The sequence below is a fragment of the Castor canadensis genome, chromosome 2 (assembly GCF_047511655.1).
Source record: "Castor canadensis chromosome 2, mCasCan1.hap1v2, whole genome shotgun sequence".
NCBI lineage: Eukaryota > Metazoa > Chordata > Mammalia > Rodentia > Castoridae > Castor > Castor canadensis.
The window spans coordinates 106024160-106096248 of NC_133387.1; the positions used below are offsets into that span (position 1 = coordinate 106024160).

At 41.7% G+C, this 72089-nt stretch overlaps 1 protein-coding gene across 1 annotated transcript; it reads left to right on the plus strand.

Annotated features, from left to right (window-relative positions):
* Positions 1 to 9321: 9321 nt before the first annotated feature.
* Positions 9322 to 37042, plus strand: LOC109685920 (uncharacterized). Its single transcript, XM_074065463.1, is given in 5 exon segments — positions 9322 to 9782; positions 19758 to 19918; positions 20707 to 20799; positions 22487 to 23998; positions 24001 to 37042. Coding segments are annotated over 5 exon segments (2016 nt in total). The 5' UTR covers positions 9322 to 9723; the 3' UTR covers positions 24192 to 37042.
* The last annotated feature ends 35047 nt before the right edge of the window (positions 37043 to 72089 follow it).

The following is a 72089-nucleotide window of genomic DNA, read 5'->3' on the forward strand; positions in this document are numbered from 1 at the left end:
TCTTGCATCCTTAGTGATGGAATTGCAGGTTCCTGCCACTATGCCTGTCGTCTCAAGGACTTGTATTGTCTGAGATTTATTCATAAATTATTTGTACCTTAGCACATCCTATTGGAGCGAGTTTTAAAGTACTGGCAACTTTATACTTGTATTTATGACAGAAATTATGAAAATAATGCCTCTTTCATTGAACTTAGTCTGCTTAGAGAAAAATAAGAAAATAATGTATTTTAAGTAGTCAAATAAGAACCATGAGGAATATTTAATCAAAGTGAGAAAAAGAAACATGAGATGTGATCATTCAGTAAGGATGATCAGTGCCAGACGCCAGTGGCTTACGCCTGTAATCCTAGCTACTCAGGAGGCAGAGATCAGGAGGCTTATGGTTGGAAGCCAGCTCAGGCAAGTATTTTGGGAGACCCTATCTCAAAAATACCTAACCCCAAAAGGGCTGGTAGAGTGGCTCAAGGGATAGGCTCTGAGTCCAAATCTCAGTACACAACAACAACAAAACCAGAAAGGATGAGCAGAGAAGACAATCTTAGGTGGATTTTGTTTAAGTCTGCTGTGCTGGGGAATACACCTGGGGTCTGTAGTGTGCCACTGGGCTGCATTTATAGCTTTTTTTTTTTTTACCTCGGCATAGCTTGAGTTTCAGTTCTTATTTTCATAATTTTATACATGATAGGTGAATAAGAAGATCTATATTTGAGAGTCTACATTACTCTTGGAATCACAAATTTAGAAATTGGTAGGTTGAAGTTGGTATTTAAACGTACAGAGCAGGTCACCTAGGGAGTTGATAAGAAAATGAGAAAAGTCCAGAGTCAGCCTTGTGAATCATGGTGTCAAACACCAGGACAATGGAGGATCCAGCACATGGGTCTGCATTTGGGCAAGAGCCAGGACATTCTTGCTCCCAAGCCCCAATGAACCAAGGATTTCATGTTGAAGAGCTTAGTCCTCTGTTTGGAAGTAGAGTTTGAAGTTAGTATTTCTGTCTTCTCTTAGTGGATAGCATTATAAACAAGGAAGAGGAGGAGAAATGTTGAGAAGACTCCATTTTCTATGAAAGTAGGAGAAAACTGACAATCTACTGCACAAGATAACAATATTCAGGAGAAGTTGATTATTAAGCTTGGGTGTCTGTACCTGTAATGGGGGGAAGAATGCTTGGGCTGTTAATCTCAGAAGGAGCTAGAAAAGCACTTTATAATGATGGTGGGCTTCCAGGGTGGTGGGATGAAGAAAAACTTATGTTTCTGAGCGCCCCACAAATAAACTGAGATTAAGACACTAGTTCACTGGTTTTTTTTTGTGCTTGCTAGGCAGGCATGCTACCACTTGAGTGATGCCTCCAAGACACTAGTTCTCAACCCCACTGCAAATGGGAACCAGCTAAGGGGGATTAAAAAAACATGGGGGCCTGACATAGATTTTACAGGTTGATAAACAAACTCCAGATCCTTATTTCCCACATGGATGCCTCTAGGTAGGATATGTAGACGTAGTGAGGGTGATCATAAAGGTTTATGAAAGGTCAGGGAAAAAGTTACAAGAGGCCATGGTGAGCCAGGTATGAAGCAGTTTCACAGAGAGCGCTCTGTGTTTCCAGGTGATTTTAAAACCTGTTAACCTATGGGAGAGGAAAAACCTGGGTGATTCTTGATCACCAAAAATCAATGTGTAGGGAAAGCTTTGGGTGACTTCTGGGCTAGGGTGGTGGTTTAACCTAAGGTGTGAACAATCTGCACATATTTGCAATGGAAAGGAAGGCTCAGAGAGAGGGAGAAAAGTGTTCAACCTGAAATGTAATATTAAGGCAGAAGAATCCTGGTCTCTCCCTATCTTAGCCTGCCTCTGTACCATTAGGTGAACAATGCAGGTCCCAGACAAATACTGGCACCTTCACCATAGTCAATCTGACACAGTCAACAGCAGCTATCATTTACTAAATACTGTATTGATCCTAACAGCTCTATGGAGTAATGAATACCATTAAAGCCCATTTTATTCATCCTAGAACTGAGGCTCATCTGTACAAAGACTGTAAGACAAGACTCTTTGTCTCCAGAGGCCACATGTTGTCTCTGCAGTCTCTTATTCTAGAGTCCTAAAATAAGATACCCAGTGTTGCTAGTGTTCCATTTGACAATCATAATTACTGAATACCAATGACATTGGCACTGCTCTGGCTGCAGTGACAGACAGGCACTGCGATATCCTCATGAATTTCTTTGCTACTTAAAATTTTCCTTTCCAGTGGCCAGGCTCTGCCCCAGCACCTGGCCTTTCTCCCCCGTATTTTAAAAGATTGTTTGGAGACAGGAATTTACTCAGCTGGGCGGGGTGGCGTGTTTTCCCTCTGTCTTCTAGATGCCATTGCTTCTCCTGGCAGGAGCTCTTTGAGGTCAAAACCTCACATTGTGCATCATGAAATCCTATGCCAGTAATCCCAGGGACCCCCTGGACCGTAGGTGGATAAACTGGGGCACAGGAGCGTCCATGAACATGGGGTCTCTAGAAATTTTGCCAGAGCTGGCCTCCAACCTAAATCCTTAGCTCGGTTTCTGGAATAGCTAGGATTACAGACTTGAGCCAACGCTCCAGCGTAATACATTTAAGCTAAAAGTTTTAAACTATTTATCCCACAATGTGTTGGATTGTGAGAGCAGAATTTAATAAAGAAGCAGGAGTCCACATATCTATCGCGTGCTATGGACCAATCCTAAAGCAGCTCATGCTCCTCTATTTGCAGTAAGACCTCCAGGGAGATGAAGTGTCCCTTGCCCTGTGGGACCTTCGCAAAGGCTTGTGGGAAATGTAGTCTCACCCTGTCCAGTCACCAGCACCAACAGGAGTGCAGCTCTTCCGGGTTTGTTCTGCGCCGGCGCTGCTCTGCTCCCTCCAGTTTCCTCCCGGAAGTTTATTCCCGGAAGTTTCAGACCTGCTGCTCGGAGGAAGTTGTGGTGGGGACTTTGAATTCTTCCAGTGAATCTCCGAGGGGCTGTACTGTGATGAGAGAGAAACCCGCCACGAGGACCCTGGGTTGCAGGACCTGCGACCCTGAGGAGTTGTTGGTAGATCCGGGTTGTCGTCCCCCGGTCCGTGACACAAGTGGCGGGCGGAGCCGAGCCGGGCTGGGAGGGAAAGTCGCGGCGGCCGTGTGTGTGACTGCTCGGACGCGCGTTTGCAGTGTGACTGCGGCCAGGAAGGCGCACCTTGGAGCAAAGCCTTTGCTCAGTTGGTCCTGTCACATCTAGTGGCGTCCTCCTGGCCAGGCCGCGACAGTGGCACATTGCGGATCGTTGCCTTGCGGGTGCGTGGAGGCGCCTCCTTGGAACTGTCCCCGGCACAGTGTCCCCAATTCCAGGTGCATTTGTAATGCACGGGCATCAGCAAAAATGCTGAGTTGCAGCATGCATGTCTCTATGAAAAGAGGAGGAATTACAGTGGGGCTGTGCTTCTGGAGTCCCGTGGGAAGTAATTAGTTCTCCTATAACCCAAGTGATTTTATGTTTTCTTTTTTTGGCAGTACTGGGGTTTGGACGCAGGTCCTCGAAAGCACTGCACACTGAGCTACACCCCCCATCCCCTTTTGCTTGTAATTAATTTTTCAGATGGGGTCTTTTTACCATAACCTTTTGTTTGTTTATTTAATGGTGGTGGGATTTGCACTCAGGGCCTTCAATCAAGCTTTACCACTTGAGCCACACCCCAGTGCTCAAAGAGTGCTTGCTTTTGCCTCGGGAAATCCTCAGACCCTGAGCTTTCTCCTACCTCAACTTCCCATGTAGCTGGAATTGAAGACATGTTCCCACACATCCAGCCCCCACGTGCATTTGTTTTTGAATAGTACACGTTTAAAATTTTTTCATTGATGTGCTTGGGCCCCAGGTGCATTTTTTAGTGAAGACATAATGTTTGTTTAAAATATTCTCTCTCTCTCTCTCTTTGGCGGTAGTGGGGTTTGAATTCAGAGCCCTTTGTTTGCTAGGCAGTCACTCTTCCCACTTTAGGCACCCTGCCAGCCCATGCTGTAGTTATTTTGGAGATGGGGCCTCAAGAACATTTCCCTGGCTGGCCTCGAACTGTGATTATTATTTATTGCTGAGTCAGTTGATTATGCATTAATCAGTCCTATTGTAATTGTAATCTTTTTTTTGACTGGGAGTGGGGTTTGAACTCAGGGACTCAAGGTTGCTACTTGAGCCACTCTCTTAGCCCTTTTTTTTGATGTGATTTTTTGAGATAAGGTCTCTGGAACTATTTGCCTAAGGCTGACTGCCAACCACAGTACTCCTGTTACCAGAAACATCCTGAAAATAACCTGGTTCTTATTTATTTATTTATAAATTTTTTTTCTTTATTCACTTACTCATATGTGCATACATTGTTTGGGCCATTTCTCCCCTCTGTACCCCACCCTCTCTCTCTTCCCCCCACCCCCTTGCTTCCAGGCAGAATGTGTTCTGCCCTTTTCTCCAATTTTGTTGAGTAAACATAAACAATAATAAGAAAGACATAGCATTATTGCTAGCTTGAGATAAGGATAGCTTTACAGATAGATTCCTAGCATTGCTTCTGTGCACAAGTGTATTACAAAACGAATTGATTCATCTCCACCTGACCTCTTCACTACTTCCCAGTCACTTTCCCATATTGACCTTTGTTATTTTAAGGTTACTGTATTAGTTCCGCTGCTGTGGGGGCATCAAACACTTTCAAATTTTGGGTTTCCTACCTTTCCCTATTCCTCCTGTATGTGTTCTCCCCTTAGTGTGTGACCCAAGTCTAATATTACTGCATTTGTTTTAGATCTGAAATCTGCATATGAGAGAGAACATACAATTTTTGTATTTCTGAGCTGGGCTAACTTCACTTAAGATGATGTTCTCCAGTTCCACCCATTTACCTGCTAATGACAAGATTTCATTATTCTTCATGGCTGAGTAAAATTCCATTGTGTATAAATACTACATTTTCTTAATCCATTTGTCAGTAGTGGGGCATCTTGGCTGTATCCATAACTTGGCTATTGTGAATAGTGCTGCAATAAACATGGGTGTGCCGGTGTCTGTGGAGTAACCTGAATTGCATTCCTTTGGGTATATCCCTAGGAGTGGGATTTCTGGGTCATGTGGCAGGTCTATGTTTAGTTTTTAAAGAAGCTTCCATATTGTTTTCCAAAGTGGTTGTACTAGCTTACACTCCCACTAGCAGTGTATGAGGGTTCCTTTTTCCCCACATCCTTGCCAGCATTTGTTATTGGTAGTGTTTTTGATGATAGCTATTCTAACGGGTGAGGTAGAATCGTAGTGTGGCTTTGATTTGCATTTCCTATATGGCCAGAGATGGTGAGCATTTTTTCATGTGTTTTTTGGCCATTTGAATTTCTTCTTTTGTGAAAGTTCTGTTTAGTTCAATTGCCCATTTCTTTATTGGTTCATTGATTTTGGGGGAGTTTAGTTTTTTGAGCTCCCTGTATATTTGGTTATCAGTCCTTTGATGTATAGCTGTCAAGTATTTTCTCCCACTCTGTGGGTGGGCTGTTCAGTTTAGAGACCATTACTTTTGTTGTGCAGAAGCTTTGTAATTTTATGTAGTCCCACTTATCCATCCTTTCTTTTAGTTGCTGGGGTTCTGTTGAGGAAATCCTTGCCTATACCTATTGCTTCCAGAGCGTTCCCTGGTCTTTCCTGTACTAACTTCAGAGTTTTAGGTCTGATATTAAGGTCCTTGATCCATTTTGAGTTGATGCTAGTACAGGGTGATAAACATGGATCTAGTTTCAGTTTTCTACAGGCAGATAGCCACTTTTCCCAGCAACATTTGTTAAAGAGGCTGTCTTTTCTCCATCATATGTTTTTTGTGCCTTTGTCAAAAATAAGGTGGGCATAGCTGTGTGGATTCATATCCGGTCCTTTGTTCTGTTCCACTGGTCTTCATATCTGTTTTTGTGCCAGTACCATGTGTTTTTATTGGTATTGCTTTGTGATATAGTTTGAAGTCAGGTATTGTGATACCTCCAGCATTTCTCTTCACTGAGTATTGCCTTGGCTATTCGCGGACTCTTCTGTTTTCAAATGAACTTTAGGGTAGATTTTTCAATCTGTGTGATGAATGTCATTGGGATTTTGATGGCAATTTCATTAAGCATGTAGATTGCTTTTGGTAGTATAGCCATTTTTACTATGTTGATTCTACCAATACATGAGCACGGAAGATCTTTTACATCTTATGTAGGCTTCCTCGATCTCTTTCTTCAGGGGTTTATAAGTTCTTCTTGTAGAGTCATTCACATCCTGTGTTAAGTTTACACCTAGGTATTTGATTTTTTTGGAGGCTATTGTAAATGGAATTGTTTCCATATATTCTTTCTCAATATGTTAATTGTTGGTGTATAGAAAAGCTAATGATTTTTGTAAGTTGATTTTGTATCCTGCCACCTTGCTGAAGCTGTTTATGGTGTCTAGGAATTTTTGGGTAGAGTTTTTGGGTCTTTAAGATATATGATCATGTCATCTGCAAATAGGGATATTTTGACAGTTTCTTTACCTATTTGTATTCCTTTTATTTCTTCTTCTTGCCTAATTGCTCTGGTTAGGAATTGCAGGACTATGTTGAATAGGAATGGGGATAGTGGGCACCCTTGGCTCGTTCCTGATTTTAGAGGAAATGGTTTCAGTTTTTCTCCATTAGGTATGATGTTGGCTATAGGTTTGTCATATATAGTCTTTTCAATGTTGAGGTACATTCCTTCTATTCTTAGTATCCTTAGAGCTCTTATCATGAAGTGGTGTTGGATCTTATCAAATGCTTTTTCTGCATGTATTGAGATGATCAAGTGGTTTTTGTCTTTGCTTCTATTAATGTGCTGTATTACTTTTATAGATTTGCATATGTTGATCACCCCTGCTTCCCTGGGTTGAAGCTGACTTGATCATGGTGAATAATCTTTGTGATATGTTGTTGGATTTGGTTTGCCATTATTTTATTGAGGACTTTTGCATCAATGTTCATGAAGGAGATTGGCCTATAGTTCTCCTTTTTGGAGGTGTCTTTATTTTGTTTTGGGATGAGTGTAATACTGGCTTCATAGAATGAGTTAGGCAGTATTCCTTCCCTTTCTATTTCGTGGAAAAGTTTAAGGAGATTTGAAATTAGTTCTTCTTTAATGGTCTGATAGAATTCAGCAGAGAATCCATCAGGTCCTTGACTTTTCTTTTTTGAAAGGCTCTTTATTACTGCTTTAATTTCATTTTGTGTTATAGATCTAATTCAGGTGGTTAATATACTCTTGGTTCAATTTTGAATGGTTATAAGTATCTAGAAATTTGTCCATTTCTTCAAGATTTTAAAATTTATTGGAATATAGGTTCTCAAAGTAGTCTCTGATGATTCCCTAGATTTCTGTGGTTTCTTGTTATATCACCTTTTGCATTTCTGATTTTACTGATTTGGGTTTTTTCTCTCCTCATTTTAGTCAGAGTTGCCAGGGGTTTGTCAATCTTATTTATTTTTTCAAAGAACCAGCTTTTTGTTTCATTGATTCTTGGTATTTTTTTTTTGTTTCTATTTCATTAATTTCAGCCCTTATTTTTATTATTTGTCTCCTTCTGCTTGTTTTGAGTTTTGCTTGTTCTTCTTTTTCTAGGAGTTTGTGATGTAGCATTAAGTCATTTATTTGAGATCTTTCTATCCTTTTAATATATGCACCCATGGCTATAAACTTTCCTTTTAGGACTGCCTTTGCTATGTCCCATAAGTTCTGGTATGTTGTGTTTTCATTTTCATTAATTTCTAGGAACCTGTTAATTTCTTCTTTTATTTCATCGATGACCCACTGATCATTGAGCAGTGTGCTGTTCAGCTTCCAGTTGTTTGCATGTTTTCTACTATTGTTTTTGTTGTTGAGTTCTAGTTTTAATGCATTGTGATCAGATAAAATGCATGGGATTATTTCTATTTTCTTATATTTTCTAAGGCTTGCTTTGTGCCTTAAGATACCAGTTTTGGAGAAAGTTCCATGGGCTGCTGAGAAGAATTTATATTGTGAGGATATTGAATGAAATATTCTGTAGACATCACTAGGTCCATCTGAGCTATGGTGTGATTTGTTTCTAGAATTTGTTTGTTGAAAATTTGTCTTTTGATGGGGGACTTGAGTTGACTTGAGTTATTTGACTAGTAGCCCTTTAGTTTTTCTTTAATTTCCATTTCATCTTTAAGTTCTGAGATTCTGTTTTCTGCTTGTTCTAGTCTGCTGGAGTGGCTTTCCGCTGTGTTTTGTGTTTCTGTTTCATTTTTTTTTTCTGAGGTTTTCCATATCATGGGTCACTTCCTCTTTAATATTGTGTAGTTTCATCTTTAATTCATTTATCTGTCTATTTATAGTGTCCTCTGTTTCACCTTGGTGTTTATTTAGGGCTCCTATGAGTTCATTTATTTGTTTCTGTGTCTTCTCTTATTCTTTATTTTTGGTGTCTTGAAATTTCTTGAGTGTCTCTTGTACGTTTTGGTTAACCATGTGTAGTATCATCTCCATGAAATTCTCAGTGATTAGTTGCAGGATTTCTTCTGTACAACAACAAGGGTGTTCTTGTGGACATCATTGGGTTTCTTGGTGTCATTTATCTTTGTTTTGTTAGAGTCTGGAACTGGGTATTGTTTTCTTCATTTCCCTCTGAATGCTGTATTAAATTATTTTTTTGGGGGAGAGTGGTTTATATCCATTTTTTTTCTTCCCGTTGCTCCACCTGGTACTGTGCAACTATGTTCTTGATAGGCTAGCTGGTGGTTTCAGTCACTTGTTTTCTTTCCCTTGATTTAATTTATGTTCTGTGGCTGTATTGGGTTTTTAGCTAAGTGTGTGTGCTATTTCTGTCCCTGGTCTGGGTGTAATTTAGTATTGACTAATTCACAGGTTTATTACCCGACCAGTAGTTTATGTGTATATAGAAGATCCCCTGGTGGTAATATATGTAAGCAGTGGGAGTTGGGGGGGGGTTAACGTTTGTAATGCTAGCTATAGAAATTTGGTCAGTTTGATAGGGTGGCACTAAAGGTGGAGATGGGAAGTGGGGTGGGTGAGATGGGAAAGCAGTATTGGGGCTGCTGTTTTTGTGGTCCTTGTGTATGTTTGGGTATATTTCTGTTGTTGTAGAAGAGGGTGTTTTTGTTAGGGATTACAGGGGTTTGGGGTTGTGTAAAGTTGGTATAGCAGGTTGTTCAGTGGGTGAATGAGTGTGAAGGAGGGAGGGGTAGTCTGGTGACAGGTTAGGGGAGAATGAGAGGGGAATGTGAGGGCTGGGGGAAGAGAGTGGGTGAGAGGGGACAGAATGAGTTGCTGGGTAGGGGAGAGAAAAGAAAAAAAGAAAATAATAATAGGAGTAATAGTAAAAATAGGAAACCCACAATAATAAAACTAACAACAACAAAAAACCCAAAGAAATCAATGGGGAAAGATGAACAAACAAACAAGAAACAAAGACAAACAAACAAACAAAAAATCTCCAGGTTCAAGAACAATAGAATTTCAGTCTTAGTTTCAGTTCTGGTGTTACTCCTCCAGCATCCAGTCCTAGTGTTGGTATTTAAGCAGAAGCTCTGTTGTAGTCTTACCAGGTGGTTGGCTTGTGGGTAGTGTTTTTTTCTTCTGTCTTCCAGTGGCAGCTGCTTGGTCAGTTCCTCCCTCAGTGAGGTGTGGCAGTTTAAGTTTGCATGCTGTCCTCAGGTTCAAGAGATCAGCTCTGTAGTCCACCAGCTGTCTTACTTTGGAGGTGGGTTTTCAGTGTGCTTAATTACTGGGGGCTTGTTTCTTTGCCTCACTGCCTTTGTCTGGGGCAATGTCAGTGATCTGTCAGCTGGCCCCCTGTCGTCAGCATGTTGTGATGGTTTGCTGTTTGTTTTTCAATTTTGTGGGACCATTTGACTTTGGGTGTTGCTCACTGGCTTAGGAGATGAGCTTTGTGGTTTGCTACCTGCCCTGCTTCAGGCAGTGGCTTATCACCTGCCCACTCAGCCTTCCTGTCCTTCCTGCCTTTCCAGCTGTTTGTTTACTGATAGTTCAGGCAGAGTTTAGCTCCTTGCCCTTCTCCCCTTCTCCAGTGCGCTTTCAGCATTCCCACTCCCTCTGCTGTGTGCTAGTTTTCAGTTCTTTGTTTATTGTTCAGTTTTTTTTTTTGTTGGGGGGGAGGTCAGTCTGCCCAGGGGGCTATGCTGGTTTATCCCAGGGGTGCCTGGGGGAATACTGCGTGATGCTTTGTGCTCACCTGTTTGGTCTGCCAAATGTCTCCCAGGCAGGTTTGGAGCTGGCAGTGGCGGTGGTGAGGGTGGCGGCAGCAGCAGCCCACCTGTTTTCTCAGTGTAATGTGGCGTGAAGAAGCTTTCTATGGGCTAGGGGTTCAGGGGGTTGAGGTTTTGATTCTCCTTGGTGCTTTATTTCTGTCAAGTGTGGCTCTAGCATCTCAGCAAGGTTTTGGAGTTATGGAGCTCACACTTTGTGGTTCTGCACCCTAGTCATCTTGGATTCTCCAGTCAATTATCTGGTTCTTGATCCAGCAGAAGAATTCAAGCAACATGCAAAGCTTCAGTGAATGTAACAGTAAAGTTTATTAGGAAAGCATTATACTTTCAACAGACAAAAAGCAGGTTTTTCTCTAGAGTGAGAGCAAGGGAGGCTGGGGTGGGGGAGAGAGAGAGGGAGGGGGAGAGGGAGAAATGGGAGCAAAAACTGAAAATGCTGGGCCCCATTTCGTAAGTCTTGTAGGGAGAGGGAGAAATGGGTGCAAAAACTGAAAATGCTGGGCCCCATTTCGTAAGTCTTGTACTGGAGAGCCGGGGAAATACCTGTGGTCACATATAATGGGTCTGGGTGGCTCAGATGGCTGTTAAAACAGGGAGTGGTCAGCCTCCCTTTTCACACCTAATCACACCCACATTCAACCCAAATCACAAGAGACAGTAGGTGTGCTCTAGAACTTTCTTTTGATTTTCTCCACCCATCCAAAGATTCTTGTAGCTCCTTAACATCTCCGAGGGGTAAGTAGAAGCAGGTCCCTCCTCTATGTCTCCCTGTTCCCATAATTTAGCACCTAAAAGGACATGGGAGAGATGGGAGAGGGCCAGCTCTTCTGGCTCTCCTGTTTCCAATGTCAGAGTCTCTCCCTTTAAATATTTATTAAAGTAATATTTCCCTGTCCCCTCTTTTGGCCATCGCTTTTGTCTAACTGGTACCTATCACTCCTTATCTCTCTCCTCAGTAGCTTGGATTCCAGGTGTAAGCCACCAGCACCTGGCCCAATGATAAATTTTATGTTTAGTCTCTACCAATTAATGGACATGTGGGTATGTCTTCACTAGGGTCTTTGTTGCCTTTTCTTGGATAAGGGACTATTCTTCTAAGGAGAGGTGTGTGTGTGTGTGTGTGTGTGTGTGTGTGTGTGTGTGTGTGTGTATTTCCTGCTAATGTGTAGAGTTTTGAGCAGGAGAATCAGGACCAGACAATGTCTTTTGACTCATAAATCTGCTCTTCTCTTAGCTACATCTTCAGAATGTGCTTCTAAGAGAAATAAAAAATGAACCAATTTCTGGTGAGTTGTTTGTTTATTCTTCACTTTGTTTTACATAGTACTTTATGAGCTTTGTGAAGTCTGTGAATAAAACTGGAATGGTAGAAATGAGTAAAATAAGATACAGTTGGCATGTAGACATAGGCAGGGGTTTTTCTTTTCTTTTTTTTTTTTTTTGTAGTACTGGGGTTTGAACTGAGAGCCACAGTACCACTTGCTAGGCAGGCACTCTACCACTTGAACCACTTTACCAACTATAGGCAAGGGTTCAGATTCTAAAATCATCTATGTTGAGTACAAATTTGTCTTTAGACTTTTTTTGGTGGGGAGTACAGTATTGAGGTTTGAATACCTTGTGCTTATTAGACATGTGCTCTTCCACTTGAGACATGCCCCCAGTTCTTTTTCCTTTAGTTACTTTTCAGGCAGGGGCTTTGTTTTTGCCTAGGGCACCATAATCCTCCTACCTCTGCTTCCTTCATTGCTGAGATTAGAGATGTGATGCACTACACCCAGCTTGTTTTTTGAGTAATAGTCTTGCTAACTTTTTTGCTCCTGCTAGTTTTGAACCACAATCTTCCTGTGTCTGACTCCAGAGTATCTAGGGTTACAAGTGTGTGCCACCATACCTGGCCTGATCTCTGGTCTTTCTGATACCATGACAAGGGGAAGGCACATTTGTTACGTGATTTGAGTGCTATCTGATAAGAGAGCATGCTAATTTCTCATGGGACATAAAAACTTGACCAAAGGCTAACACATTACCTGCTTTTATAGATGGTATAGTGAGTTGTTCAGGACCAACCTAGAAATACCACTTCTAATGTTCTGCAGTGGAAATGGTTATCTGGTGCTAAAGCAGTTCTCTCTTAATAAGTTTTTCAGGAGTTGTTAAAGTAATGTCATCCCAGGCAGCTTTTGGAAGGCCATATTTGATTCGTGGACAAAACCTGGAGTATCTGGAGGATTGAGTTGGTCATAAGTTGTTCAGTGACTCTTTACCTGTCTTTCATCCAACATGCACATGTGCACACTGTTCAAAATCACAATTCCTGGCAGACCTTCTCACTGTTCATTTGTCCTGTATCACTGTCATTTGCGAGATTTGAAGCTGGTGTTTGCAATGTGCTCCTTGACACTCTTTGTTAGTCCCTGTCACAACATTTCTCACCATGTCTTCTCTATTCCAGAATTCTTCTGCTTTTTTTGCTCCTTAATATAACTCAACCAAGTGCTGCATCCTGGGCCCCAGTCTTCTCAGTAGGTGGTTTACACTTCCTTACATACAGTAGCACAGCTGTCCTGCCAGTGATCCAACCCTCAAAAGTTGTATTTTTTCCAGGACTCCTTCCTCTCTGTCAGGTCTAATCTTATCTGGAGTCAACTTGTGCAACTTTTGTTTATTCTTTTCATTTTGTCCTACTGTTTGAATACAGTGCATGTAGGGAGGTATCTGAGCATGCTCATGAGTAAACATTGTAACTGGAGATGTCATTCCTGGCAAAACCTGAAGACTGTGTTTGCACAGAACAGTGCCTCTAAAGAGAACACGTGGTGACATCCTCAGGAGTGCCCTAGATAAAAGCATTCAGGAGTTAGTGGTACACACTGGAGAAAAGGTGAATGAAAAAATATGCAAAGAATAATAACCAGTAACACAAATTTTCATAATTTCAAACTTGAGTAAATAAATTTGTCAGTGACTGTATTTGTACTTTTTATTAATATACAATTTTATGTAATTCAAAAGGATCTGTCATGTTTACAAACTCCTTTAAAGACTGCATTTAGTTTCTCTGATATTTTAGCTAACTATTTGTGAATGAATAACAAAAAATGTATGTTTGTACCAGGTATGGCTATGTTTATGGACTATAACTGTAGTTTATAGGTGGTTAAGAATAAAAAGTAATAGCTTCATTAGCTGAACATATTAAATTCACAGTTGTATTTTGAGACAGAACATAGTTGTGAAATGTGCTTTACTATTCATTTATTTGCAGCCTAAAGTTAAATGTAAGTCTCCAAAGTCTATGTTTCAATCTAAGGTACTTGCTATGGTCTCTAGTGATGTTTAAGGTGTTCCATCTTAAAAACTTACTGATTTAAATGGAACTTCTCTTTAACTGTCAAAATTTTGAGGTTCAGGGAACTGGACAGAGCAGTATGGCTTGTGCTGTTTACGTTATGGGTTTCATTGTGTCTCTGGTCTACTTCAGGGCAGTGTGGTCAGCTACAAGATATCACTTGTCCCAACTGGAAGGTCAGTAGTGGCACGAAATTTGTGTTCTGGCCACAAATTACTCACATTTCACCAAAGTTCAGAATGTACTTGGCCTCTCTCAGTACGTCCAGAGTCTTGTCCTTCCTGTTTTGACACTGGTAGGAAGGTCGATTGAATCAGGTTCTGGTTGTTATGTGGGGCCTGGCAATTAGGTCAGGCTCTTGTCTGGGGACACAATCAAAGAATTGATCTGAGAGACAAGGAAGTGTGGCAAAGCTTACTTAAAGTTAGAAGTGAAAGTGACACCATCAAGGGAGAAACCTGGGCTACAGCCATGCAAGTCAAGAGTACAGTTGCCTGGTGTCTTGCTGGCTTTTATGTGGTTGGGTGTTTCTGCAAGAGGCCTTAAGGCAATTAGCAGACAACCAGATGTTGTATAACTGATTTCTTACTGCACACGTTCCTTTCCATAAATCATTCTGTTATAATTGTATGCATGAGATGTCAGCAGTATTCATGAAACATTTAGTAGAGAAAAACACCTAAAAGTTCACTACAGGTGACACTGGCTGTCATCTGTCTTGTCACCTCTGTTGTAGCTGGGATCACAGGTGCTACCACCACACCCAGCTTATTAATTGGGATGTAGTGTGTCTGTTGCCTGGGCTGGGATCAAACCTCAATGCTCCTCAACTCTGCCTCTTGAGTAGCTGGAATTACAGGTGTGAACTACCACGTCCTGACAGACTCTTGGTTTGGTTTTGTTACTCACATCTATACAGTGATTCAGGGATTTATTTTGGTTTCTTTTGTTATGATTATCTTCAGTAATATTTTCTTTGGGTGTCCTTTTTTGTCCAGTACATATCCTTGATCAGGGATCTAATAGGATTTGGGGGTATGTCTGGGAATGCTCCCATAGGGAAAACTGTAGACATGGAACTTATGGTTCTCTTGCTAGTTCTCATATGTGAGATCCCTTCCACACTCTGGTGCAGAGCATTTATTTGAGGGTGTGGTTCTATAGAGTTTGCTTTAGTGCATGTTTAGAAAAGTTCTTTATCTTTAGAACAGTGAAGTTGTGCGTTCTGTTTCTTAAAAATCTTAATGTCAGTTTAATTTTATAATATTTATTCACTTTGGAAATTTTGCAGATTGCATGTCCATGGCAGAAATGCTACTTTTCATAACATGTTTAAGGATGACTATTCTTTTATCCAAGGTCTCTCCCACCACCGATAGTTATTCCGTTGTTTGAAAAAATGTGTTTGCCTATTGTTTGTATGCTAACACTTTTTTTTCATTGTTGTTGGTACTGGGGTTTAACTTCAGGACCTCATTCTTGCCAGGCAGGTGCTCTACCACTTGAGCCATGCCTCCACCCGTAAGTCAGTTTGTATATTGATATTGTATATATTCTGAGAACATTCTTCTTGGAACATATATATGAAGTGTTAAACTGTTTCAAGTGGTTGTTTTTGAAATTGAAATGTCCAAAAGAAAAAAGAGAAAAATTTAATAGGCCTGACCTGGTGACTCATACCTTTAATCCCAGCTGCTCAGGAGACAGAGATCAGGAGGACTGAAGTTAAAAGCCATCCCAGGGAAATAGTTCAGGAGACCTGATCTCAAAAAACTTATTATAAAAAATGTGTGGGGAGAGCTACATGGGAGTATTCTTGTGTCATTTCCATGTGTATGTGTATTATAACCAGAATTGGTTCATCTCCTCTATTTTTCTTCTTTATTGATGCTTTTAAGGAACTTCTTTATTCTATTATTGATTTTCTTTGTTGAGTTTCTTGTTTCAGTATAACTGATTTGACTCATAGTTCTTTTTATTGTTTTCTCCTTTTGCTGGATTTAAGTTTTACTTTCCCCCTAGTTTCCTAAGCTTGCAACTTAGGTTATTGATTCTAGATCCTTGTTTTTGTCTGTTATACACATTCCATGCCATCAGTTCTCCTCTAAGCACTGTTTTTGCTGCATCTTGCTTTCATTTTCATTCAGTTCAAAATTAAAAATTTCTCTTGAGTTCTTTTTCACTATCTGTGAGTATGTTGTTTAATCTCCACATATTTGGAGTTTTTCAGTTATCTTTTTCTTACTTTGTTCCACTCTGGTCTGAAAGTAGACATTGTGTGCTTTCTAGTTTTTAAAAATCTGTTCAGGTGTATTTTATGGCTGAGAAGGTGACCTTTGCTGGTGATTGTCCACATGTACTTGGCAAGAATGTGTAATCTGTTGCTGGTAGCAGTGATCTGTTGATACCAGTCACATGCACTGGAACCCAACTGTTGTTGAGTTGAGCTATGTCATTACTGATCATATACCTGGTGGCTCTGTCCATTTTTGGGAGTGAATCATTGAAGTCTCCAGTTGTGCTTGTGGGTTCATCTTTTTTTTTTTTCACTTCTAAGAATGTTGCTCTCACATGGTGGCAGAATCTGCTGATAGATGCATACATGTTCAGAGTTGTTGCATGGTGCAGAAGTGATCACTGTATTATCACTTAATGCCCCTTTTCTTTGTAACTTTCCAGGCATGTGCTCAACAAATTAGCTAGGTCCCAGATTTGTTTTGATTAGTGTTAGCATGATGTATTTTCTCCATTTACTTTGTTAAATTAACATTTTAATAGTATATATTAATTGCACTAATGTGTTTCATTGTGATATTTACATACATATACGTGCATGTAGTGTACTTTGTTCACATTCACCCTGTCTCCATCCATTTACTTTTAATTCATTTGTATTTATTTATTTTTTGGGGTTGAACTCAGGGCCTCATGTTTGCTAGTCAGGAACTGTACCGTTGGAGCCACTCTGACAATCCTGTTTTCTATTGAGTATTTTTGAAATAGGGTCTCTAGAACTATTTGCCTGGGCTGACCTCGAACCTTGATTCTCCTGATCTCTGCCTCCTGAGTAGCTAGAATTACTTTTGTGAGCCATCATATATGTTTGTATTTAAATGAAATTCTTGTAGCTAATACACAGTTAGAGTTTTTTTTGCCCACCTGTCCTTGCATGCTGTGTGTAGTTTATCCATTAGCTTGTTTAGTGCCTTAATCAGAGTTTTGAATTTGCTCTGTGATAATGCCATGTCTGGTCCTCTGCCCCTTCAAATTGTGGTTTTTGCTCTTTACTATGCCTTGAAGTATTTTCTTCATTGCCTGACTTGTCATGCCAAATCAAAGGAACTGTTGGAAATAATAATTTGGTAATATGGTAAGATATAGGGGAGGACAAGCAGTGTTTTTCTATTAAGGCTACTATAATAGAATGACACAGATTGGCTGCAGTGTCTGCTCTCTCCTCCACTCCCCTTTGATCCAGGAAGAATTTTTTTTTTCCAGTTTCTACAGCTTTGTATTTGATTTTGGGGTGGAGTGATGGCTTCCTGTGTTTATCAGCTTTCTATCATTATGTCAAAATACCAGATACAATCAACTTAAAGGGGGAAATATATATATTGTCTGTTGACTTTGGCGTTTTCAGTGTGTCATCACTTGGCCCCATTGCCTCTGGGCCTGTGCAAGGCCCAAAAGTACATCATGTCAGGAGCTCATGGAAGAGGAATCTGCTTACCTCATAGCCAGGTTATGAAAGAGAGACAAGAATTGACTAGGTCTCAATATCTGCTCAAGAGTATGCCTTCCATCATGTCTCAAAGATTCTGTCATCTGCTTGTCCCTTTATGGGCTGGGTCCTAGCCTTTCACACCTGGTCCTATAGGGCATTTCATACACTAACCAAAGCAGAACTGATAACAGGATTGTACTTGTATTTTCTTATTTTTGAGGTACAATTCCTCTTTAGGTCATATTCGCCTTATCATCCCTTTATTGCTCAGACTGGGCTTGAACTCTGGATCCTCCATTCTCCACCTCATGAGTGCTTGGGTTACAGGTATATATCTCCATGCCTGGCCCTGTATGGTATTTGAAAAAGAACCTTCTCAATGTCTGTGTGAACCATTGGAACAATTTGTTGCCATAGAATATGAATATACTTAATTGTGTAAGTGAAGCTCCTTTTCCCTTTTTTGATCCTGAGAGAGGGTCTCCTTATGTAGCCCAGGCTGGCCTTAAAGTCATGATCCTCCTGACTCAGCTCCCTGAGTCTTGGGATTATAAGCGTACACCATCATGAAAGCCTCAGAGTTCTTAACATTGAGCTTTTAAAATTTTTTTGTGACAAACTCTGAATATTCTTTCTTTGTGGTGTATTTCTTGTCCCCTATCAGGAAATATTAGTTTTCTTATATTCTTTTCTTGTTACTTTCCTTCTTAGAAGTCAATCCATTTCATTCACTCTGATAACTTTAGGCAGGACTAAAATTCTGTTACTTAACAAATTTTCTTGTCTTTAACGTACATCTCTCTTCTGAACTCTGGAATCATGTATGTAAGTGGCAGTTGGCCATCCCATACATGTGGTCTCAGATGTTCCAAATGTGATATATTCAAGTCTGTGTCATTTCTGCCATTGTATTATCAGTATTTATTTATTTTTGGTGGTGCTGGGGATTGAACTCAGGGCCATGCACTTGCTAAGCAGGTGGTCTACCATTTGAGCCACTCTGCCAGTCCTCTTTTTTATGTTGGTATTTTCTTTTTTAAGGGTTTTTTTGTTGTTTTCTTGTGGTGTGTGTGTGGTGTGCGTTTGTGTGTGTGTGTGTGTGTGTGTGTGTGTGTGTGTGTGTATGTTGGGTATTTTCAAAATAGGGTGTCATGATCCTGGCTTTGAACTAGGATCCTACTGATCTCTTCCTGCAACATAACTAGGATTATATGGATGAACCAGAGGCACCCAGCCTGCTGTTGTATTCTTTCATTTTCTAAAGTTCATGTAACAGTGCCAGTATGTCAGTGGCAGCAATCATGCAGATTATCTGGAAATAAAATATATTTTTATCTTTACTCATCAAATTCTTAACCAAATTCTGTTTCTGCCCTTTTCTTTTTTCACCTTTTTAAGATTAATTCTCTGTTCTGCAGTCCTACTTCTTTGTGACCTGATGTTCCACTCTGCTTTTTACTCTTTAACTCTCCCTTAAGTCTTTCCAGTTCTCCTCCCAGGGATGACTGTTGAAATGTAGATCTGCTCAGTTTGTTCACCTGTTCTTAGCTGACGTCATGTTTTACATCTGTTGTAGCATCTTTTGGAGTTAGGAAGGAAATATTATGATGCCTTTGTACATACTTTTACCTTATAAGTCATTGGAAAACAACAAGCACATTAAATTTCTTATTAGAGATTGTTTATGTATATGGAATGCATAATCAGTGCCTTCAGTATTGTGTTTATCTCTCATCATGGTCCAGTTCATTCAGCTCAACACAGTACTCTGCGGAGTTCCATTAATGTGGTGATTGTTGTTTGTGTGGTTGTGAGTGGACATCTGTAGTTGTCTTGCAGCCATAAGAACATGTTTTTAGCAAATGGAAGGGGTAAACATTCTAGGCTTCTCAGTGAAGTGCAGATTCATCTGCAAAATAGAATTGTATGTTCTCTTTCCTTGCTGCATTTACATTGAAGCTGTAAATGAATTCATCTATCAGATGGAGGGTTTTTGTTTGTATTTAATGTCTTCATATCAGATCATAAGCCGCTTCAATTTTATTCATATTTTTTTAAAAATAGAGTTGACTGCCTATGTAGCCCAGGTTGTCCTTGAATTCCCACTACTCCTGTCTCATCCTCTTCATTGCTGGGATTACAGCCATGTATCACCAGGCCTGTTTTTACTCATACTTTAATATCTACAAAAGGATTGTTTTTAGTTGTATAACTAAACTTTGTTATAGTATTTTAGTACTTAACAAATTATTACAATGGCAATACATTTCTGTAACTTTCCTTTATCCTATGGAGTACAAAAGAAGCTGCATTGTTTACAAAATATGTATGAGAATCCCCTTGCATACAAAAGCCAGAACTTCCATATTCTAGGGCTGGTGAGTTGAGAACAAAGATGGTATTCCAAGAGTTGGTGTCGTTTGAGGATGTGTCTTTGGACTTTACCTGGGAGGAGTGGCGGGACCTGGACAATGCTCAGAGGACCCTGTACAGGGAGGTGATGCTGGAGACCTACAGCAGCCTGGTGTCCCTGGGTGAGTGAAACTGCCCTGTATTACTTAGGAGCAAATGTGGTCTTCTTAGTAAATACATGAAAACTATTTAGGTGCACAGTTCCATCCCATGAAGAATTCAGTTACTCACCCTCTCTCATGAAGAGTACACAGCTCCCCTTCATTGTACAGTTCCAAAGCTGGGGTTTGTCTTGCTTCAAAGAACATGATTTATAATGGAGGGCATGAATCAATTCATGGCATAATGCATACATACATATATATGTGTATGTATATATATTATATGGAAATGTCATAATGAAACTCCTTGTATAACCATCATAAATAAACAAAAATGTCATTTTTTAAAAAAATGAAGGACAAGAAGATAGAACAAGTCCAGGGGTTGGTATGGCATTAGGAATGGGTGAAAGTCATGGAGGTATTATGTATTCACATATAAAAATGGATCAGTGAGACCTATTGAAACTTTTCTGACAATGGGAAGGAGGATAAAGGAGAATGATAGAGGGGGTAAATCTAACTAATATATATTATAAGGACTTTGTAAATGTTACTGTGTATCCCTGGTATAACTATAATATGCTAATATATCACTTAAAGAAAAATGAGAAAGAAATTAAATAAAATTTTAAATGTAGCTCCTCAGTGAGACTTGTCCTACTTCAAGTGTTTGGTAAGCAATGTGACTAGCAGCTCCTTTGATGGCAGCACAGACAGAACATGTCCTTCCTTGTAGAAAAGGATGGTAGGGTAAAAATTCTCACTTAATCATTTGTCAATGTCCTTACCTTGTTTGGCATGTACAGGGCAATGCATCACCAAACCTGAGCTGATCTTCAAGCTGGGGCAAGGAGCAGAGCCATGGATGGGCAAAGAACCTCCAAACCTAAGCCCACCAGGTCAGTCACTGCATACTGGGTGGGGATGCCATGAGAATGGAACTAAGCAGATGCTGGCCGTGTTGTGCTGATTTCATCAGACTATCTTCCAGATTGCAGACCTGAGGACATTGGCCTTCTACACATCAAACCTGTGCATTACAGAGTGCAGGGAGGGCTCTCACACATATATTGTTACCTTTTATCCCTCATCTAAACCCTAATCTTAGGTCTTTTTCTTTGCTCTTTACTTTCTCAGTATTCTCAATTGTCTCATCCTCCATCATCATGGATTTTTTAAATTACTTAAATTTTTTTTTGTGGGGTTGGGATTTGAATTCATGGCTTTGAGTTTGCAAAGCAGGCAGGCACTTGCAAAGCAGGTGCTATACCACTTGAGCCACACCTCCAGCCCATTTCACTATCATTATATTGGAGGTGGGGTCCTGTGAGCTATTTGCATGGGACTGCCTTTGAACCAATATCTTCCCAATCTCAAAACCTACTTAGCTAGAATTATAGGTGTTTACCTCTGGCACATGGTTTGTAAATTTTTTTTGACACAGACTCCTGATATGTACCCTGGCTGGCCTTGTAGTCTCGATCTTCCTGCTTCTGCTTCTCCAGTGATTGTATCCGCCCCCATGCCTCGCTTCTCATGGATTTATATTGTCTGACATTTATTTGCAAATTATTTTGCTTTAGCAAACCTATTGGAGCTGATTTTGAAGCAGTGGGAATTTTATAGTTGTATTAATGGCAGAAAGTAATAGAATAATGTCTCTTTCATAGAATTTACAGTTTGCTGAGAGAAAAATTAATGTATTTGAAATAGCCAAATAAGAACCATGAGGAATATTTAATCAAAGTGAAAAAAAGAAACATGAGATGTGATCATTTAGGAAGGTTGGTCAGAGAAGATTGTCTTATGTGGAGTTTGTTTGTTTAAGTTTGCTATGCTGTGGAATGAACCTAGGGCCTCTAGTGTGCTGGTTAAGTAGTGTTCCACTGGGCTACATTCATGGTGGGCAGATCTTGAGTTTCACTTCCTGTTTTCAAAATTTTATTCATAATAGGTCAAAATGATGATCTAAGTTGAGGTCTACATCACTCCTGGAAGTACAGTTTTGGAAATTGACTTAAACTTTTAATTATTCATTTATTATTATTTATTTCAACTTATGTACCAGTTTACCTAGGGAGTTGATAATAAAATGAGAACAGTCTCAGACTTAGCCTAGTGAACCATAGTGGCAGTTAGTTGTTCCTCAATTCTATTCTGCAAGTAGCTCATTCTGAAAATGCTTGCACCCTCCAAAGTAGAATAATTAGAAGAAGAGCAGCATGAGACCCCAACAATGTCAAAACAATAGAGGAAATGAATGGGGAAAAGAAATGGCAGGGGAGAAGCACTCCATGGAATACCATCAGTAGGCTGCTGATGAATATTTTATTCAAATACTATGGCATGGAATAAAAATTAAATAAGCAAGAAAAAACAGTTCAATATATAAAAATCTGTCAGTGTGATTTATTACATTAAGCCAGTAGGAAGAAAACGACTTACTTGCCAGCCAATACCTGTTGTGATTTTTATGAAATATTATGCCAGTAGGAGTAGAACCTCCATTATGTACAAGTGCACATTTCATAGAAATACTTAGATATTTTTCATGGATGTGGTTATTTTCTTCTTTTCTCATTTTAGATGTCCAGAGAGTGGATGTCATAATTGAAACCAGTGAGGAAAGTCAAGACAGACATTTGTGGCAAGCTGAAATCACTATGAACAACACACCAACTAAGGGGAGGGTTATGTTAGGACATGCCTTTCATTTGAGTTCACACCATATTTCAAATTTGATTGTAAAGAATGCAGGTTCTTTAGCAGTGACGCCTGAGGAGTTGAATTTATGTGAGAACACGCATCTCATTACTTGGACCGAGGGGATGCATGCAGATAAGAAACCCTATCAGTGTAAACAGTACAGAAAGTTCTTTATCCGGAAATCACACCTCACCAAGCATGAGATAACTCACACTGGGGAAAAGCCCTATCAATGTAATCAGTGTGGAAAATCCTTTGTCTGGAAGTCAAGACTCACCCAGCATGAGATGATTCACACTGGGGAGAAGCCCTATCAGTGTATTAGGTGTGGAAAATCCTTTCGTCAGAAGTCAACCCTCGCTATACATGAGATAATGCACACCGGGGAGAAGCCCTATCAGTGTAGTAAATGTGGAAAATCCTTTGGCTTGAAGTCACATCTCACCCAGCATGAAAGAATTCACACTGGGGAGAAGCCCTATCCATGTAATCAGTGTGGAAAAACCTTTGGTCAGAACTCACAACTCACCAAGCACAAGAGAATTCACACTGGGGAGAAGCCCTATCAGTGTAATCAATGTGGAAAGTCCTTTGGCTTAAAGTCATACCTCAGCATGCATGAGAGAATTCACACTGGGGAGAAGCCCTATCAGTGTAATCAATGTGGAAAAGCCTTTGGCTGGAAGTCATACCTCAGCATGCATGAGAAAATTCACACTGGGGAGAAGCCCTATCAGTGTAATCAATGTGGAAAATCCTATGGCCGTAAGTCACACCTCACCCAGCACAAGAGCAGTCACTCTGGGGAGAAGCCATATCAGTGTAATCAATGTGGAAAATCCTTTGGTTGGAAGTCACAACTCACCAAACATGAAAGAATTCACACAGGGGACAAGCCTTATCATTGTAATCAATGTGGAAAATCCTTTGGCTTGAAGTCACACCTCACCCAACATGAAAGAATTCACACTGGGGAGAAGCCCTGTCAATGTAAGCAATGTGCAAAATCCTGTAGCTTGAAGTCACACCTCAGCCATCATGAGAGCATTCACATTGGGGAGAAGTCCTATCAATGTAGTCAGTGTGGAAAAACATTTGGCTTTAAGTCATGCCTCACCCATCATGAGAGCGTTCACACTGGCAAGAAGCCCTATAAGTGTAGTCAGTGTGGTAAAACCTTTGCACGGAAGTCATATCTCATTATTCATGGGATATTTCACACTGGGGAGAAGCCTTATGAGTGTACTCATTGTGGAAAATCTTTTAGCCAGAAGGCAGGGCTCACTATACATGAGAGGAGTCACACTGGGAAAAACTGCTATCATTGTAGTCAGTGTGGAAAAACCTTTAGCTGGAAGTCACACCTCACCCAGCATGAGAAAATGCACTCTGGGATAAGCCCCATCAATGTAATCATTGTGGAAAAACTTTTATCTGGAAGTCATTTCTCAGGATGCATGTGAGAATTCACACCGGGGAGAAGCCTTATAAGTGCAACCAGTGTCATAAAACCTTTGTCTCAAAGTCTCAACTCACTAGGCATAAGATGATTCACACTGGGAAGAAGCCCTGTATGTCAGTGTGATAAAATCTTTGCATGGAAGTCATACCTTACTATGCATGAGATGATTCATACTGGTGATAACCCCTATCTGCAATCAATGTGGAAAAACCTTTGGCCAGAAGTCACTCCTCAGCAAGCATCAGACCACTCACAAGAGAGGAGTCTTTGAAGGTAGAAGAGCTTTCTCAGAAATCAAACCTCAGGAAACATCAGAATTTACATGGTGGGAAAATCCTCTATGGCAGAGACTATGTGTCCTCCAAAAGTCACTTGTGTTTCTCTGCCTCCACTTCCGCTGGACAACAGTTCACAGCTCTGTGTGGAGATTCAGATACAAGTGATGAACATTGCCTTCCGGCCTGAAATGTAACAATGACCTTGTTGTCCACCCCGACTTGGACGTACTCCATCTGAACCAAAGGACCAACCTCCTTTTCTGTTGGGAAGAACAAAAGCACAATGAGTTGTGATAAGTTCAGTTAACTCTATTAATGACCGTAATTAATCCTGACACATGGATGAAAAACCCAAAAGTAACACCTAGTATGCATAAAATAAAAATCTCAGTTACAGAAATTGATCACTTGGGTAGACTGACTTCACACCTTAAAAAAATTATTTCCTCCCCTCGAATTGGACCCACTCCTAACTGTAATTTGAGAGGTAAATATGATTCTGTTTAGGACCATAAAAGAGTATAGGTATTTAAGATAAAAGACTTAAACAAACCTTAAAAAATTGAGACTGAATATGGAAAAATAAATGCCTGATTAAAATGGAAAGAATATTCTGTGAACACTTACACATGTGCTGCAGATGACAGGAGACTCAGGTGATCCATTCTACTCTGTTGGACCTTAGAGCCTAATGGTATGGCATGCATTTAATCTCTGTATCAGGAGTCAGCCTGAGGAAATGAGTCCTACAAGACCTTAGCATTACTGTCTCCAACAGTAAAAAACCCAGATCAAAAGCCTTCTCGGACTATTAGGCCTCTGTTCCACGATGCCAGCTACACCTCCTGCTTTCTACAGATGGATAGTTATTGACGTTTGTGGGTAAATTGACTAGCTGTGATGAAATCAGTCCTTTGATGAGATGAGTGATCAAAATGCATTGACCAAAGCCTGAGCAGATGTCTGATGGTACTGTGGAAGGACTTTGAGATCCTCCCGGGAAATTAAAAGAAAACCTGTACATCGGTTCAATTGATTATCTCATTCACCCTGGCATTTGAAAAATTTGGCCAGTCTAATGAAAAACTCAGATTCCAAAATAAAAGATACACACAGACAAACTCCAGGAAGGTCATTTGATCCTTCTATTCAATATAGTTCTGAAATTCCTAGCCAGAGCAATAAGACAAGAGCAAGAAATAAAAGGGATTCAAATAGAGAATGAAGACATTAAACTATCCCTATTTTCAGATGACATGATTTTATACATAAAACGCCCTAAAAACTCCATCCCAAAGTTATTAGAAATCATAAACTCTTTGGGCAAAGTAGCAGGATACAAAATCAATGTACAGAATTCAGTAGCTTTTGTATATACCAACAACAAACAGACTGGGAAAGAAATCAGGGAAACAATCCTATATAGAATAGCCTCTAAAACAATAAAGGAGCTTGGAATAAATTTAATGAGGGAAACTAAAGAACCAAACTCCTTTTTAATGAAAACTATAAGTACTGAAGAGAGAAATTGAAGAAGACATCAGAAGATGGAAAGATCTCCCATGCTCATGGATAAGTAGAATCAGCATTGGGAAAATGGCCATACCTACCAGAAGCAATCTATGTGTTCAATGTAATCCCTATCAAAAATCAAATGATATTCTGCAAGAATTAGAAAATTCAATCCTGATATACATGGAAACACAAAGGAACTCAAATAGCCAAAACAATTCTGAGCAAAATCCAATGCTGGAGTCATCAAAATACCCGACTTCAAACTGTACTGCAGAGCCATAATAATAAAAATAGCATGGTATTGACGGAAACACTGACAGGAAGACCAATGGATCAGAATAGAAGACCCAGACACAAACCCACTCACCTTACAGCCACCTATCTTCAACAAAGGAGCCCAAACACACGATGTAGAAAAGGCACCCTCTTCAACAGATACTGCTGGGAAAAGTAGATATCCACATGTAGAAGACTGAAACTAGATCCATTTTTTTCACCCTGTACCGAAATCAATTTAAAGTGGATCAATGACCTTAATATAGGGCCTGGAAATTTGAAACTACTCCAGGAAATACTAGGAAATACACGGGAACATATAGGTATAGGGAACAACTTCCTAACTAGAACTCAAAAGGCTCAGCATCTGAGAGAAAGAATGAATGAATGGTACTGCATCAAAATAAAGAGCTTTTGCACAGCAAAAGAAAGTTACTAGACTCAAGAGACAGTGCACAGGATGGGAGAAGATTTTTGCCAGCTACTAGTCCCATTAGCAACTAAATTCCAGAATCTACAGGGCACTCAATAAATTCAACCCCCAATGAATCAACACCCCAATGAAGACATGAGCTCATGAATTAAATAAGGAACTCTTAAAGGAAGAGATACAAATGGCCAATACATGAAGTGTTCAATTTCTCTGGTTATAAAAGAGATGTAAATCAACACAACACTTAGATTTCATCTTACCCCACTTAAAATGGCCACAGTCAAGGGCAATATCAACAACAAATGCTGGTGATGATGAGTCAGAACAGGAACTCTTATGTAGTATAGGTGGGAATGCAAATTAGTACAACCATTGTGGCAAGCCTCATGGAGATTCCTCAGAAAGCTAAAGCTAGAACTGCCGTATGATCCAATGACACCACTGCTGGACATCTACCCAATGGAAGGTAAGTCAGGATACAATAGGGACACCTGTACACTAATGTTCATTGCAGCACTATTCACAATAGCCAAGCTATGGAAACAACCTAGATGCCCTACACCTAAAGCTTTATGACTTGAGTTACATCTACAGTTAATTTTCCTTTGGTCATTTTGGAAATGGGGTCTTGAGAAGTGTTTTCCCTGATGCCCTCAAACCATGATCCACCTTATTTCAGTCTCCCAAGTAGCTAAGGTTGCAGGTGTGAGCCATAGTCACCGAACTCTTTCAGAGACTTGAGTGAGAAGAGTCCTGAGGTTCTCTGCTTTCCTAGGCCTCCTGGGGGAATTGTCTTCCTGGAATTCATTTCCCCATGGTCAGCCATCTAGGCACTCAGAGGCTGCTGAAGGTAAGGTTCAAGCGGGCTCAGGCTGTACAGTACAATTAGGTGACTGACTTTGGCATCCTCCACAGGATGTTTGTTTTTAGGTCCACAGAATGCTAAAAATATGGGACATACAGGCTTTCTTGGAGATGTCAAAGGAAAGCTTGGGAGGTCAAGCAGTATACAGAAGGGCTATAACCTCTGCAAGCAGCTGTTGAGAGGTCAACTTGTGAAGCTGTGAGCGTGAACCCAAGCTTTCATGGAGACTACTGGAGGTCAGTTGCCAGGATGGTAGATGATATACAGAGGGAAGGACAGCTGCAGTGAGCACAGCCAGCCCAAGAGCAGTCATGTTGGTTGCACCTGTCAAGGGACAGTCTCACAACTCATGTGAGCATGTCCTAGAAACCTAACTGGGGGTGACAGGAGGTTAAGAAAGGACAAAAGACAGAAGACAAAACATGCACAAAGCTGGGGCCAGGTGGACTAGGTGCTCAGATGGAGACACAACAGCCTCATCCACCTCCAGTGAGTTTATTATATACATGGCAAAACAGGAGGTGAGGCAGCAGTTTTGGGGTGGGGAAGTGTGGGACATTATAGTTCTTGGGAACAGGAGAAACCTGTGACCGCTTCCCTCTGAATGTAAACATCTTAGGAAAAACAGCTGTGCTGCATTTTGCCCTCACCCTCCTCTGCGGGCCATGCCAAACTCAGCCTGCAGGTTATTTGACAAAGCTGTGCTTTTACATCAAGTTGTCATAGGCCTCTCATACTCTGCTTTCCACATCTCCACCTTTTTTATTACTTAAAATATTCCTGATGAAGCCCATCCCCCATTCCAAGCAGTTGTCTTTGTACATGTGGCATCTGACTGAAGGAACAAGAAAGCAGGCGAACAATAACATATATTCCTGCCAAACACCAGAAGGAGTGCTCTAGCATGTTTAATGGATTAAAATCCTTGAATTCACCAAGGATAGTATTTGCATATTAGCTGGAGAAACATTATCATAAGCCTTTTGCATGGCCAATATTTGTTGCCTTAATTGCCTTATGTCTACAGTATTGTTTGCTTTGTTCCCATGCACCCATAAGATGAGCTTTACCTGTAAAGTTATAGTCACTATATTGAGACACCAAATGTCCTGAGGAATGACCTCCCATGTGCACTATATCAGTAAAAATAGATACAGAGTTGCTCTAAAGTGATAGGATGCACCATTGGCAGGTGGAGAATGAAAGTCCAGTATGCATTGCCCTGGACTACACCCACCTGTATTGTAATTATGACCAATGCCACCAGTGATATTGCTGTGGGATTCCCAGCCATCCCCAGGTTACTGGTTACTGTTGTCATCGTCATGTCCTTTAGTTTCTTCATTTGACCCCAGGTGGGTGGCTCACTGTTCCGCGTCTATCTTGCTGATGGTCATTTCCTTGGCTGCCCTCTGGTTGGCAGAGGAGTCAGCCTCAGTGGTTCCCTTTCCTGGGGAGAGTCTTCCAGTCACAGCCTCCTCATCTTTGGGGCCAGGGGGTCCAGAGGCTTCACAAATCACGATGGTACCCACACTGGGTGTTCTGCATCTTCTGGAGAAAACACAAGCATGCCCTTGTCCCCACATCAGAACAGGACTAGTACTGTGCCATTTGCCAGTCAACACATTTTCCCAAAGAACCTGAGGCCTGCCAGTCAGCTCCTGTGGTTGCCAATGCCTTTCAGTGGGTGTTAAACCCTGTTCTGGGCAGTTCAAAAAAATTAAGGGCATAAAAAGCTTTATGCAATTGGCTAGCTAGGGGAATTACCTCATCTCCCCATTTTAACTTTTTAAATAGCATTTTGAGGGTGGCATGTGTACATTCCACTATGGACTGCCCTTGAGGATTACAAGGAACTTTGGTGGTGTGATGTATCTGATAGGCCTCACAGAACTGCTGAAAAGCAGTTGAATTGTATTCAGGGCCATTGTTGATCTTGAGCTGTTGAGGCTTACCCATGGCAGCAAAGACAGCCAAACAATGAGTGATGACATGTTTAGTGGCCTCACCAGCATGCACGAAGGCATAGATATAACCTGAATAAATGTCCACTGACACATGAACATAGTACTGCCAGTCAAAGGAGGAAACGTGAATGACACCCATCTGCCACAAGATTACAGGCCAAAGGCCCCGTGGGTTAACCCCTTTATATGCTTGTGGTAAACATGTGACACACTGCTGACTTGATGTAATGATTTGTTGAGCCTGTTCCTTGGTAAGGTGAAATTGCCTACACAGGGCTGAAGCATTTTGTTGGTACAAAGGATGACTGAGTTGGGCAGCTTCTATGGGTGCAAAAATTTGCATGGGCAAGCCCAAAGCAAGCCCAGAGACTAGGTTATCTGCCCAGGCATTACCATCAGCAAGTGACCCAGGGAGATTAGAATGTGAGCACAAATGGCTCACATTTTGTACCAGAATATGCAACTGAAAGAAAAGATTAAATAACACTTCATTACTAGTATGGCCAACATAAGCAGTTTCAATGTGGTGTAAAACACCTACCACATAGTGACTATTACTGTGTAGATTGATAGGTTGTTGTGGAAAGTCCCTGAGGTCCATGAACATCATCAAGGTCTGCCCTTTGAGCAGAGGCCAAAACAGTATGTTTAAACTTAGGGCAATCTTTGGTGTAGTAAGAGCAGTACCACGTCCAGAAGCACAGTGAAGATTGTGACAGCCTCGGTGAGGGGAGGATAGTATAATTTTTGGAAAGACAAACGTGAAGGGAAGCAAAATGTAAGTTTTGAATGTGGGAGATGTTCCCCCACCTGTCCTGGAAAATTAGCCAGTGCAGACTCATAAGTCTGAGAATTGCCATATCCAATGCTGTTGATCTTTTGAAAATGTGAAAACAATATTACTGGGCTCATGCCCCAGCAATTCACAAAATGAGTGTGTCCCAGAACAATCAGCCTAGCTACAGCTCATGATACAGTGTAAGCACCTTAGTAGGAGAGTGACTTAAGTGTAACCATTCCAACACCCCCTGCAATTGCCAGAGAGTAATTGAACAGGCTGCTGTGGATCCTAGTGCTGAAGCTTGGCTTTGTAATTGCTCTCTCTACCTTAACCAATGCCTGTTGGGCGTCCTCTATAAGTTCTTGAAGTGAGGAAGGATTAGGTTGAGCAGTTGAAAAAGAGGAGATAAGATGTCAGTGGTAAGTTTTAGAGAGCATCTGAGCCAATTGCTATATCCTAGCAATTTTTGTAAATCATTTAAAGTTTTAAAATTATGCTTCCTGATCTCTATGTTTTGAGGATGGTTAAATGTCCATTGATAACTTGCCCTAAATATTGAAAAGCAGGCATTTTTTGTACCTGTCTGGGACAATGCACAATCACTAGGCCTCAACATCTTTGTAAGATCTGTCAAGATTAGTAGAAGTGTAGACTCACTGGGATGACTTATCAGAATTACATCCATGTAATGAAGCTTCTGGATACTTATGGCATGTAGGTTCTATTGGTACAGCAACAAATTCCTGACCCATATTGGGACTGTTAACCATGCCTTGGGGCAGCACTGTCCAATGAAATCAACATCCAGGGCCTGATGATTTGATGATGATAAAATGAAAGCAATTTTTTCTCTGTCTTTTGAATGGAGAGGAATGGTTAAAAAAAAAAGGAAAGAAAGAAAAGAAAAGAAAACATCTTTATGATCAAGAATGCAAAGATAATACTCTAATGGAATAGTTGTGGGTGAAGGAAGGCCAGGCTGGAGTGCTCCCTCTGTTGACAGCCCCTAAATCTTGTAAGAACTTCCATCTTCCCAACTTTTTTCTAATCACAAAAATTGGATTAGAAAGGGCTATAGGTAGGCTCAATATGCCCTGCTTTTAATTGTTCCTTCACCAGAACTGTGGCTGTAGGCAATTTTTCCCCTGTCAAAGGCCACTGGTCCACCCAGACTGGATCTGTTGAGAGCCCAGTGATCTAAGTGTTTAATTTGTTGGACCTGGAGGGCCCCTACTGAAAATGCTGCGTGGCCTGGTATCCTAGCCCCATCCTTCCTAGATTCCCTAAAGGCTGTACAGTATGTAACCTACCTTGTTTATATTTTCCCAATCCCCTAATGGGATTATAGCCTTGTTGAAACATTTAGTGAGAGACCGCGCTAATAAGACTGCAGACTATAGTTCCCATACTCTCTAATGCATTTCTTCCCCACAGATTGATCAGAAGATTGTCTAAGACAAAGGAGTAGAAAGCCCTGAGTATCCCTCTTCATTCCTCCATCAGAGCTGTTGAGCACTCTGGAGTGGGCCATGAGCAGCCCCTACCCCCTGCAGATCAGCAACAGAGGGTTGGCAAGACCAACTTTCTGGCCAATGTCTAGCAGCAATTACAGAGATATCAGCACCAGTATCCAAAAATCCCCCAAATCATCTGTCATTTAAGTACAAAGTCACTTCCAGATTATCTTCTGTTACTTGAGGTACCCAGTCTGGATGATCAGAGGAGCCGAATCCTCTATCTCTCCACAGGGTATGAGCTAACACCTTGCCTTTCTTCACATTTGGGAGAATAAGCAGCTGAGCTATTTTATTCTCTCGGAATACTGGTACAAAGGCATCTGGTGCCTGGGCCATTATCTTAATTTCCGCAGTACAGTCTTCATCAATCACACCTGGATAATAAACCTGTAATCCCCTTATGGTTGCACTACTTTTCCCTAATATTAAACCCACTGTGCCCTGGGGCAGAGGGCCATAGACCCCCGTAGGGATAACTTGCACTCCCAAATCAGGCATTATCACATATCAGGAGGTGGAACTGAGGTCCAATCCTGCGCTTCCTGGGGTGGTGCAAACGAGGTTTTCAATGGTGGGTATTGGGTGGGAACATTCATAGTAATCGCCTCCACTGTTTTACAGGGCTGGGGCAGGCCCTGTGTGAATTTTCCCTGTCTATAAGAGGTTACCTATCTATATCTGTTTTGGAGTGACATTCTTTTGCCCAGTGTTTTCCCCTCCCACACCAAGGACATATCCCGGTTGTTCGAGCCCTTGGCCCATTGGCACCAGTTGGTGGCCTGGCAATGTGTCCCAAGGTACCTAGCTGTAGTCAGGGCTTATTCCCACACTCCCTAGCAAAATGTCCCTCTTTTCCACAGAAAAAACATGCTCCTTTTTTTCTTCCCCCAGGGTGCAACATTTCCTTTAAGGCAGAAGGTAAAGTATGCACTGGATGTGACTTGGCCCGACATCTGCACAAATTCTAATCATTTCCTATAGAGTAGCTGTTTTTCTGTATGGCTGAAGGGCTGTCTTACAGGCCTTGTTAGCCTTTTTGGAAGCCAGTTGTATTACCAGTATGTTTCCAGCTTTGGCATCCTCCACTATCCTGCCTACGTTTTGCAGCAGGCATGCCACAAACTCTCCATATGGCTCATTGGGACCTTGGAGAATGGTAGTTAATTCCAAAGTCTTTTCTCCTTTCCTTGGTAGTTCTCGCCATGCCCTTGTGCCTGCAATGGCAATCTGCTGATAAGCTTGAGGGGTTACTGTATTTGATTATCTACACCTCAAAAGGTCATCTTCCCATGAGCATATCTGCAGTGATATGACTTCCATGGGCCAAATTATGGTTTGCCTGCTCCTTACATAACTATAAAATCTGTTTTCCACAGCAAGGAATCACCTGGAGAGAGGTATGTTTTAACCAGCCCTGTCCAGTCATCTGGAGGCATAGCAGTATCTCCTATCAAATTTTGTAATAGCCCCAGTGTCAATGTAGCTGTAGAGCCGTATATTGTACAGGCTTGTTTCAACTCCTTTAAAGTTTTAAATGGGATCTTTTGATGAAATCTCTGTTGCATGCCAGGGTTTTTAGGGTCTAGTCTCTGAAGCACAGGGTAAAACCTAAATCCAGCTGCATCTTCTCCTTGACTATGAGCTGCCTGCAAGGCAGCCTGCAGGGGACTTTTAGCTAGAGTGGAAGTCTCCTGGCCCATGGAGGTAACCCCATATTCATGGTTCCCAGTACTTTATGGGCCAGAGTGTCCTAATGACCCTCCTCATATGACACTGAATCAGAATCAGAATCTGTTTGGACTGAATTTTAATTTTATGTGAAAACTTGACCTCATAAGGTGGGACTGATGGTTCAGCAGCTCCGCTGCCTGCAGTATTTTGTTTCCTCAAGGGATACTGCCTCTTACATTCCTGGATGATTGGTTATAAGGGGTGAATCCGACATTCCAGCTTGAATACTGAGTAGGAAAATCTTTGTTTATGTGAGGGAGTAGGCCCCAAACAATCTCTAATCATAGACCACAAATGAAAAGTTAAAATGGGCATAGCTTCCCGCCCCTCAGCCGTATGCCACGCCCTCAGCCTGTCTTCTACCTTGTTCCATGTTTCTAAATTTAAAGTGCCCTCCTCAGGGAGCCATGGTTAAGTTTCTTGTATGAAATCTAAAAAGTGCATAAGCTGAAGCAACCTGACTCTGCTTCCTCTAATCTTTAGCATAGGTTTTAAAGCATGTATATAGAGCTCCTGTTCCTTAGACTTACACTATCCCATGTTTTTACACCTGGCTGTATTCAATTCACTCTCTCCTCCTTACTTCTTTTCTATTACATCTCACTTGTTTCTCATCATTAGTTGTATACTTCATAGACAGTGTCTCCTTGTCTCTGGCTTCAAGTTCCTCTGTAGTTAGGTCCCTGTTCAGGTGCCACCTCTCATGACCCCTGCAAGCTTGCCCTAAAAACCTAACTGGGGGCAATGGGAGATTAAGAATGGACAAAAGACAGAAGACAAAACATGCACAAAGCTGGTGCCAGGTGGACTGGACGCTCAGATGGAGACACACAGCAGTCTCGTCTACCTCCAGCGAGTTTATTATATACAGTGGAAAAACAAGGAGTTGGGGGCAACAGTTCTTGGGGGGAGGGGTGTGACATTGTAGTTCTCGGGAACAGGAGAAACCTGAGACTGCTTCATTCTGAAAGTAAACATCTTAGGAAGAACAGCTCTGCTGCATTTTGCCCTCACCCTCTTCTGTGGCTGGGGCCATGCTAAACAGCCTGCAGATTTTTGGGCATAACTATGCTCACTCCCTTCTGCAGCTGGGGCTGTGCCAAACTCAACCTGAAGATTATTGGGCACAACTCCACTCTCTCCCATCTATGGCTGGGGCCGTGCCAAACTCAGCCTGCAGATTATTTGACACAGCTGTGCTTATGTCAAGTTCTCACAGGCTTCTCATACTCTGCTTTCCACAGAGCAGGACTGCCTGAGCTCTCTGGAGCTCAGTTCACAGCACCAGGTGTCCCTGATGCCGGACCTGAAGTATAGGGTTTATTGTTTAGTATGCTTGGTTTTGGTTTTGCTTTGGTCTGATTTCACCTTACTTTCTCCATTTCCTCCCTTTTGGAATGAAAATGTTTACCCTTGATGCATTATACCTTGAAATATGTAAATTTCTTTTGATTTTCTGGGGTTTCACTGATAAGAATTTGCTTTGAGTCTCAGAGGGAAATGGACTTTTGAGGAACTATGGAACTGTTAAGACTATGGGAACTCTTGCAGATGAACTGAATGCATTTTACGTTGTGAGATGGACCTGAACCTTTGAAGTCAGGAATTCAATGTTAATGGGTGAATGGTAAATGCTCCCAAATATTCATGCATTGAAGGCTTGGCCCTCCATAAAGCAGAGTCAAAGGTGGGGCTTTTGTTACATGATTGGGACATCAGGGCCCTGACCTTACAAAAGGATTAATCCACTTTTTGATCCAGAGCATAAGGGGTTTGAGCGAAGGGCCTTGTTATAACACTCAACTATCTCTTTGGTTCTTGGGTGCACATGAGAAGTTTATTCTACCTCATTGTCCTTGGCAAGATATTCTACCTCAGTGGGAGACCCTAGCCTGTTGCAGAGGTGGGTGCATCTGTAGTACCTGAAATAACAGGGAAAGATGTTTCTGAGGATGCTGGGTTTCTGGCCTTCTCTCTCTTGCCACCCATCCTCCTCTGACCCCCAAGACCTCTGGCTCCCTCATCAGTACCCCTCAGAATCTCAGACTGGCTTTTAAAAGGAGAGATGTCACCATGGAAAAAGCAAACTCCTTGTATGCCATTTGTCTCTGATGAGTGTCCTCTGAAGATTTTGTCAATTAACCCTTATATATTAATGAAAGTCCTTCATTGTAGGAATAGCTTTTTCCAGATGTTTTTCATGTCAGAGTGGAAGCATTGGGCAGGTCAGGTGGAAATCAGTGCCAATTAAGACTCATTTGGCCAAATTATAAACAAGAAAAGAAGTTTAGAAGAAGTGGGCTTACCTGGCATCCATTTTTAGTTTTGTCTTCACTATAGATGATATCTTGACATCTTAGAAATAATGCAGAAGTCCAACAGGCAACAGTTAAGAGTTTTACAAGGATAATACAAAAAGCAAAAAAAAAAAAAAAAAAGCAAATATCTAAATGGCTGATTCACTTGAAACATAGGTACTTGGTGGAGTCATTTTTGGGATTTGATTGCAAATGCTCCAGAGAAGGACCCAAACTGTGAATGACAAGACTTAGAATAGCCATGGTTAAAACACTGAAAGTAGTTTAGGAATTGCCAGAACTTTTGGCTATTTCTATTGCAGATGGCATTTTAGGAAAATAATTATGACTGACAGCATTAAAACAGCAACACTTAAAAGCTCCTTTTTACAATTAGGAGAACATGGACACAACCCTGTGAAAGTATAGCATCGTTAACTTTAGATCTCTTACAAGTTAAGACATTGCCTGTGATACCAAATCTTATACACAAGTACATTTCATATAAACTGTAACACTCATTTGGCTAAAACAAATACAGGTCAGGTTTTTAATAGCAGGATTTCCTAAATGGCAGGGTTTTTCTGAATGTTCCGATCATGACTGCAAAACTGACAAAAGTTTCATTAACCACTTTATATGCCAAAGGTTTAGGTGTAATCCTGTTGAGTAAAAGAAAGCTTTAGCTGATAATTTTACATATATTAAATGGACAATTTTTAACTCTAAGTGTACAATACTTAAAGTCTAGATATAGAACACAGTTTTAAGGTGGTCATTTGAGAGACTTTTAAATGAACAGATACATAAATGAACTCTAGTTTTGGTTTAGTTTAAGTGTTTAAAAGCTTGACAAGATCAATAGAAAACATGAACAATTATTTTGATAAAATCTTCCCTTACAATAGTTTCTTACACATGTCACGCCAAGCAGAACAATATTAAGATAGCCTTATTGTTGTTGGACATAGAGATTTAGGTTCTAGTTCAACATGATCCTTGAAAAATCTTTCAGAAAACCATGAAAAAAGGCAATGCTAAACTGTGTGTCTACACAATAACTAACTGAGAAAGACTCATTTGTTAATAGAACTAATTATGAAAGAATTGAATGTAAATTACACTTATGAAAAATTTAAGCAATTAAGGTTACTTTCCATAAAGTAATGCCTGTATTTTAGTTAGACATGATAGACATAAAACTTTAGAAGAATCATCCTAAAGATGTTCAAAGACACACATGGAAAAAAAAAATCCACGTGAAGCATGCCATAAATGTCAATTTAAGCATGCATAGAGTCAAGAACTCAAGAATAGGTTGAAAATAACTAAGTGGTCACAAGTTTGTTGATCAGGTATTTTAAAAAATTTTAGGAGCACTGGGATGAGTTCCATTCTGTTCTTTTAGGACAGATTTTGGGCATCTTAATAGCTGAAGCAAGAGTCAATTCTAGGAAAGTGTTTTGAGTCAGTCTCAGTCTTCAATAAGACTGTTGTCATACACCTAAAAAACTAGATAGCATTTGTTGCCCTCAATGCAGAGAAACTAAAGCAGATACTTTAAAGCAACTGAGGCCAATAGGAGAAGGGGACCAGGAACTAGAGAAAAGGTTAGTTCAAGAAGAATTAACTTAGAAGGTAACACACATGCACAGGAAATCAATGCGAGTCAACTCAACTCACATTATCTCAACTAGTCAAAACTCTTGGTCATTCCTATTATTGCTTATACTCTCTCTTCAACAAAATTAGAGATAAGGGCAAAATAGTTTCTGCCGGGTAGTGAGGGGTAAGGGGAGGTAAGGGAGGGAGCCGGGGGTGGGGGTAAGGGAGGGGGCGGGAGGAAGGGAGAAGAAATGACCCAAACATTTTATGCACATATGAATAAAATGAAAATTAAAAAAAGACGTCATAGTTATCAGATTTTTTTGTCTTTAATAAGTTAGTCATACAGTAGACATACAAAATTCACACAATGGCTAGAAAACAATTACATCAATTCCAAGTGCACTCTTAGAAATTGAAGGTTTTAGATTTACCTCTACAGGGTGTTTTAAATAATATTTATTAATAGTTTACCTTGGGCTACAGTAGCTTTGTTATTAGCCAAACCTTTACTGAAGTTGGTATCCTGTATCCAAAGGATATGGGATGCACGAGTCCATGCTCTTATTTTATACCAAAAATTTGTTTTTAAGTTAGAGTTAGTATGACAGGCTGGGAAAGGGGCAGACTGTTGTGGTAAAAAGGATTATGTCTCCATTGAAATTGGTAATATCTGGCTATCTTAGTAAGCACGGAAAAGGTAGAATGAATTAGCCTCTCAAGGGTTAGTTTTTGGCAAGTTACCAAAAAAAAAAAAAAATCCAAATGCTTTATTGTATACATAGCAGAAATCAAGAAAGCTGCCCTTTTGCCTTTTAGTTAATGCCATAACATGGAAAACTGATTTAAATTTAAATACATGGGGCATTTGCTGGAAATAAAGAAAAGCTTAGAGAATTGGAATTCTGTCTTTGGTCCCTCTGGCCTGTGTGCACCTGAGGCTGAGGGCATGGGTCCTTAATCCCAACTGCATGGTGCCTTGACCAGTAGAGAGAATGGGTAGCCCAAAGTCACCACCCACAGCAGCCTGGATATGACCTGTTCCTTCTCCTGGTCTTGACATATCCGCAACGGGAAAGTGGCCCATCTCAAAAGCAAGACTTAAAGGACAAAACTGTTGAGGCAGATTTAGAGGTTTAGTTTTAGGTGGAAGACCAGGAGGTGGGGACAGAAAAGCAGTTCCAATAATCAGCCACATGTATTTTAACTGACAATGTGACTTGAGCAGCACTTTTATTTCCCTTTCTCCTCATCCATTTCTGTCCCTGTTGTCCTCATTCATATGGCCAGTCTGGGAGAGGAGACATAAGCAATCTGTGGAGTAGCAGGAGTGAAATAAATCTCCCATCATGGCTGAGACAGATTTCGAGAGAAGATTTTCAAGGTAAACTCTTGATACCTTGTGAGATGAGGGAGGAGGAAAGGATGACATAGAGCAGGGTCAAAGTCAGAGGAAGAGGAGGTTTTTAGTGGATATCAGAGAAACTTGGGCAGGGGATATTTGTTTAGGAGGATAACAGATAGGGATTCTAGAGTGAAGATAAACAGAGGTCTAGATATTGGGAGACCTTGGACCATGTCCTATAGTACTAGAACGTTTTGAGATTGTGTGGAATTGGGAAATGGAAAGTGCACTGCTTGGGACAATGGTTATCATTGTCCCACTTATATTGGGGCCAAACTGTGTTACAATAAAAAAATTAAATGTTTGGATTCTCCTAGGTCATGGGGGCTTCCATATTCCCAAGATGTTATGTGGCTGATTTATGTTATAATACTACTACCAATCCCCCCTATGTGTTGGAGCCTCTATCTGCCATTAGGGAGATGGGATGTCGAGATCCAGTCTTTACCTACTTCCTGCTGAGAGGGGGCAAAGAAGGGCCCCTGGCAGGACTCAGAGATCCAAATCCAGGGGGTTTCCAAAGGTCCACGGTACTAAGAATGGGTGTGAAGTAACATTTGGAGTTTGATGGAGTCTAGGTGAGAAGAAATGAAATGCACAAGAAAGTTAAGGAGGCATGGACCAAAGCACAGGACAGCTTTGGTAACAGCAATGGGTCCCAGGAGGGGGAAAAGCCTTGAGAACCAGCCACAAAGCCATTTGTTGTTTCCAGCCATCCCATGTTTGTACAAGGACATAGGCAATTTTTCTGATGTTAGTGGTAATGTTTGTTACTGCTTGTCCATTGTTATCAATTTGAAGGCAACGGTCTAAATAGTTGAATTTGCCACATACACCCCTTTGCCCCCAGCCAAGAAGACAGTCTAAGGCCAGGGGTTTTGATACATAACGGCATACATTTGGGTCTTTGGCCAGTAATTCTAAGTCAGAAGCAGTCTGGTTAGTGATAATTTCTACCACCACTTGTAACCTAATGATTCAATTGAGCATGTAAATGGGAGTCCAGTAACCCCAACTCCCATCTTTTGCCCAAGTGGCTGGCCCATAGATCTCAATTGTCCTCTAGGGAGACCATTTGTCTTCTCCCCACCTCTGATTTCTTCCTATGCTAAGACTTCTCTTTGTTCTGGTTCCCGGGGTTTCAAAGAGAGTGACTCCCCGTTGTTCTTCTTGTAAGTTGGGTAAAAGGAAAAACCTGGGCAGGACAATCCCTGTAGTACAACTTCCTGTCCAAGTGGGAGGGAGTCTGGAGTAGCCCCAGTTTCCACATATCCAGAATAACCCATCTGGTATTTTCCACCACCCTGGGGCAGTGCTAGTGAGGTTATCCTAATATTTGCCAGTCTCAGGGATACCTCGAAATAGATTTGCCTTGTTAGTAGTAGAGCCATTTAAGAGGCTGTGGTTGGTTAGAGATTTGTGGCATTGGGAGCCATTATTGGGTGGGGATGATGCCCAGTACCAGGTATGCTTTTAGGGTTGCCAGGTTAGATTTGTCTCATTGTAAGAGAGTACTCTTTTACAAGGGGTCTTTTCCATTTATCATATGTGGTCCCAGTTCTTTTGAGACATTCCTCCCTGATCACTTCTGATGTGAGAATCCAGGATTGGGGATGGTCACTCTCCCTGGTAGTTATAGAGTGATTCCATATTGAAGTTGGTAAGTATTTAAACTAGACCCTTTCCAAGGCTGCTCCTTACTCATGAAGGCACCTCTGCATATCCAAGAATTTGAGACATTTAGTTCTCTGGCAGTTTTTCTCTGCCAGGTCTATGAAGAGATTCTTTCCTATCGCTGGGAGCTCTAACCCTCTCCCTATTTTGCCCCTGAGTTCATTGTATAAACTAGGGCCTTGAGTGGCCATTGGCTTTAGTTGGGGTGAGATTTTCTTTTTAACTGTCTCCTTAACAATCTGTTCGCAGGCTAAGTCCTGGACTCCTCCATCATCTGACACCCCCAACTGTCCCAGAGAAGTCCAACAGACCCATTCTTCCAACATCCCATTGCAAATAAAGCCTGCTTTGTTTCCGAAACTCCAGGACTTCTGGTACCACTTACTGGAGTGTATGCAAACCTGAGGGGTATATTTACCCAAGTATCATCCACTTGGTTGTTGGGTATAGGATGTAAAGTAAGAACATCTGGGGCCCCCAACATAGATGGTTTCAAAACATTCACTACATGGGGTTGGTTCAGTTAGGGCCACACTGAAAAGTAAGAGTTCAAGTTTGTAGAGGAGTTGTGGTGAGCTTCATGGTTATCTATCCCAAGAATGTGAAACCCCAGGGCAGAAGGCAGACAATGTCACTTATCTGGAGGGGCCTTCTTGAAGAGGAGTTGGAGGTCCTCTAGAGGCTCACAGGAGTACTGCACTTCCTCTGAGTCTGAGTATTTTGAGGGGTTCCAGCGCTTAACTCTGGAGGTTTGGATCCAAGTTTCCAGTCCAACCACTTGGACTCCTATTGAGGTGGAAGGAAGTACAGGGTATGGCCCCTCCCATAGAGGCTCCGAAGGCTCCGTGGATAAGTGAGGAATTTTAACAAGCACCAAATCACTGGGGCAAAAGGGTGGAGGTGAAGAAGAGTGGGCATGGGAGATGCCTGGTGTAACTCAGTTAGGATTTGTTGGAACTTAGCTAGCTGGGTGATATGGGAGGTAAGTCTGGGTTTTTTACTGTCCAGAATGAGGTCATTGGTGAGAAATGGATGGACATAAGGAGTCTCAGAAGGGGTGAAACCCAGCCTGCCTGTGGTGTTTCTGAGGTGGTGGAGATCCAAGGACAGAAGTTTGGGCCAGGGAAGATGTGTTGGTTTGGCTAGGTGGAGCTTGAGTAACCCATTGGACCATTCTACCTCTAAGCACAGAAGTGATATTTTATGTGTAGGGCCTTGGATAACCCATGAGTCACTTTGGCTCAGAATGCTGGGCTGTTGTCACTCTGGAGGCTGTGAGGGAGACTTAATTGGGCAATGATTTCCTGAATTAGAACCTTGACCAGTTTCTGGGCCTTTTCTGTGGAGCAAGAAAAAGCCTCAACCCACCCTGCAAAGGTGTTCACCAGCAATAGAAGCAAATGGTCTGAGGACTCCCTGGCATATGGATGAAATCAATTTGCCAGTTCTCTCTCAAATAGGAGCCTTGCTTTTGAGTCCTGGTGGGTGGGGAGAGTGCATTGGTTGCGAGTATTATTATGCTGACCGATCTCACATCCCCTACTTATACCTTGTAGGGTCTCCCTAATTCTTACAACCTCAAATATGCATTTGACCAAAGACAGGTTGTTTTCCACTCCCAAGTGATAGGTTTGATGTAAAGTTTTGAGGATCTTCCACTGTAGGCTCTGGGTTAGGAGAAGCTTGTCTTTAGGGGAGACCCAACTTCCTCAGTGGTCCAGGAGGTAGCCCTGACACAAGGCCTTTTGGGCCTCAGAGGGGAGGTAATGAGGTATCTTGGTTGGGAGAAGAGAGTCTTCTCACAAAAGAGGACCCTGGATGTAGGGTCATTGAGCTGCCTCTTTTGTGGCTCTATCTGTTTTTTATTGCCCAGAGCTATAGGATCATCAGTCTTTTGGTGTCCTGGACAGTGGATAACTTCCACTTGTTGGGGCAAGAGGACTGCATCCAAAACTTTTAGGATCATCTGAGAATGTTTGATGGGAAACCCAGAGGCAGTGAGCATTCTGGGTGTGTAAGATCAGAGAGGCATATTTGGAGTCATTATAAATATTGACTCTTTTGCTCTGGGAGAACTGTAAGGCTTTGGTGAGGGCAGTAAGTTCGGCTAATTGGGCGCTGGTGTTTGGAGGCAGAGGTTATGTCCACAAGATTTGAGTGGACATGACTACTGTCACTCCAGGCTGTCACTCTCCATTATTAACTGAGGAGTAAAAAGGGTAAGATTTGGATCTGGTAGAGGCTTGTCGAAGAGGTCGGGTCTTGGGTTGTAATTTTCAGACAAGACCTCGTTACAGATTGACTGAGGACATCCCCCTCTGTGGGGAGAAGGGAAGCAGGTTTGAGATTAGGGCAGGTTTTGTGGGTCACCTCCAGATAGTCCAGGAGCTCAGCTTGGTTCCTGAGTAGTTGGTTATCAGCCAATCATAATCTTCCCTTAGAGCTTAAGATGCTTCCCAGATCATGGTGTGTGTGTGTGGGGGGGTTGTAAATTGTTAGTGGTTTTCCTAACCTCTAACTCAAGAGTTTTTGAATCTCTGGTATCAGCATGCTATCAGCAGCAGTGGCCCTCAGGCAGCTTGGCCATTCCTTAGCTACATTGTCTAGTTTCTTGCTTAGATATCACACAGGTTGAGGAGTGTTTCCTTAAAGTTGTGTGATGATGCCGAGGGCCAGCTGCCCTTTTTCATAGACATATAGCTAGGGAGTGTCTTGAGTGGGTAGGCTTCAGGCCAGGGCTGAGCCAAGAGACTATCTGAGCTTAAGAAAGGCATCTTGGCTTTCTTTGTCCCACTCAGGAGGGACTGAGAGTGTTGTTGAGTCCTCACTTAAGGCAATATAGGGGGCAAACAATCTCAGCATAGTTGGGAATCCAGATTCAACAGAATCCTGTGACTCACAGAAAAGCTCTTAGTTGTTGAATGGTTTTAGGGAGAAGATAGTTTACACTTTGGTGACATTTCCCTGGGCCTAGGGACCTAGTTTGTTTTTCAAGAACAAACCCAAGGTATTTGACTTTAAGGCTACATAACAGCTTTTTCCCTGGAGCCCTTATAGCCCCGCCTGGCCAGGAAGTTTAATAGGGACTCTGTGGCCCTGGAAATAGTGGGTTCGGTTGGACCAGAAAGGAGAAGATCATGTATGTATTGGAATAAAGTAACCCCCTGGGAGTTCCAGTCCATTAAATCTTGTGCCAGTATCTGGTCAAAAATGTGAGGGCTATCCTGAAACCCCTGGGGCAGGACTGTCCAAGTTAGTTGTCCTACCAGTTTGGTGGGATCCTCAAAAGCAAAATAGTGGTTGGTGGTCATGGCAAAGAGGTATGCAGAAGAAGACATCCTTTAAACCTAGAACTGAGAAGTATTGGGCATCAAGGGGAATCTGAGCCAGTACAGTATAAGGATTAGGGACCATTGGGTGTAGGGGCACTACAGCCTCATTGATGAATCAGAGGTCCTGTACCAACCTCATTTACAGGGACACTTTTTGTACTGCCAGAATAGGGGAGTTGTAGGGACTGGAGCACTAGACCAGTAGGCCCTGTTATTTGAGGTTATTTATGATAGGCAGGAGACCCCCTTGGGGCTCTGGTTTTTAAGAGGTACTGTTTTTGGTGAGGGAACTGGAGAGGATCCTTTAGGTGAACCTGAACAGAACAGGCTGTTTTTGCCCCTCCGATGTGGAGCCATCTATCCAGACTGACGGATCCACTTGTTTCTCAATTAGGGGCTTACAGAAATACTCTCCAGGGAAGAGTAATATTTGGACCTTGAGTTTGGACAGGAGGTCTCTTCCCAACAAGGTGACAGAGGTTTTGGGGGCTAGCAGAAACAAGTGACAGAAGCGGAGGCTCCCCCAATATCATGCCAAAGGCTGGGTAAAATATTGCTCTAGGGGCTGGCCTGATATGTCCCAAATGCTGACTTTGTTGTTAGACCTGCAACTTGGAGAGAAAGGAATGACAGAGAATTGGGCTCTGGTGTCCAAAAGGAAGATGATTTTGTGCTTCTTAACCATCAGGACTACCTGGGGCTGCTTGGTCTGGATGTAAAGAACCAGAGCCTGGACAGGAAGCCCCAGGACCTGTCATTAGAGGGAGCTATCTGTCCTCTTCTCTGAATGAAGACAGGGACAGTGTGACTTCCAGTGATTGCCCTTACAGAGATGGCAGGGTCCCCGAAGGAGCTGGGGCTCTCACACAGGATGCCCTTCTCATGGACACTCTTTGAAGTGTCTCTCCTGTCCACAATGTTAGCAAGTCCTGACATTAGGTTGCTGTTGGGAGGGAACTCTCTAAGAGTTGCCACTAAGTCATGGTACCTTCTGTCTTTTTCTTTGTTTTTAGTTAAGGTCCCAATTATAGTATACAGAAGTAGCCATTTGTACCAACTAGTCTAACTTTTTTTGCCCTTGGCCACCAGCTTTTGAAGTTTTCTATGAATGTCTGGGGCTGATTGGGTAAGGAATTTGTCTCTTAGGAAGACCTCCCCGACCTGTGACTCTGGATCCACTGTGGTGTGTTTTGTAATGTCCTCTTTAAGATGCTATAAGAAAGCTGAGAGGGATTCATTGGGTCCTTGTTGTACAGCAGTAACCTGGGAGTAATTAAAGGCTTTGACCCTAGCCTTTTTAAACCTTCAATGATGAGGTGAATGAATTGGTGTCTAGCCCATTCATTGGCCTCACTTCTGGGGTCCCATCCAGGATCCATCCTGAGAATAGCTTAGGCTCCAGTCAGGACTCTGGGGTCCCTGTCTTCCCCTTCTAGGGATGTGAGTTTAACAGAGGACTTTTGTATGTTATAATTGTCGCCTGCCTGACTGGGCTGATCAAGTATTCTTTGCCACTACAGGGAAGTGAGGGTTTGATTTAGGAGCAGCATGACATCTTTCCAAGCCAGTTCAAAAGTTTGGAAAACAGTACTAAAGGCTTGAATATACCAGTCTGTGTCATCAGTAAAGCTGCCCAAGTCCCATTTAATTTCCTTAAGATTGCTTAATCTGAAGGGGACATGTATTCTTTCCAGGAGGCCTCCCCCCCCACCTCAGGAACAGCCAGTGGCTGCTGAGTAGGAAGGCAAGGAAGTCACCTTCATCATTTCCCTTGGGTGGAAGGGAGGGGGAGTGGCTTTCTTAGGGGGAACTGGGGATATCTTAGTATCCCCTTTGGGTGTGTTTTTACAAACCATGGTGAGGGTTTGAGCACCTCCCTTACACTGTTTCACCCACTGGGGATGTTCTTTAAGAAAAAAAGAACTGCTGCATGTAGGTGATTTCTGTCCATTTGCCCTCCCCCTTACAAAACAAGTCTAACTGGAGGATAGTATCATAGTTAAGCATTCCACACTTGGACCATTTTTCCTGCTCTCCAAGGGATATTGGGGCCAGGCCTGAGTACAAAAGAAAATCTTAGCCTTTTTGCAAAGGTTGTCATGATTGATGTCCTTCCAACATTTTAGCAGGTAGGCAAGGGGAGACCCCTCCAGAACTCAAGAGGAAGAAGTTCCATGTGTCAAGAGAACAGCATGTGGTCTACAATGGAGGGGGTATTCCTATTTTTTTCTGATAAGGAAATCCCTACATGAGGAGAGCATCCTCTCCCCTCCATTTTGTCCCTTCTGCTATTTGTGACTAAGACTGAGGGAAAAGCTGAAAAAGGCTTCTGGGTTGCAGTCACCCTACCAGCATAGCCTTGACCACATGTGATTCTTTTTGCCTTAAACCTCAAACACTTATATGTCTCCAGTTAGTGAAGGCATCTATCTTAAAGAGAGCTCACCAGAGGAAGGGCTCAATGAGAGACATGAGGGCACAGAAGGCCAAGGGGTGTAGATGAGCCTGGTTTAAACATGTCTTCTGGAAAAGACTGTGGGGAAAAGGGGTGTTATACTCTCCTGGGCAGTCTGGGGATGGATACGGGAGAAGACCCAAGTGGCGTGTGCCACAACTTCGGTGCAAATACATTCTCTAGGGCAATTCTGAAGGATAAAGATAGGGCAGCAGGTGTGTAAGGGAGGGCAGTGCTCCGTGAGGTGTCATAAAAGTCCTGGAAATTGGCATACATCATCCAAGAAAAAGTGGGGGAGCAAAATGGGCAGGGGAGTTCCTAGGGCACAAACACTTTATGATCTCACTACAAAATGCAGGTGTGGTGTCTTCCCATATATCCCTGAAGAAAGCCATCCAGTATTGTCAGAGGCAAAAGGGCCATTGGGTCATGGGTTCAGAAATGAGAGAAATATAGAGAGAAAAACTGGCAGTTATAGGAGTACAGACTTGCCCATGTGGCAGTAAGGCAGTCCCTATAAATCCCGGGACAGGCTCAGCATATTGAACTCTGAGGAGAGATGTGCTGGATTCTGCCAGAAGTCTTAGTGGGCTTGAGAAATTCCCCCTCCACTTTCAGGAGAAACCTCTCTATTGATAGAGGAAAGAAGGGGGCAGCCAGGGAGTTCTACTTTTGGCTACTCCATAGCAGGGGGATCTCCCAGTATACAGAGTCCATGAGAATGCCAAATGATCATGGTCACTTCCCAGGCAAACTTCCTTGATTAGGCCCAGCCAATACCAACCTTTCATCCTGGAGAAAAGAGGTTCCCTTTGTGGTTGCCAAGATGTCATGCGTTCCACTGACTTGTCAGAGGGCTCTTGTTCTCTAACACTCTTAAGAACAAGAGGCTGAAGCACTGGAATTGTAGTCAAGAATGAAGCTTTATTGATAGAGAAAGGCTGCATGGAGAGATGCACAGTGGGGTCCAGAAACTGGGTGCCTCTGAACATTAGAGTGGGGATATATATATATATATATATATATATATATATATATATATATATATGGCTTCCACCCCAATCTAAAGAACAGTTCATACTGGAATCCTATAGGTCCATTCTTGGCACACACATCCTCCTGTTCCTCCAGCCAAGCTGGTTCCTCTGCTTCTCCCAGGTCGTGTGGGCTTCTGCATTCCTAAGATGTCATGGGGCTGATTTATGCTATGGGACTTATACAGTCTTTGTGTGCCCCAGACAAGACATGCCAATGGACTGTCCCTCAGGGTTTTGGATGATTCCTGACCCATATTTGAGGATTGGAGACCAAAGGCAGGAGCATCCTCACTGTCAACTGACAGCCTATATATGTGTGCATCTGGATTTTCTAGGCATCCCCTGAAAATAGCAGGTAAATCCACCCAGTTGGTGGATGGAGGAAGTCTCTCCTCCATCTGGGGCTTTGATGTGGTCCAAAGTAAGACAGAGAAACCTGAATGGAGGGGAAATCTCACCAAATTTGAAGGCTGATGTTGGATGGAGGAGAGAGCTGAGAGCCAAACTTACACACCTTTCCTGAGTTTTGGCACCATCTGTTAGAAATGAAAGAGGCATGGAATGGATAGGTAGGTAGATGCCTCAAACACCAGCACAGGGTTTATTGAGAAGTGCTCCTGCAGAGGAGGTCCCCATAAAGAGAGCTGGAGACCAAGGCCACTTACAGACTGGGGGACTTACAGACTGGCAGTATTCATGAGGTGGTGGAGAATCATCAGGAAGGTCACTGGGTGGGATAATCCTTGGTGGCCCTCTGACCATCTTGAGTTAATGGCTTCATGATGGGTCATTCCTTCTAGGGCAGGTGAGGAATTTCTAGTAAATGTCTTAAGGTGGATATCTATTTTTCTTTAGGGCCAGGTGGAGAGTTTTCACTAAGTCACCTTGGAAGAGGAGGGGGGTTCAGTTCTAACATGGCTGCCTTTTGTTCACCCTAACAGTTGGCTTTTCAGAGTGGAGAGTCTCTGGGATTCCTGTTGGTGAATGATTTTGTTATTAGGAGGAAATGAAAAAGAAAATAACCCACAAAACTCCAAAACTTAAAAAAAAGTGTGGAGGATGTGAGCCATTGGGAGTGGAGCTGCCTTGGCTAATCTCCTGGATTAGGTGAGTTCTAGGAAATAAACAGGGCTCCAGGATAGACCATGTTGCTCTGAAGCCCAGATGAGCAGAGTGTTCCTCTTTTTTTTTTGTGGATCTGGAGGCTGAATTCAGGGCCTTGCAGTTGCTAGGAAGGATCTCTACCAGTTGAGTCTTGCCCCAGCCCTTTAGCTTTAGTTATTTTTGAGATAGGGTCTTACTTTATGCCCCAGCTACCCTAGAGCAAGATCCTCCTAGTCACACTTCTCTCATAGCTGGGGTGACAGGTGTGACACCAAAATTTCATTGGTTGATATGAGTTCTTGGAACATTTAGCCCAAGCTGGTCTTGAACTGTGATCCTCCAGATCACCTCCTGAGTATCTGGAATTACAGGCTTTAGCCACTGAGCCCAGCTGATAGCGTCCATCTTATACAGATAAGATATCCTCAGAGCTGGTGCTGTGGTTGAAGTGGTTAAGCACTTGCCTACAAACATAGGACCCTGAGTGCAAACCCCAGTATGGTGAAAATACGCACATGCACATATACACAAAGACATACATACATGTACAACAATAAAAATAACAATAATAAAAAGCCCAGTTACTCCCTGACCAAGCCTCTGAGTGCTGGTGGTACTGTAATGGCTGTACTGGATCCAGTGGGACAAACCATTTCTACATCTGATCCACCACTAGGCCCCTCCCCTTCCTGGTGGAATGAGAGAGGTCGACCTGGGCTACAGCTAGTCCCTCAGAACTGTCACAGTCTTCCACAAAGGGGTGTGTGAAGATATGGTTTTAGAGCCCCACAAATAGAGTTTAAGACAGTAGTTCCCTGTTTTTTTGTTGTGGAGGTAGTAGGAACCTGGGGGTGGTAGCATCATGGGGGCACTGGAGGTAGTAAGCACCTTGGGGCACTGGTGTGTGACCATCGCAGGGGCATTGAGGGTCAAGGTGAGCTCCTTGTTTCTGCCTCATGCCCACTCTCCTGCAGGTACTGTCCTGGAGTCAGGAGCTGCCTTGTATTTGCCCCCTGCCTTGATGTACTTAAAACCTGCTAATGTATAAAAGTAATAGCCCTACTGTGTTTGGGACTTCAGTAGTTATCCCTCTGAGCTGCAGTGCCACCAATAAATTGCTGCTTCCAGATCTCAGTGTCATAGCCCCATTGTTCCCACTACAGTTCTGGTGCACTGGCCAGGAAACTGGGAATTGGAGATGGTCGTCTTTCACCTCCCTTGTTCCTGGGGACCTGATGAGGATGCCGGTCATGCCATCAGGTGCCAATGGGTAATTTCTCCCATTGAAGGGAGTCTCTCCCAGTGTGAACATCATGTTCCTTGGGGCAACAATGGAACCTGGGGAGGCCTAGGAACCAGTATCTGGAACACTGCCCATCAGACTGGTAAGAACCTGGGTTCCAGTGGTACCTGCCCCTAAGTGTCAGAAGGGGAGTCTGATCACCTCCCAGAGTTGAGTTGTCCAAGTTTTTTCAAGTGGACCAAAGGAAACTACAACTCTTGGGGGACTATTAAAACAACCCCTGGGTGGAGTGCTGGTGACAGATGAAAGTGTGTAAAAATACTGTGTTGTGTGAGAGTGCATAAAAGTGCAAGCCTGAGATGCATCCCAGCTGGGAAGTGAGAGCTGATTCCCAATCCGCGTGTCTGTGATGAACTCATATGGTCCAGGGTGAGCCCTATCAGGGCCTCTGATCCAGGGGTTATACGGAGTCACTGAGACCAAGAGACCACTTAATCCCTTCGATGGGAGCAGCTGGAGATGGACAAAGTGAGTGACGTTAATTTATCTACCCCTTGTTTGTCAGAGAAAAAGACCCCTTACCTTTCCTCCAAAACCCCAACCCATCTGTGTCTGTCTTGACATCTGGTAAAGGGTGGAAACTGGGTGGACGAGAAAACAAGTGTACCCCCTTAAAATGCATGTTAAAACACTTTCAAAAGCAATTCACTGATGACTTTGGTATCAAACTCACTTCTCAGAAACTACGAACATTTTGTTAGATTGACTGGCCCAGTTTTGAGGTAGGATGGCTATCTGAGGGGTCACTTGACCCAGAGATTATCCAGTCTGTTTATTTGGTGGTTATGGGAAGATCAGGGCACCCAGATCAGTTCCCATATATAAGTGTTTGGTGAGATCTAGTCAGAGCAAAGCCCTCATGGCTTAAAGCCTGTGCAGAGCAACAATCCAAGATTGTGGTGACAAGGCTCACAGACAAGGGCACATATGCCCAAAATACCCCACCAGGTTTCTCATGAGTTCCTGCCCTGTCCCTTTGTTGGGGAGAATCTCCTCTCAAAACCTCAAGTTCAAATCACCTTTACTCCTCATGGTGAGGCAACTCTCTCCCTCAGACAGCCAACTGCAAAGGTCCTAGCTCTGCTTCAAAATCAGAAGAATGGTGGTCGTTTGTGCCTCAGGAGCTGGTAAATCTATTAGAGCTGTCTTTCCCTGACATTCTGGGAGTATGGGCTGAAGAAAATCCCCCAGGACTTGCCTGACTTTTGACACTGAGGAGAGAAGACTCCTTGAGGGGGATGGTACACTAGATCAAAGATGGACAGATACTTATCCCCAAATTCTAGTCTTCACTTTGGTGCAGTCTTACCATCAAGACATCCACATTGCCTGGACTGCACTGAAAGCTGCTCTTGAAAAATATCTCTGTCTCCTGACTGTCCACCATAGCCTGTGCTGTTTGCAAGTGTTGTGTGTTTTGCACCAAAAACAATCCACACCACAGACCCAAACCACCATCTGGTATCCAGAGTATTGGAAGCACCTGTTTGAAAACATCCAAATGGACTTTACAGAGCTACCCTGGGCCAGTGGAAACAAGTATCTACTGGTATGTGTCTGCACATTTTTGGGATGGGTGGAAGCTTTCCTGACCTGAACCAAAAGAGCCCAAGAAGTGGTCTGGCTCCTCCTAAAGGAAATCATTCCCCACTATGGCATCCCTCTCACCACAGGATCAGACAATGGGCCTGCCTTTGTGGCCAAGGTTGTCTAGGCCCTAGCATAAGGTTTAAAAATTCACTGGGAGCTGCACACTGCCTACTGCCCTCAGAGTTCAGGCAAGGCAGAGCACATGAACCAGACTTTAAAGCTACAACTAAGTAAATTGTGCCAGGAAAACCACCTAAAATGGACTCAAGTTCTGCCTATTGCCCTTCTTAGAATTAGATGCAGCCCTAATAAACAAATTAGATTCTCTCCTTATTAAATTTTGTGTGGAAGGCCTCCTCCTTTAATTAAAGTTTTAGAAGAAATCTATCTGAAATTGGCAATCTTACCCTAAAACAACAAATGCAAGGCTTAGGGACAGTTTTAGTCAAGCTCCATAAATGGGTCCAGGAATGTCTCCCAATAAGCCTCTCTACTGTGGTACACCCTTATTAAGCCAGGAGATTTAGTATGGGTAAAAGAATGGAATGTACAACCATTAAAGCTCTTGTGGAGTGGCCCCTATACTGTCCTCTTATATATCCCCACTGCTGTCAAAGTGGCTGAGGTGACCCCCTGGATTCATCACAACCATCTGAAACAAGTGGCATCTGCTGGAGCAGAATGGAAGTGCTTTCCAGATCCACAACAGCCTGAGAAGCTCATCCCCAGCAGACAGCCTGACACAGCTTCACAGTGACAACCTGCCCTTCTTCAGTCACTCCTTGGGCTGACTGATCTACACATGGCTGAAGCTGGGACTTACAGCAAAGGACTTTAACAGGCTGATACTGTGGCTTTCCCTAACTGGAGTCCTAGTCCTCTTCTGTTTTGCTACCATCCCTAATACCCTGTAAAGAGCATCATGTCACCATTCATGATCTTGACGCTCACATGTTGCACTCATGGGAGCCTCCCCTCAGGCCGAGTTCCCACTGTGCTCAGAGTGTTATAAATCATCTCAAAAGGCCTCCTCTGGATCCAGGGAAGTGGTCCCCAATACTTTCATATACCAAACACCTGCTACCAGGAACCCCAAATATACATGAAAGGAAAAGAAAAGTTCTAGAAAGTGAAAATTACCCGCAATTCCACCAATCAGTGTTGCGGAAATCTGGATAGCTGGGTCTGTTGGGAATATCAGAAAGAGGTGCTTATCTAACCACCCAAAAGTCCAAAAACACTCTCCATTTTCCAGCCAGGAAAGAATCTTTTTTGTAGACCTAGCAGAAAAGGTAGCTTTGAAGCTAAATGTCACTGGTTCCTGGGTTTGTGGAGTGAACAATGAGTCATGAATTACTCATGAGTGAACAATGGTCATGAAAAGGGACCAGTTTATTTATTTATTTATTTTTTTTTCATTTTTCTTTTATTATTCATATGTGCATACAAGGCTTGGTTTATTTCTCCCCCCTGCCCCCACCCCCTCCCTTACCACCCACTCCACCCCCTCCCGCTCCCCCCCTCAATACCCAGCAGAAACTATTTTGCCCTTATTTCTAATTTTGTTGTAGAGAGAGTATAAGCAATAATAGGAAGGAACAAGGGTTTTTGCTGGTTGAGATAAGGATAGCTATACAGGGCATTGACTCACATTGATTTCCTGTGCATGGGTGTTACCTTCTAGGTTAATTCTTTTTAATCTAACCTTTTCTCTAGTTCCTGGTCCCCTTTTCCTATTGGCCTCATTTGCTTTTAGGTATCTGCTTTAGTTTCTCTGCATTAAGGGCAACAAATGCTAGCTAGTTTTTTAGGTGTCTTACCTATCCTCACCCCTCCCTTGTGTGCTCTCGCTTTTATCATGTGCTCATAGTCCAATCCACTTGTTGTGTTTGCCCTTGATCTAATGTCCACATATGAGGGAGAACATACGATTTTTGGTCTTTTGAGCCAGGCTAACCTCACTCAGAATGATGTTCTCCAATTCCATCCATTTACCAGCGAATGATAACATTTCGTTCTTCTTCATGGCTGCATAAAATTCCATTGTGTATAGATACCACATTTTCTTAATCCATTTGTCAGTGCTGGGGCATCTTGGCTGTTTCCATAACTTGGCTATTGTGAATAGTGCCGCAATAAACATGGATGTGCAGGTGCCTCTGGAGTAACAGTCTTTTGGGTATATCCCCAAGAGTGGTATTGCTGGATCAAATGGTAGATCGATGTCCAGCTTTTTAAGTAGCCTCCAAATTTTTTTCCAGAGTGGTTGTACTAGTCTACATTCCCACCAACAGTGTAAGAGGGTTCCTTTTTCCCCGCATCCTCGCCAACACCTGTTGTTGGTGGTGTTGCTGATGATGGCTATTCTAACAGGGGTGAGGTGGAATCTTAGTGTGGTTTTAATTTGCATTTAAAGGGACCAGTTTAAATGCTAGGGAACTTCTAATAATATGGAATCAAATAAAAAACCAGACTAAAACCAAACAAAAGAAAATGAACCCAGTAATTGGAGAAAAATTATTGAGACTTATAGTCCAGCCACCTGGGCACAGGATGGTAGCTGGGGATATAAAACCCCTATCTATATGCTAAATAGAGTTATCAGACTGCAAGCAGTAGTAGAGGTTATAACCAATGAAACTGCCAAAGCATTAGAGCTTCTAGCCAGGCAACAAACCTAAATGCGTGCTGCAATATATCAAAATCACTTAGCATTAGACTACTTATTAGCAGGGGAGGATCTAATTAGTCAGACTGCTGCCTCCAGTTAGATGATAATGGGCAAGCCATGATGGACATTGCCACCAATATCAGGAAAGTAGCCCTGTCCCAGTACAGACCTAGAAGGGATGGAATCCAAACGACCTCTTTGGTGGACGGTTTTCATCTCTGGGTGTCACAGTCCCTTTGTTCCCACTACATTTCGGCTCAAGTGGTAGATTGTCTGCTTTGCGAGTGCAATGCCTTGAGTTCATACCCCAGTTCCACCTCCCCCACCAACAAAGGCAAGGACATTTAGGCAGAAGTTGAATTTGAACATGAATGCATGACTGAATTCTTTCTGTGGGGCCACAAGCCTCTTTTGATTGAGCCTCCAACGAACAGAGATTATTTGCATATCTACAGAGTAGGTTTTGCATTGCTATCAGTCATCTAATTTACAGAGATGTCAGGTGGCTCAGCCGCAAGGAAGGGAGTGAAGCCCCCTTAGAATTCTGCAGCCTGGAAGTGCGTGCCCTAAATAAGGCAGTATTTCACTAAACCACATATTTCTCTATAAGTATTTATAGTTAGTTTTCATTATTCATGGATGTCATATTTGCAGATTTTCATTTTATTTTGTTTGGTGGGACTGGGGTTTTAACTCAGGCTTTGAGCTTGTGAATAAACAAGCACTTTACCATTTGAGCCACACTTCCAGTCCTTAATTTTGTTTTTTGAGAGAAGGTCTTGCAGTGTAGCCTAGGCTGTCCTCAGAGTCCTGCTGCTCCTGCCTTAGCCTCCAGTGCTGGGATTAAAGGAACTCTCACTACTCCTGCCCCCTTTTTTTGCACCCCTGTGTATTGAATCCTCAGGCCTTGCATATTCTTGTACTGACTAAAATTTATTTACATTCTCCAAATCAATACTCTGGCACTTTCAAGGTCATTCAGGGACATGAGGTCAGTGTCCACATGCCTGTTCCCAGTTGATGTTGAACAAGTTCTCATACTGTAAAAAGTGCCCTGTTCACCACCTAGAGCCACTGTTTTACAATGAATGTGCTTTTTCTGGGGATTTGGCTGTGTAAAATGACCCTGAAGTGCTGGCTAATGATCTGACCAGGAGAAACTGCGATGGGCCTTAGGAGAAAATATGTTTGTCAAGCTCCATTCAGGCCTGAGATACAGTGCTGTTGGCTGAAAGTTGGTATCAGTGAATCAGTCATACATATTAAACAGTGTTGAGACAGAAGGGCACATGAAAGTAGATTGATCTTGATGGATTGATGGAACATGTGACTGGAGGCTGTGCAAACCTAACCTGGTATCACCCTTGGAGCAGTGCTTCACAGTTCACTAGTTCCATGTTTGTGGGGACATTATAGAACTTGACTGTTGTGAACTAATGAGAAGCAAACCGTATTTTGTTCAGTATGCAAGTTCTCAACTTGGAATTTTTGGGTGCACCTAGGGAACTTAGTAAAATACAAGTTCTTGGGTTCTGTCCCCCATCCCACAAATAAAAGTATAATAAAGTAAAATAAACATCTGGTCTCCCAACCCTTCATGTTCTCGCTCTGGTGTCTGCGTGTGGGTGCGGCGACTCTTGACACCTTCTGTAAAGGCTGAAGGCATCCAGGGGCCCAATTAAGAACCACAGGTGGGAGCCACGGCTCTGGTCCATGAGAAGCTGGTGTCCCTAGTTTCAGGGGTGGGTGGTGGCCTCATCTGGCCCATGGAATGGCTCCTGCTTCTGTAAGGCAGCTGAGAAAGACTGGAGAAGGGAGAGGGCTGATATGGAGGTGTCACCTGGGCACAAATTCTTATAAAATTTTGTAAAGTGAGGATAATGATAGTACTTGCTTTGCAGGATTGTTTTGGGGATTAATTCTAGTAGAAGGATTAATTAATTAGTAGAATAAGAAGGGTGGTTTAGAACCCAGTCATCCCAGATGGTGGCCCTGGAGACTTGATGAGGCTCTGGGCCACAGAACTGATCTGATGCAAGCACAAAATTTATTGAAAGGATAGCTAAGCACCCTAATGGGTTGTATTTAGTGAAAGAACTAAGTCAAAGAATGGCTGAAGTTCATGAGATTAAATCAGGACGTGAGTTTTGGCACCCCCTACTCTACTTGGAAGTTGTAGCTCTAATTGACTGTATAATTAACTTCTTACTCAACACAACCATCTGGCTGCCCCCTATCATTACCAGACTGGAAAATTCAAGATGATCTCGTTAGCCCATCCTGTCCTTGCAGTCTGTCACATACATTTTATGTCTGTTGCTCATTATTGTGGTGAGACTCCTTTTTTATCTTGGGAAAGTGACAAGGCAGAGACTGGCAGAAAGGATTTGAAAACCATGATCTATACAGGCTGCATTCAGAGAGACTTGCTTTGGGTACATTGATAGACAAAGATTGAAAGATGAAAAAAACTTGTTCCTTGAAAACAGGATATTTCAGTCAGGAGCATATTATCATGCAAGTAGATTTTTATATCAAAAAGGTAGCAAGAAACGTCAGTATATATTGATACAAGTCTCAATTCACCAAGATACAGTTTTTAAAAAAATTATAGTATTTTTATTTTTTAAAATTTTATTCATATGTACATACAATGTTTGGTTCATTTCTCCCCTTTCCCCCCTCCCCCTCCCTTAACCACCTCACCTCCTCCCTCTCTCTCCCCCCCCACCCCCTTGCTTCCAGGCAGAAACTATTTTGCCCTTATCGCTAATTTTGTTGAAGAGAGAGTATAAGCAATAATAGGAAGGATCAAGGGTTTTTGCTAGTTGAGATAAGGATAGCTATACAGGGAGTTGACTTGCATTGCTTTCCTGTACATGTGTGTTATCTTCTAAGTTAATTCTTCTCAAACTAACCTTTTCTCTAGTTCCTGGTCCTCTTCTCCTGTTGGCCTCTGTCGCTTTAAAGTATCTGCGTTAGTTTCTCTGCATTGAGGGCAACAAATGCTATGTAGTTTTTTGGGTTCCTTACCTATCCTCATACCTCCCTTGTGTGCTCTTTCTTTATCATGTGATCAAAGTCCAATCCCCTTGTTGTGTTTGTCCTCATATGAGGGAGAACATACGATTTTTGGTCTTTTGGGCCAGGCTAACCTCACTCAGAATGATGTTCTCCAGTTCCATCCATTTGCCTGCAAATGATAACATTTCATTCTTCTTAATGGCTGCATAAAATTCCATTGTGTATAAATACCACATTTTCTTAATCCATTTGTCAGTAGTGGGGCATCTTGGCTGTTTCCATAACTTGGTTATTGTGAATAGTGCTGCAATAAACATGGGTGTGCAGGTGCTTCTGGAGTAACGTGAGTCGCATCCAAGATACAATTTTTATCATAATATCCTCAAAATTATGAATACCCCAGAAACATATGAACCAAAATTTGATGTAATTAAAGTCTTCAATACATCCTATCTATGATCCATGGGAAAATAGAGAACTTGACTGTTAGAAATGAATTCATGACACCTCAGAAGTCAATAGGCAAGGCAAACTACTTTTGCAGAAGGGTGTACCTCTGACGAAGAGTCTGGTTAGCAAGTACACTGGGTGGGAAGTCCACTCAGGTTTTATCTCTAATGCATGTCTGCACCTCACACTGATTGAAAGCGTTTCCTGTCATAATCTTCATGATGTCAAAATGGGAGACATGGGGCAAGTGGCATTCGAGCAGGGAGGGCAAAGATTCACTTGATCAATTGTTGCCTTAAGCAAGCAATTTTTGAAATGAGGATAATTGGAGATAACAGGAACTTGGTCAGTTATGAAGAACAGCCCTTTGTTTAAAACAGGAATTTACAGGGTAACATCTCACAGGTAGAGAGACAATAATTTGGGGAAGGTAAGCTGACATCTTTACAATGATAATATACCACACATTAACCCCTGTGACAGAATAGGCCTGACTTTACTTGATTTTCACAATCCCCCTCTTTTATTTACAGTTTTCTTCAAATTTAGCATTAATTGGCTCTTTTTTTGTCCATATAGCTGTATCCAATAGTAGGATATTATTTTGATAACAAATGGGTCTTTCTTTGTTGAGGGCAGTTTCAGTTAATCTTTGAATGAGCTCCTCATACAAGGAATAATACAAAATCCTAATATGGCCATTACTCCAAGTAGAATAATTAGAGAATGAAAATAGATATTATCACATCTTTTTATTTTTTTGAACTACTGTTTTACCAAGCTAGTAAGCAGGTCATCTATTTTAGAATTTTTGTGAATTTATTTGTTTGGGTAGTTAATTCTTGTAAACTTTTGTGACAGTGTCATCAGGAGTGCTGTTATTGGGGATGAAAGTACAGCATTGGCCTCCAATCATTACACAAATTTCTCCCTTGTTGGGTAGCATCATATCCAAAGCTACTCTAATTTCCCAGGCCATTCTACTCATGGCATATAGCTGTTCTGTCATTCCCTTGATGACACCCTTGGCATAATTAACAAATCTTGGCTGATTGTATTAGACATAATTAATCCAGTCTACATTTTTGTTTACTGTGGGCCACCAGAATAGTACTGATTTAAAACCTGCTGCTATTTGATTTTCAGCCTTGAATTCATTAGGGACCCTGAGGAGCTCCAATGGCATCTGTCTAGATTTATGGGCCAAATGACTTGCCTGGACTTTGTATGCCTTTTATTTTGGCATCTGAGTTTTTCATTAGACTGGTCAGATTTTTGAAATGCCAGGGTAAAAGGAATGGTCAATTGAACCAAAGTACAGGTTTTGTTTTAATTTTCTGGGAGATCTCACGGAAAGGCCCTCCACAGTACCATCAGACATCTGCTTGGGCTTTGGTCAATGCATTCTGATTGCTCATCTCAATGAAGAATTGACTTTTATAACATCCGGTCAAGTTACCCACAAAAGTCAATGACTCCCCATACGTGGAGAGGCACAAGGTAAAGTTGGCATCCTGGGACAGAGGCCTGATGGTCTGAGGGGGCTTTTGTCCTGGACCTTTTACTGTTGCATATGGTAATACTAAGGTCTTGTACTACTCATTTCCCTAGGCCAACTCCTGATACAGAGATATATATGCCATACCATTAGGGTCTGAGGTTAAACAGAGAGGAATGGGACCACCGGAGCCTCTGGCTAACCTCAGTGCAAGTGAGTGCTTACAGAATATTTTATCTATTTTAACCATGAGTTTATTCTTTCATATCTAGTCTCAACTTGTTAAGATTTATCTTAAGTCTTTTATCTTAATTACCTGTACTTGTTTAGGATCCTTGAGGGGCTCATACTTGCCTCTCAAATTAGGGTTGAGAGTGGGTCCAGTTCCAGGGGAGGAAATAATATTTTTAAGGTATAAAGTCAGTCTGTACTAAGGGTCAGTTTCTGTGGCTGAGATTTTTATTATATATATATTGGGGGCTACTTTTGGGTTTTTCATCCATTTGGTGGGATTAATTATGTTTATTAATAGAAGGTTATCTGAACTAAACACAGTCCTCAGTGGTTTTATTGTTCCTGATGGGAAAGGAGGTTGGCCCTTTGGTTCAGGTGTAGTGAGTCCAACACCATTCAGTAGTTCAAATTGCCATCTCTGGTGAGTAGCACTTGGAAAGGTCCTTCTCAGGTGGGTTTGAGTTTATCTTACTTCCAGTCCTTTTCCTATAGGCCAGGATATAGTCTCTGGGTCAGTGATGGTGTGCTGAAAATGCAAGAGGGATTTGAGTCAATAGACCTTGTAATTTGAGTGAGATTATCAAGATTACCAAGATTACAGGACCAATGGACACTTATTCCCCGCCCTGATCACAAGATCTGCTATAAAGACTGCATATGCAGTATTACATTATCATCAGTGTTAGGTGATATCCATGTGGTCACATTGATGCTTTGCTACTAAAATACTGTGAGGAAGAAATGTTGAGTTGATGAAAGTAACAGCCACCCCAAATAATCCTCTAAAACAGGATGGAGATGAATTTCAAATCAGAGAATGTTATGGACACAATGTATGTGTCTTCCCTAAATTCCCATGTGGAAGCCCTAATCCCCAATGAGACTGCATTGCATATAGGGGATTTAAGGAGATGATTCAGGTGGTTCAACATACGAAAATCAATAAACGTAATAAACCACATTAACAGAAGCAAAGACAAAAACCACTTGATCATCTCAATAGATGCAGAAAAAGCCTTTGATAAGATCCAACATCATTTCATGATAAAAGCTCTAAGAAAACTAGGAATAGAAGGAAAGTTTCTCAACATTATAAAAGCTATATATGACAAACCTACAGCCAGCATTATACTTAACGGAGAAAAATTAAAACCATTCCCTCTAAAATCAGGAACCAGACAAGGATGCCCACTATCTCCACTCCTATTCAACATAGTACTGGAATTCCTAGCCAGAGCAATTAGGCAAGAAGAAGGAATAAAAGGAATACAAATAGGTAAAGAAACTGTCAAAATATCCCTATTTGCAGACGACATGATCCTATACCTTAAAGACCCAAAAAACTCTACTCAGAAGCTTCTAGACATCATCAATAGCTATAGCAAGGTAGCAGGATATAAAATCAACATAGAAAAATCATTAGCATTTCTATACACTAACAATGAGCAAATGGAAAAAGAATGTATGAAAACAATTCCATTTACAATAGCCTCAAACAAAATCAAATACCTAGGTGTAAACCTAACAAAAGATGTGAAAGACCTCTACAAGGAAAACTATACACTTCTGAAGAAAGAGATTGAGGAAGACTATAGAAAGTGGAGAGATCTCCCATGCTCATGGATTGGTAGAATCAACATAGTAAAAATGTCGATACTCCCCAAAGTAATCTACATGTTTAATGCAATTCCCATCAAAATTCCAATGACATTCATTAAAGAGATTGAAAAATCTACTGTTAAATTTATATGGAAACACAAGAGGCCACGAATAGCCAAGGCAATACTCAGTCAAAAGAACAATGCAGGAGGTATCACAATACCTGACTTCAAACTATATTACAAAGCAATAACAATAAAAACAGCATGGTACTGGCACAAAAACAGACATGAAGACCAGTGGAACAGAATAGAGGATCCAGATATGAAGCCACACAACTATGAGCAACTTATCTTTGACAAAGGAGCTAAAAATATACGATGGAGAAATAGCAGCCTCTTCAACAAAAACTGCTGGGAAAACTGGTTAGCAGTCTGCAAAAAACTGAAACTAGATCCATGTATATCACCCTATACCAAGATTAACTCAAAATGGATCAAGGATCTTAATATCAGACCCCAAACTCTTAAGTTGATACAAGAAAGAGTAGGAAATACTCTGGAGTTAGTAGGTATAGGTAAGAACTTTCTCAATGAAACCCCAGCAGCACAGCAACTAAGAGATAGCATAGATAAATGGGACCTCATAAAACTAAAAAGCTTCTGTTCATCAAAAGAAATGGTCTCTAAACTGAAGAGAACACCCACAGAGTGGGAGAAAATATTTGCCAATTATACATCAGACAAAGGACTGATAACCAGAATATACAGGGAACTTAAAAAACTAAATTCTCCCAAAACTAATGAACCAATAAAGAAATGGGCAAGTGAACTAAACAGAACTTTCTCAAAAGAAGAAATTCAAATGGCCAGAAAACACATGAAAAAATGCTCACCATCTCTAGCAATAAAGGAAATGCAAATTAAAACCACGCTAAGATTCCACCTCACCCCTGTTAGAATAGCCATCATCAGCAACACCGCCAACAACAGGTGTTGGCGAGGATGCGGGGAAAAAGGAACCCTCTTACACTGTTGGTGGGAATGTAAACTAGTACAACCACTCTGGAAAAAAATTTGGAGGCTACTTAAAAAGCTGGACATCGATCTACCATTTGATCCAGTAATACCACTCTTGGGGATATACCCAAAAGACTGTTACTCCAGAGGCACCTGCACATCCATGTTTATTGCGGCACTATTCACAATAGCCAAGTTATGGAAACAGCCAAGATGCCCCAGCACAGACGAATGGATTAAGAAAATGTGGTATCTATACACAATGGAATTCTATGCAGCCATGAAGAAGAACGAAATGTTATCATTCGCTGGTAAATGGATGGAACTGGAGAACATCATTCTGAGTGAGGTTAGCCTGGCCCAAAAGACCAAAAATCGTATGTTCTCCCTCATATGTGGACATTAGATCAAGGGCAAACACAACAAGTGGATTGGACTATGAGCACATGATAAAAGCGAGAGCACACAAGGGAGGGGTGAGGATAGGTAAGACACCTAAAAAACTAGCTAGCATTTGTTGCCCTTAATGCAGAGAAACTAAAGCAGATACCTTAAAAGCAACTGAGGCCAATAGGAAAAGGGGAACAGGTACTAGAGAAAAGGTTAGATCAAAAAGAATTAACCTAGAAGGTAACACCCACGCACAGGAAATCAATGTGAGTCAATGCCCTGTATAGCTATCCTTATCTCAACCAGCAAAACCCCTTGTTCCTTCCTATTAATGCTTATACTGTCTCTACAACAAAATTAGAGATAAGGGGAAAATAGTTTCTGCTGGGTATTGACGGGGGGGGGGGGGAGCGGGAGGGGGTGGAGTGGGTGGTAAGGGAGGGGGTGGGGGCAGGGGGGAGAAATGAACCAAGCCTTGTATGCACATATGAATAATAAAAGAAAAAAAAAAAAAAGGAGATGATTCAGGTCAAATGAGGTCACAGTACAGGGCCCTAGGCCCATAGCACTTCTGTTCTTATAAAAGGAAGAGACACCAGAGCTTTCTCTCTCATCAGGAGAACAATGCAGAGGACACATGAGGACACAGGAGAAAAAAAAGTGGCTATCTGAAAGCCAGAAAGGACTTTTCAGAAGCAAACCTGTTAGTCTATGGATCTTGTGCTTTAAGAATCTGATCTATGACAACACATACATCATTTGGGCTGGGGGAATGTAGCTCAGTGTTAAAACACTTGCCTAGCACAAGGGAGGCCCTGAGCTTAATCCATACCCATGTTTAAATCATCCAGGTTCTGTGCTACTGGGCTTTCAGTTACTCATCACACACACACTGCCACAAACTTCATAAACAGGAAGAAATTTATTTTGGTTCTCTTGGTGGAAATGGAGGGGGACATGTGGTAGTGGCCTCCTTGCTGTCAGTCTGAGGTAAGGCAACATGTGACAAGTGACAGGGAGCCTCTGTATGTATGTGTGTCTCTGGTTTCTCCCCTCCCTATAAATTCATCAGGATTCAATCATGGGGTCTCTTCCTCAATGACTTTGTCTTATCCCAAATCCCTTTCAGAAGGTCTCACCTCTAAGCACCATAGTTGGGCTAAGTTTCTATTATCTTAATAACTGACAATGATGATTAATTTTCAACATACAAAATCTAGGGGGAACATAGAATTGTGATATTTCATTATGATAGTCTGAATAGAAAATCAGAGCGGGTAAAGAGTAAATTAGACCTGATGATGTAGTATAGTGAAAGAAGAATGGAAGAAAGTTAGGGACTCACCTGACACCAAATCTTGTCAAGCAACAACAAACATAGCTATCAGTGGACATTGGGGTTTGAACTCAGGGCCAGAACCTTGAGCCATTCTACCTGCCCCGTTTTTGTGATGGGTTTTGATGAGATAGGGACTTGTAAGCTATTTCCCTGAGCTGGCTTTCAACCTTGACCCTCCTGCTCTCTGCCTGCTGAGTACCTAGGATTAGAGGCATGAGCTACTGGTGCCTGGCTTGTTAAATCAATCTCTATCTGTCTCTCTCTCTCTGACATTTCAACTTCAACAGTATTCACTTGAAACAGTGTAACAGTTGATGGCTATGTTCCAAAAAGGATGTTCTGAGAATATAAACTATATCAATATACAAGCACATTTGGGGTTGGAGTCATGGCTGAAGTGGTAGAGCACCTGCCTGGCAAGAAGGAGGTTCTGAGGTTAAACCCAGTACCACCAACAACAAAAAAGTGTTAGTATACAAGCAAACAGTGGAGTAACTATCTGGTGCTTTGAGTTATCCTAGATAAAATGCTAGCTGTCCTTGAACATGTTCTGAAAAGTAGCATTTCTGCCCTGGAAGTGCAATGTGCAATATTTCCATAGTGAATAAATGTTATGAAATTAATCTGACATGAAGATTTTAAGAAATAGAAACCCACAACTTCACTGTTCTAAAGACAGTGACATGCCCTAATGCAAAGTCTAATAAATTCTCTGTTCCAGAGTGTGGAAGGGACCTGATATATGGCTCTCACAAAAAATATGAGAAAGGTGCAACAATGTGACTCACATGATCATGTGAAGTCCAAGCTGATCATATCACACTGGAGTGAAACTCTGCCCCATGGGTCATGAGGAAGAAAGCAGTCCATGTGCTCTACCTACAAAAAGGAACCATGGGCAGCTTCCTGTCACAACTAGTAAGAAACCAGACCTTGGACTATGTCCTCATCCTTGAAGAAACAATTTCTGCCAGAACCTGAATGAGGCTGGAAGTAGTGCTCCTTGGTTAATCTCCACGTGGAATGCAGCCCAGCTGACTCCTTGATTGAACACTTCTGAGAACTGCAGCAGAGGACCTGCCCAAGTCATCTGCAGACTCCTGACTCATAGACACAGACAGTAACTCACTGTCATTTTCAGCTATGTTGCTTGCCATTTATTATGGAACAGGAGAAAAACAATACCCATTTAAATATCTCAAAACACAGCAACTCCAGGTTGGTATTTCAGTTGCCTTCATATCACCATTCACATTGGCTGTACAGCCATCTGCCCAGCTGCTTTGAGGCCCATAATGGGCAACCAAGACACTGTCAACAAGGAATTCCAAGATGGTAGCTAGAGGGAGAAAGCAGAAAGCGTGCCTCCTAAAGTAAAATCTTGCAGAGACGCTGGAGATTCACCTTACAGGAAAAGCCACCAAGAAGCAAAACTTTGACTCCTCCACACCTCCAGCCTGTGCAGAGCATCTCCACTTCACATTAAAGGGAGAAAACAGCAGGGCTCCTGCACCGCTGCCAGACGCCAGCACCCAGATGGCTTGGGAAGACGTGGACCACAAGGTGAGCTAAGTGGTATGTGGTACTCCCGCAGACAACACTGGGCCAGATTAGCATAGCCCCCTGGACAGACCAACCCCCACCCAGGAACAAAAAGAAAAACTGAATAATAAGCAATAACAACAAAAAAAAAGACACGTAGCGAAGAGGGCGGGGCACTCTGAGGGCCAAAGAGTGGGGGAGGGGAATCCCTCACAGAACTGTAAGAAAACAAGCTGGGCTGGAGAAGGCAGGAGTGGTGGCACACTCCCAGCAACCAGGAGCGGGAAAGCTTGTAAAAGTGGCAGTGGAGGAAAACACCACAGGAGAGGAGGCAAGACCCACTTCCCACGTGAGCTGTAAATAAACACACAGGCCAGAGAAAGCGGGTGCAGTGTCACCTCCCACAGTGTGCTTGGAAAGGGGAAAGCTTGTAGCAGTGGCTCACAGACAGGAGAACTCTGAGGAAACAAAGCCTGTGGGCTTTTTCCTTTAACTTCTTTACTTTACATCTCCTCTCACTCTTCCATTCTAAATATCACAAATGCTATTATTCCAAGCTAGAAAATACTTAATTGCACACAGTACAGGGACAATAACAATACCAAGGGCAATGACGGGAAGACAGAAAAAACAGGGAGACCAGTTTCCCCAAGGCAAAAAATTAGTACAGGAACCAGAGGGAAATGAAGAAAACAGATACTCAGATCCAGACTCCAACAAAATGAAGATAAACTATGTCAAAGAACCCAATGAAGCCCACAAGAATAATCTAAAAGAAGAAATACTACAGGTACTCAATGAAAATTTTATAGAGATGATACTCAATATGGTCAACCAAAATGTACAGGAGACACTCAAGAAATTCCAAGACAACAAAAATACAGAATTCAAAAAAGCAAAAGAAGAAATAAAGGAAAGCATAAAAGCACTGTATAAACACCAAAGTGAAACAAAGAACATGATTAATAAAGAGATAAATGAACTCTGGACAAAAATAGACAATATTAAAGAGGAAACAACCCAGGATATGGAAAACCTCAGAAAAAAGAACAGAACAGAATTGCAAAACAAAACGGAAGGCCAATCCAGCAGAATAGAACAAACAGCAGACAGACTCTCAGAACTCAAAGATTAAATGGTAATTAAAGGAAAAACCAAAGAACTATTAGTTAAACAACTCAAGACCTGTGAAAAGAAAATGCAAGAACTCACCGACTCCATCAAAGACCAAACCTGAGAATCATGGGCATTGAAGAAGGAGAAGAGGTGCAAGCAAAGGGAATGCAAAATATATTCAACAAAATAATAACAGAAAATTTCCCAAATCCAGACAAAGCTATTCCCATACAGATGCAAGAGGCCTCCAGAACACCAAATAGACCAGATGAAAATAGAACTACCCCACGGCATATTATCATTAAAACAAAAAGTTCAGAAACTGTGGAAAGAATATTGAAGGCTGTAAGAGAGAAAAAACAAATAACTTACAAAGGTAAACCCATCAAAATCATAGCAGACTTCTCAACAGAAACATTAAAAGCAAGAAGAGCTTGGGAAGAGATCTTCCAAGCACTGAATGAAAATAACTTCAACCTCAGGATACTCTACCCAGCAAAACTATCATTCAAAATAGATGGAACAATAAAAGTCTTCCTTGATAAGCAGAAACTAAAACAATATTTGACCACAAAGCCACCACTACAAAAGATTCTTCAAGGGATACTGCACACTGAAAGTGAAACCCAACATAACCATGAAAGGAGAGGCAGCACCAAACTACAGGAAAAAAAGCAAGAAAGTAGAGAGTAACCTCAACTTAGGTACACACAATCAAACCTTCAGACAACTAAGACAACTAAAGGACAGGAATCACCACATACCTACCAGTACTAACACAATGTTACTGGACTTAATTCCTGCTAAACAGGAACTGGATAAGTCTCTGAGGAACACCTCCCAAATCCATAAAGTGAGTAAGCAACAGTGGCTGTGGGTGCTGAAATGCACAGACCACACATAAAATGGCTGAACAGAGTAGGTACTTATTTCTCACATGTAACAAATGGAGGGTGCTGGGCCAGTGGTGGAAAGTCCTCTGTTCTCTTCATGTCTGTTTGAAATCACAGTGACTTAAGACACGTACGGCTCCTATCTTGAGTCTGGCAGGACTGAAAGATCACTGTTAAATTTAGGCCTGGAAGGAATGTTCATCACTTGTGTCTGAATCTCCACAGAGAGCTGTGAACTGTTGGCCACAGGAAGACGAGGGAGAGAAGAACTTGTTATATCACAGAGAAAAGAAATTGGCTTTTGGAGGACACATAGCTAGTCTCTGCCATACAAGAATTTCCCACTGTGTGAGTTCTCTGATATTTTCTTAGGTTTGAATTCTGAGAAAGCTCTTCTGCCTTCAAAAGGGTCCTTTCGTGAGTGGTCTGATGCCTGCTGAGGTGTGATTCCAGCCAAAGCTTTTTCCACATTGATTATGCCAATTGCATTTTTCCCCAGTGTGAATTATCTCATGAATAGTGAGGCTTGACTTCTGATGAAAGGATTTTCTACACCTAATGCACTGATGGGGTTTTTCCCCATTGTGAATCATCTTATGCCTAATGAGTTGTGACTTCCAGCTAAAGGTTTTCACACACTGGCTACATTTATAAGGCTTCTTCCCAGTGTGAATTATCTCAGGCTTGGTGACTTCCCAATAAAGAATTTTCCATTCTAATCACACTGATAGGGTTTTTCACCAGCATACATCCCCTCAGTCCTACTAGTGAGATGCATGTTCTGACATCCATTCAACTCCTAAAGAGCCTGCATTCTTTACAATCAAATTTGAAATGTGGTTGGAACTCAAATGAAAGGCATGTCTTAATATAACTCTCTCCTTAGGTGTTGTGCTGTTCCTAGTGAATTCAGCTTGCACAAGTGTTTATCTTGCTTTTCCTCACTGATCTCAATTATGACATCCATATTCTGACTATCTAAAATGAAAAAAAAAATAAAACAACCACAAATATGAAACACAACTAAGCATTTCTGTAAAGTTTGAATGTGTATATAAAGGAGGTTCTTCTCCAACTGGCATAAAATTTCATAAAAATCACAACAGGTGTTGTCTGGCAAGTAAATAGTTCTCCTCCTACTGACTTAATGTAATAAATGACACTGACAGATTTTATATGTTGAACAGTTTTTCCTTGCTTTAATTTTTACTCCATAGGAAGTATTTGGTTAAAATATTCACCTACAGCCTAATCATGGTTTTCCATGGCTTATTTCTCCCCTGCCATTTATTTACCACATTCTTTTCCTGTATTGTTTTGACAATGCTGGGTTCTGCCACTGCTGTTCTTCTCATTATTCTACTTTGGAGGGTGCAAGAATTTTCAGGGCCACCTACTTGCAGAATATAAGTGAAGTCTAACTAAATGCCACCTGAACCAGATCATGGCCTTGGGACAGAGTTTTGCCTCTGTTTGTTTGGTTTTTATCTTTCCATGAGGGAATAACTATAGGCATCTAGAGAGTTTTTCAAATACAAAATCTCCTCTTTCCCACTCTAGATGGAAACAGACTTCTGCAAAGTCATAATTTAACCTCACTCTCCTCAGAAACACAAGTATTGTGTGGATTTATATCCAGGTCCTCTATTCTGTTTCACTGGTCTTCATATCTGTTTTCATGCCAGAACCATGCTTTTTTATTGCTATGGCTCTGTAGTATAATTTGAAGTCAGGTATTGTGATACCTCCAACATTGCTCTTTCTGCTGAGTATTGCCTTGGCTCTTCACAGTCTCTTGTGTTTCCAAATGAAAGTTAGGGTAGATTTTCCAATGTTTGTGATGAATGTCATTGGGAAGTTGATGGGAATTGCATTGAACATTTAGATCGCTTGGTAGTATTGTAGCAGGGAGGAGGATCAGAAGAAAACAGACTAGGCCTGAGTCCTGAGAAAGTAGCAGGGAGGTAGGGATGGCATAGCAGAGAGATAAAACCTGAGAAATGTGAACATGAGGAAGGTCATGTGGCAATGGGAAGGGGAAAAATTCATGTAGCACTAGGGTAAAGTAGCCTATAAAATTAAATATAACCAAATATGGATTAGACCTTGCTTTTTGCTTCTGTAACCTGCTTGCAAGGGTATTTAAGGTGAGACCCCTTTGTTCTTGGGGCTCAGCATTTGGACACAAGACCACTGAGTCTGTGCTGGCACAATAAAACATTGCTTCCTGCTAAATCACTGCGGTGTCCCGTATCTCAGCTAGCAACTTCCTGCAACAGCATAGCCATTTTTACTATGTTGATTCAACCAATCCATGATCATGGGAGATCTTTCTGCCTTCTGTAGTCTTCCTCAATCTCTTTCTTCAGAGGTTTGTAGTTCTCCTGGTAGAGGTCATTCACATCTTTTGTTAAGTTTACTCCTAGGTATTTGATTTTTTTTGAGGCTATTGTAAATGAAATTGTTTTCATATATTCTTTCTCAATTTGGTCATTGTTGGTGTATAGAAAGGCTACTGATTTTTGTAAGTTGATTTTGTATCCTGCTACATTGCTGAAGCTGTTTGTGGTGTCCAGGAGTTTTTGGGTAGAGTTTTTTGGGTCTTTCAGGTGTAGGATCATGTCTTCTGCAAATAGGAATATTTTGACAATTTCTTTACCTATTTGTATTCCTTTTATTACTTCTTCTTGCCTTATTACTCTGGATAGGAATTCCAGGACTATATTGAATAGGAGTGGGGATAGTGGGCATCCTTACTCATTACTGATTTTAAAGGAAATGGTTTCAGTTTTTCCCCATTAAGTATGATGTTGGCTATAGGGTTTGTCATATATAGCCTTTATAATGTTGAGGTACATTCCTTCTATTTCTAGTTTTTTTAGAGCTTTCCTCATGAAGTGGTGTTGAATCTTATTAAAGGCTTTCTCTGCATCTACTGAGATGACCAAGTGATTTTTATTTTTGCTTCTATTAATGTGCTGTATTGCATTTATTGATTTGCATATGTTGAACCACCCCTGCATCCCTGGGATGAAGCTGACTTGGTCATGGTGAATGATTTTTCTGATATGTTGTTGGATTCAGTTTGCCATCATTTTATTGAGGATTTTTGTATCAATATTCATTAATGAGGTTGGCCTGTAGTTCTCTATTTTTATGTGTCCTTGTCTGGTTTTGGGATGAGTGTAATATTGGCTTCATAGAATGAGTTAGGCAGTGTTCCTTTCCTTTCTATTTCATGGAAAATTTAAGGAGTATTTGTATTAGTTCCTCTTTATTGGTCTGGTAGAATTCAGTATAGAATCCATCAGGTCCTGGACTTTTCATTTTTCAAGAGTCTTCAATTTCATTTCATGTTATAGGTCTGTTAGGGTGGTTAATAGCTCCTTGGTTCAGTTTTGGATGGTCATAAGTATCTCAAAATTTATCCATTTCTTCAGGATTTTGAAATTTATTGGAATATAGATTCTCAAAGTAGTCTCTGATGATTCCCTGGATTTCCTTGGTGTTTGTGTTATATCCCCTTTTGCATTTCTGATTTTACTGATTTGTGTCTTTTCCCTCCTCATTTTAATCAGAGTTGCCAGGGGTTTGTCAGTCTTGTTTATTTTTTCAAAGAACCATGTTTTTCTTTTGTTCTTGTTGATTCTTTGTATTGTTTTTTGGATCTCTATTTCATTAATTTTGTCCCTTACATTTATTATTTCTCTCCTTCTGCTTGATTTGGATTTTGCTTGTTCTTGTTTTTCCTGGAGTTTGAGATGTAGTATTAGGTCATATATTTGAGATCTTTCTGTCCTTTTAATATATGCAGTCATGGTTATAAATTTTCTTCTTAGGACTGCCTTTGCTGTGTCCCATAGGTTCTGGTACATCGTGTTTTCATTTTCATTAACTTCTAGTAAACTTTTAATTTCCTCTCTTATTTCATCTATGACCCACTGATCATTGACCAATGTGTTATTCAGCTTCCAACTGCTTGTGTATTTTCTGCTGTTGTTTTTGTTGTTGCGTTCTAGTTTTAATGCATTATGATCAGATAGAATGCAGGAGGTTATTTCTCTTTTCTTATATTTTCTGAGGCTTGCTTTGTGCCCTAACATATGATCATTTGTGGAGAAAGTTCCATGGGCTGCTGAGAAGAATGTACATGTGCAGAAGTTGGATGAATTATTCTGTAGACATCAGTTAGGTCCATTTGAGTGGTGTTTGTTTTTTGTTTTTGGTTGTTCTGGGGTTTGAACTCAGGGCCTTGTGCTTACTAGGCAGGAACTTTACCACTTGACCACTCTGCCAGCCCCCCTAGGTCCACTTGATGTATGGTGTGATTTAGTTCTAGGATTTCTTTTTTTTTAATTCATATGTCCATACAATGTTTGGGTCATTTCTCCCCCTTCCCCTACCCCCTCCCTTGTCCCCCACCCCCTCCCTCTTCCCCCAGCCCCCTCGCTACCTGGCAGAAACTATTTTGCCCTTATCTCTAATTTTGTTGAAGAGAGAGTGTAAGCAATAATAGGAAGGACCAAGTGTTTTTGCTAGTTGAGATAAGGATAGCTATATAGGGAGTAGATTTGCATTGATTTCCTGTGCATGTGTGTTATCTTCTAGGTTAATTCTTCTTGATCTAACCTTTTCTCTAGTTCCTGGTCCCCTTCTCCTATTGGCCTCAGTTGCTTTAAAGTATCTGCTTTAGTTTCTCTGCATTGAGGGCAACAAATGCTATCTAGTTCTTTAGGTGTCTTACCTATCCTCATACCTCCCTTGTGTGCTCTCGCTCATCATGTGATCAAAGTCCAATCCCCTTGTTGTGTTTGCCCTTGATCTAATGTCCACATATGAGGGAGAACATATGATTTTTGGTCTTTTGGGCCAGGCTAACCTCACTCAGAATGATGTTCTCCAGTTCCGTCCATTTACCAGCGAATGATAACATTTCATTCTTCTTCATGGCTGCATAAAGTTCCATTGTGCATAAATTGTTCTAGGATTTCTTTATTGATTTGTTATTTGGATATCTATCTGTTGTTGATATGGGGATATTAAGGTCTCCCACTACCACTGTGTTGGAGTTTGTATGTGCT